The sequence below is a fragment of the Erpetoichthys calabaricus genome, chromosome 14 (genome assembly GCF_900747795.2).
Source record: "Erpetoichthys calabaricus chromosome 14, fErpCal1.3, whole genome shotgun sequence".
In the NCBI taxonomy this organism is placed as follows: domain Eukaryota; kingdom Metazoa; phylum Chordata; class Cladistia; order Polypteriformes; family Polypteridae; genus Erpetoichthys; species Erpetoichthys calabaricus.
In genome coordinates this window covers 21,468,457-21,525,000 of record NC_041407.2, presented here as the reverse complement: position 1 = coordinate 21,525,000, position 56,544 = coordinate 21,468,457, and the positions used below count along the sequence as shown (strand labels likewise).

The window sequence follows — 56,544 nt, the reverse complement described above, 5'->3', positions numbered from 1 at the left end:
TCAATGAGCTGGAGTAACAAGCTTTTTGAGATGACAGGAGCAAGAGGAGGCAGACACTTCATGGAGATTTGACAAAAGCACTGCTCTGGGTATGGTCTTCTTGACCCTCACAGTGATTAAGTTGTACATTTCAACTGTGGTGCATTCCAAATAATTTATAACATTTCAATATTATTACTGAATTAAGATAATTATTAATATGGTTCTACAAAGTGTTCTTTGTGGAAAAATTACTTCTATTTCTCTAAATCCTTCACTTAATATCATAGTAACATTTCACAAGGGTTTGACAACCTCAGAAGCATTAAATACTAAATAATACTAAAAAAATAAATGTCCTACTGACATGATGAGGAGGTTGTAAGTGTCAGATGTGTTTTTTTATTTAATTTATGCATGTAACATACATTTTACTACTCTCCTGATTTATCCCAGGTAGACAAGCTAATACTGCACAGTATATATCAATAGAGATTGCACACCTGTTGCTCACAGACTCCTGCAAATGCTAACAAAAGTAAATTAAATTAGTTACCTGATAACATAAGTCAAAAAATAAGAAATGTATTTTTAAAATTTTTGGTGGTTACTACACATTTCATAAATAAAACAAATAAGATGTCACACTACCATTATATGCATTGTATTATAGTAGTGAATAAAATTATACATGCTGTCTTTTCACAGGATTTGATTAGTTTTTTGCAGTAGGCATAATTCAGATCTACATAACTAACCTTTCATTGGTGACACCATGCAGGCTCTCATTATTAACCTCCAAAATTAGGTCACCAGTTTGTAATCGTCCTAAAATATGAGACAAAAAGAGACAGAGGTGTTAAAAAAAACAAAACTAATTTTTAAATATGAAATATGTAAATAAAGTTCATGCCACTATCCTCTTTATGTGTGAATGTACAAACATATACCATGCAAGAACACACATACTGCAGCATCACAATAAAAATGACGGGTGAACAGCTGAAAGCTGTATGGCACATGACAGTAGTGAAACAGTAAGTTCTTTGTCGATACTGGTTACTCTGATGTACAACAAATTAGCTTACTTATTAGATGAGTCAAAGTCTGACAGAATTTAATTTATAGGTAATATCACTAGAAGAGATAAAAGTTTACACATATTGTGAATTGGGCGGCCCGGACACAGACAGTCCGACACATTTAAAGCCATCACCACACGTTTATTTACACTATATACAAAGTTTTAAAGTGCACCGCCACACAAACTCCAACAGTCTCCCAAAGTCCAGGCTCCTCTTTAAGCCACCTCTCTTTCTCTTCTCGCTAGGCCACTCCTTGCCGCCTCCTCTCCGACCTCGTCCTTCTCCTCACCCGACTCCAGCCCTGAGTGAGGGGAGGTGGCTCCTTAAATAGGCAGGCGGCTGATGACCACACCCGGCCACCTGCCACAATATGTAAGGCAATTTCCTTGACATGAGTGCCACATCTGAGTCCTTGCTACCAGTCTCTGGCCTCTCTTCCCTTCCCACTGCAGTGGTAATAGAAAGTGACAGAAGACCCGTTCAATCCAGTAATGGACTTCGAAGAACTTGGTGCCTCTTCCTCGTCATCTTTTCCTTCTCTATCACCAATCCACTCACTTACTGCTGCAATCCCCAACCAGCCTCAGTATTGATACCATTGTTGCTGCCATCAATATCATCTCCCTACAGAGCTACAGCACCATAAGGCACTGCAGATCTAGACTAGCAGTTTCAAGACAGAAGTGACATCACCATTTATAAGCGAGCACAACATGCTCAATCATAAAGCAAATTTAAAGATGGAAGAAAGGAGTATAGTATTGTTGTTACTATTACTATTATTATAAGAGTACAGTTTGCAAAACATTTTTCAAAACAGGTTGAAAAGTTAACAGTAAATGTACATGTATGCTATGTTTGTTATTTGGCTAGCAAGGTAATTGTTAATGACTGTAACACTAGTTACAGTGCTGTTCAGTTTGGCTTGTAAAAACTGGGGCAATTGACACCTAATATTGTATCATAAGCAAATTACAATAAAAGGGAATTTTGCTATAACTTCAGTCTATTTTCTTGTTGACTGGAAAATTCCGAGTACTTTAAGACAATATTTTAACATAAAATCTTTTAAGTTCCGTTTTATTATTTATCGTTATCCATCCATCCATTTTCCAACCCGCTGAATCCGAACACAGGGTCACGGGGGTCTGCTAGAGCCAATCCCAGCCAACACAGGGCACAAGGCAGGGAACCAATCCAGGGCAGGGTGCCAACCCACCGCAGGACACACACAAACACACCAAGCACACACTAGGGCCAATTTAGAATCGCCAAACCACCTAACCTGCATGTCTTTGGACTGTGGGAGGAAACCGGAGCGCCCGGAGGAAACCCACGCAGACACGGGGAAGAACATGCAAACTCCACGCAGGGAGGACCCGGGACGCGAACCCAGGTCCCCAGATCTCCCAACTGCGAGGCAGCAGCGCTACCCACTGCGCCACCGTGCCGCCTATTTATCGTTATATATTTTATAAATTGGATTCATCCACTCATTTCCTAAGAAATCTTAACATAGTTTTTATTTAATTTTTAAATCTTATTTTTTCCTTTTCTTTTCTCTGGAAACAAACCACATTTTCCTGTTTGATTTAGAAGTGAAGATTTTATTAAGTTCTTTAATCAGAAGGTTATTTAGAGAGAAGGCTGAAATTTCTATGACGCTTTATAATAAATTATGTCTGTTTTTCAGCCAGTGAGATAGTGTCAAACAAGGTTGCTTTCAAGAAAACTGTGCAATTAAAATCCTTTGCCCAAATTGAATATTCAGAACTTGGTGCAGTAGTTAATTGGTCTGAACATTCTACGTGCCTGAATATTCTCACTATAATTGTTAAAGGTCTTTTACTTTCTCTTTGGTAAACCACAGTTAAGTATTATAAATTCGTTCTTAAATCTTTGATATGTACCTAAACTTTTTACAAACGCTAATAACCTCTTCTTAAGGAAAAAAAAATTCATGATTCTGGTGATCTAGCAAATTATTGACCAATTTCTAAATGTTCTTTTATCTCTAAAATTTAGAGAAAGCTGTAAATAAACAGTTATCTGTATTTTTGCAAAATAAGTAAATAAAAGTAATGTCTTTGGAAATTTTCAGTTAGATTTTAGACAACACCATAATATTGAGTCTGCTTTAGTCAAAGTATTCAATGATTTACACTGCAATCGACTCCACTTGACTGATCAGAGCAGCATTTTTAGACTTATAGTATTAGATCTAAGTGCTGCTTTGATACAATAGACTGTGCTTTGTTCTTTTGAGCAGACTGGAAAAACTTGCTGGTAGAAGTTGTCAGGCACTCAGCAGATTTAGATCTTAACTAAGTGATCTCTAGCAGTTTGTACATATAAACATTGAATATTCTGAGATAACCTGGATAAAATATGGAGTCCCTCTGCGTAGGTCCAGTACTTGATCCTTTGTATTTCTCTTTATATATGTTGCCACCATAATAATTTGTTTTGTGGCTGATAACAGACTTAAGCTAGTTCACAATACAGTGGCCAAAGTGCTTACAAGAGCCAGGAAATAGGTTTATATACCAGCCCTGTTTCGTTTTCTTTACATTGGCTTTCTGCAAATTTTGTATTGATTATTATTAGGTACACTATTGATTATCAGGTGCTTACCTATAACGAATAATTTTGCATGGTTTAGGACCTTGATATTTGAGTGACCTTGTAATTCCTTACAATCACTCTCACAGGGAGTGAATAAAAAAATGCTACAGCTGGAAATTATGTGGTAGCTTATAAAGCACCTATTTATGGAATAAACCTCTTGTAGAGGTATAAGATTCTGACTATCTGTCAGCCTTCAAATTTAGGCTAAACATATATTAGTTTAGTCAAGCCTATAAGTTACAAAGAATCTACATTCCTATATGCCCTTTGTCTTTTCTTTCAAACGTTGCGGCTTTATTCTTAATTTGTATAAAACAAAACAGAATAATTTTTTGTTCAATAATGATCTGGTGCCAACACCAACATTTTTTTCCTCAGGGTTTAAGGCCTGCAAATATTTAAATCTGCTTTGTGACAATACTCAATGTACAATGCACTAAATAATTCAAATTTAATTGCTTAATTAATACAGTTGTTAATGAGTATTGTAAGCAGTTACTGTAAATATAGAATTTGAAGTGGCTAATCCCATCTTGCTTTTTGTCACTTTTATCAAAACACATAATTCAAAAGGGAGAGACAGTACCATCGTTGACTCAATACAACAGATGTTGCACCTAGTTCCATTGTCCTTTTTGTAGCAAGAATGTTTTTAAGCCCTCCTGACTGGACAAATTAAAATAACATCTGAAAAGTCATTTTAAGAAGGCGGTTCTCCATAAATTTGATTTTCAATATATGTACAGTACTTGGACATTTACTTTTTAACACAATATTTTACAATACAACCATTTAGGATAGATTACATATTTTACGTTTCACTATCCACAGATGTGGTTTAGACTGCAGAATCTTCCACAACAGTTGGTTGGGTCAGGTGACTGGAGTATTCATGTTGAAGGTGAGAAAAATCAAATAAATTTCTTTTTAAGGCTGGAAATACTTTGCTTAATGCAACTTATTTGCTGTGGTTCCAGATTATGTAATGTACTGCACTGTATGTAAACAGATTAAATAATTTTAATTTGAAATTATTTTGTGTGCCCCTCAGTATGCTCTGCACCTCATCTTGGATGTGCCATTTGACTTTACTGCTGTAAGATGTGTATCAGATTATTTGCTCATACCTCATTGTTATTGGTTGTAATATTCTTTGTTTTTTGCCCTCTGCATGGTAGTGAGATTTACCTTTGATCAGGAGGTGTGGGTGCAATATTCTAATGGAGAATTTTGAAGTTAGATGGTCTCTCTTTCTCTCTTTCAATGTGTGGCTAACTTGTTAATGTTTCTTACAAGGACAACGTCGTTCACTAAAGGGGCACTGGACAGATGTGTTAATGAGACGCAGAGCAGTGATATATGTAATATCTATTAATATTTAAATAGACATATAGAAATACATGTTTTACTGAACTCTTTATGGTCTTATCTTAAGGAGCCACTAATAATAAAAAGGACCTCCACACTGTAAAATGGTTGTACCAACAACAATAGATATTCAGAGTGCAGTGTTTGAGACAAGTTTTCTGGGGATGGAGGAGAAGGAACAAAGAAGAGCTCTCCAAGATATCACCGATGCAGTCGATAATGTCACATGTGATGAAGACCATGGAGCGGCTGCTGCTTCACCACTTGAGACCACAGGTCCACCACGCCCTCGACCCTATGCAGTTCGCATACAAGGAGAAGGTGGGAGTGGAGGATGCCATCATCTATATGTTACACCGATCCTTCTCCCACTTGGACAGAGGCAGTGGTGCTGTAAGAATTATGTTTCTGGACTTCTCTAGCACCTTCAACACCATCCAACCTCTGCTCCTTAGGGTCAAGCCGACAGAGATGGGAGTAGATTTATACCTGGTGGCATGGATCGCGGACTCTCTTACAGACAGACCTCAGTATGTGCGTCTCGGGAACTGCAGATCTGACATTGTGGTCAGCAACACAGGAGCGCCGCAGGGGACTGTCCTTTCTCTGGTCCTGTTCAACCTATATACATCGGACTTCCAATACAATTCGGAGTCCTACCACATGCAAACGTTCACCGACGACACGGATATCGTGGGCTGCATCAGGAGTGGGCAGGAGGAAGAGTATAGAATCCTAATCAAGGACTTTGTTAAATGATGCGACTCAAACCACCTACACCTGAACACCAGCAGAACCAAGGAGCTGGTGGTGGATTTTAGGAAACCCAGGCCCCTCCTGGACCCCGTGATCATCAGAGGTGACTGAGTGCAGAGGGTGCAGACCTATAAATACCTGGGAGTGAGTGCAGCTGGATGATAAATTGGACTGGACTGCCAATACTGATGCTCTGTGCAGAGAAGACAGAGCCGACTATACTTCCTTAGAAGGCTGGTGTCCTTCAACATCTGCAATAAGATGCTGCAGATGTTCTATCAGACGGTTGTGGCGAGTGCCCTCTTCTACGCGATGGTGTGCTGGGGAGGCTGCATAAATAAGAAGGACGCCTCACGCCTCGACAAACTGGTGAGGAAGACCGGCTCTATTGTAGGCACGGAGCTGGACAGTTTGACATCTGTGGCAGAGTGATAGGCACTAAGCAGGCTCCTGTCAATCATGGAGAATCCACTGCATCCACTGAACAGTATCATCTCCAGACAGATGAGCAGCTTCAGCCACAGACTGCTGTCACTGTCCTGTTCCACTGACAGACTGAGGAGATCATTCCTCCCCCACACTATGCGACTCTTCAATTCCACCCGGGGGGGTAAACATTAACATTATACAAGTTATTGCCTGTTTTACCTGCATTGTTATCACTCTTTAATTTAATATTGTTTTTTTATCAGTATGCTGCTGCTGGAGTATGTGAATTCCCCCTTGGGATTAATAAAGTATCTATCTAATGAACAACAACATTTCTATAGCACATTTTCATACAAACAATGTAGCTCAAAGTGCTTTACATGACAAAGAAAGAGAAAAAAGACAATAAATAATTAAGATTAGGGAACGCTAATTAACATAGAATAAAAGGAAGGTCCGACGCCCAGGGAGGACAGAAATAACAAAAACTCCAGATGGCTGCAGGGGTTCCGAGCCACGAGACCACCCAGCCCCCTCTAGGCATTCTACCTAACATAAATGACCTCAATCAGTCCTCACTGTATTCAGGGTTCTCATGGAAGAATTTGATAATGATGGTCATGTGGACTTCTAGCCTTTAATCCATCAATGTAAGGACAGTGCTTTGATTAGGTGGTGGTGGTGCAGATGCAGCATTGGCAAAAGAACCCTTTATTTTTGCTCAGGAATGTTGGGATAAAATAAATCTTAGAGTAAAAAGCAAATTTCATAAATCAATTAATATATTAAAAATATTAGGCGTAAGTTTCTTTTGATGTCTCTTTTTTAAATATTGATATTAGTTCTTGTTACTTATGTTAGTATTTTTAAAGCTCACTTAGTTTTAAAATATCTTAAGAGCCTTTTGATAGCACTATCTCATAAGAAAATTAGTAGAAATGACTCCATTTGGAGGGTAGAACATAAATTAATTTTGTTCAGTACTGGAAGAATTGAGGCCTTAAGACATTATGAAGATGTAGCTGTAAAATATATTTTAATGGAATATTGTGGTCTTATAAGTCACCACACACCATACTCAAATACATTCAAATCAAAGATAGTTTTGGACAGCCTCACACTTCTGACGTTCACAAACACAGCAGTGTACAAGCCTGGTATTTTTATTTTCATTGAGAAGCATGAATATTCTTGACCCTCAACCTATAATTACATTTTTGTTACATATGTACTATTGAAGGAGAAAAAGGAAAACAACCAAACAGATGGTCACTTTATTTTAACAATAAGCAATGTAAACCTGTTCACTCTTTACCCTCAGACATATCCCATTCTATTGTTTTATCAAGCAGAACAGAATTTTCTCATTTTCTACACAACACTGTAGCTACAATGGTACATATCTTCAACTGTAGAGTTTAGCAGGCTAAAATAAGACAGAGAGACACACATTCATCATGCACACAAGCTACTAGTGCTGTCATTGGTTGCTCTGTGGATTGGAATGGTACAGCACAAGCATCTTCCTGTTGAATCTTAACAATGGCTGCAGATGCAGGTTCTTTGGCAGATGTTTTCCCAGTTGTAAGCAAGGTCTTTCCAATTGTTTACTCTGCTCCCCAAGAAAGATTTGTCTCATATGACACTTCTGTACAACCTTGGACCCAGGCTGGAACAAGATGATAAAAGCATTTTTTCTGAGATGTTCAATATGTTGGAAAAAAAAAAAAAAAAACTGCCTGTGGCCAGCGTCCAGCATAATGTTTTTCTTTTGCAGCTGTAGCAAGTCATTAGCTTGTCCAAATTCTCCACTCCTCCATTATAATTTCTGGGCCTGGATTCTCCTTTCCCTGTGCAGCATACTCATCAACATTACATTGTGCACCAACATGTCAGTTCTGTAGACAAACTTTAATGTCTCCCAATGGTTTCTTCCATGTGGCCTGTAGTTGAGATGGAAGCTCTGGCTTATTTTCCTTATACTGCTAAACACTGTTACTTTCTTCCTGAGCAGCTACTGTCCAGTTTGCATAAAATTAAAAGTTATTGCACGTTGTGTTGTGGTCACGCTGCTCATGTGTCATGTCCAAAGTAACCGTCGTTCCTTAATTTCTCATAGGAGTTCCTCCATCTGACTTCCCCTTGTTAATGAAACTGCATCCTCTGCTTTTCTGTATCTACATGCTTTCCCTTGGCCATGTTATTCATAGCTTTAGACTGAGTTATCATTTTTATATAGAGGATAGTCAGGTCTATTTCAAAGTGAAAATTCATCAGAGCTTTCTCAACTTGCAACTTACCTCAGTGAAATTAAAACCTGGATAGAATACAATTCTTAAAATTACACTGCAATAAAACCAAAGTTCTACCAATTGGCACTAAAGCTCATCTTAAGAAAATGATCCTCTTTGATCACTCTTGGGGATGATCTTGTCACACCTTCTTCTACTACAAAGAAATCTGGTGTCATTTATGATTCCTCCCTTTCTTACTCCACCCATATAACCACATTAAGAAACTTTACCTCCACCTGTGTAACATTTCCCATGTTCACTCATTCCACTTCTTTTCTAATGCTGAAAGACTTATTATGCCTTTATCACATCCTGCATCGACGAATGTTAACTCCTTACTTGATTCAAAAGTCTAGTTTGAGAGTCCTGATACAGACTGGCAACAGCGAGCACATCACAGCCATCCTCCTACACCTTTACTGCTCCCGGAGTCTTACTGATTAAACGTTTTGTTTCGTTTGATCTATGACATGACATGATGGCAGAAACTCCCTGAACTTCTCAATGAAACATATGGTTTGGTTTGATGTACCGTTTTTCCTTCTCATTTTTATTACTTAATTTTTTGAATTGGTCCATGTCACAGGGTTACTTCAGGACCTTGCCATGACTCACTGAGACCTTCCAAAAGTCATCTTCCGAACCTCTGTCCTGAAACTGTGATGACATCAGATCTTTCCTGAAACGGCCTAGATCTGACATATGGTGTTGTGACTCTGCAAGTGGATCCGACTCGCTGCCACCACCACGAACTAATACTCTTTGTTCAGCTAGTGTCATATTTAGACATTGTCTGGCATTTACCACAGTTAAGAACCACAACTAGATTAAACATCTGCCTTAACAAATTGGGTATTCCCAGATTCCAGCACAGCTCAATAATTGACATTAGTTTGCGCCAAGACAGAAACAATAAATAATTAATGCCTCGATTGTACTATATTGAACAACTTTAAAATCTCTCAAGGATGCACCTTATTGTGTCATTGTAAAGGACAGCAATCATGGTGTAGTCATAACAATTTTTAAACAGAGCTACCCATTTTTTTCTAAGAAATTTAGTAAAACTAAAGTTTAAATTAATTGAATTGTTTGGATGCATGTTCCAAGTATTTTTTACCCAGCTTCTGAATCCTTGGCAGAAGTGCAACATCCAACAAGGTATTTAGCACTGTATTTTGTCCAGTAACCTGTCACAGGACAGCACTGAAGCTGCCATCACTGGATATGCCTTTTTCTGTCAAATAATCTAAAACTATGATATCCAGTATATCAGCTGGAAATATTCTGTCCTATTGGAACAGAAAAATAAAATTATATTTTGTTGTCATTAACAGTAATAAATAAGGAATCTATTTGCATTAAACTTCAGGGCTTCCATTTCATTTTTACCTCATTTTGCTGTTTAAATTTATCCTATGGATATGAAGGGTCACTTTTGTATGAGTCTACAATTTATTATTACACTAGAAAAAAAAAAGGGTAATTTATACAGCTTTTGACTTTCACTTACATTGAAGACTTGGATTTAAATTTGATTTTACTCTGTACTTATTTGATATTCATGACCATTTGATCCATTAAATTAGTTGCTTTCTTATTTAAAAGCACATTTAGTTAAATTTTGAGCGATACGTTCCTGTTTTTTAAAAAAAAAAAAAAAAAAAAATTAAGAAAAAAAATGACCCGAAATATTTTGATATCATTTTAAGGCCATATCACCATTCTCTGCCACCAACCTTAAAAATACACAACATAAGGTTTTTACCTACATCAAAGATATACAGTATCAAAAGCCTACAATAACAAATCTGTAGGTATGTATGGGAAGCAGAGAAGAAAACTACAATTGAAACAATGTTTAGAAACTCATGCAAATCTCAGTTTTATTGTTAGTATATTACATACCCTCTTGTAATTATACGCATTACAGAAGATAATACAGGCTAATCATTTACTAAATCAAAGACGTCTTTACATCTTGCCTGAAGAAGGGGCCTGAGTTGCCTCGAAAGCTTGCATATTGTAATCTTTTTAGTTAGTCAATAAAAGGTGTCATTTTGCTTGGCTTTTCTCTACATTCATAATGGCTAACACGGTACAACACCCTAGTACTACTAAATCAAAGAGAAAGAAAATGGCTAAGCATACCATCTACTGCAGCCATCCCTCCAGGCAGAATTCGCTTTATATAGATGCCATATTCTTTTCCAGAGATTTTCCGAGAGCCACCTGTGATTTTCACACCTGGGGTGTTTTAAGAATTAAGAGTTATGCATGCTATGAAGAAAATGAAAATCTTAGCAGACAAATAGTGGACAGCAACTTACCAAGGCCAGCCTGGCAATCTGAAAAGACCACCTGCAGAACTGATCGCTTGATTCCATTGGGGCCCATTATTGGCCTAGATAAAAAAAAATCATTTTATTAATCTCCTTTTAACAACAACATGTTGAACTCAATGCAATAACAAAAACACACACATGCAGTAACAGACTTAAAACAAGTAAACAAAGGACAATCACACTCTTAGGCAAATCCTCACTGCTTTAACGCAAATATTGTATTCCAGTGAGACAATGAAATTATTATCCAAAAGTGGGGGGGGCTGACAGTTGCTACAAAACACAGAAAAAAGGGGGTTATTCATATTGATTTACATATTCAAATATGCAAAAATCTGTGAGGAATTGGAGTTAAAGGCATACACAGGTGCATTAAATTTCACATGCATTGGGATTTCTAAAGAGGAAGTGCAGAACTTGGCATACGAACAGTTTTATGCACCTGGATATTTTTTCTGCATATGCCCATTTCCACTTTTGTCCATACTCCATGTTTTAGTATGAATTCTACACACTGCGTTATACATGAGGCCCAGAACTGTATTCAGTACTCCAAATGAGATCTAACCATCGTTTTATAAAACGTAAGCAAGAGCTCCTTTGACTTGTACTCTACATATCATGCTATAAAACATAACATTCTGATAGCCCAATTAATTGCTTCTGAACACTGTCTGGAATTGATAGTGACAAATCCACTATGACTCATAAATCCTCCTCCTAAGGTATACCTTCAATTTTCAAACCTCCCATTGTTGTGTATTTAAATCTAATATTCTAAATGTAATACTTCACATTTCCTTATATAAAATTGCTTTTGCCACAAACCTGCCCAAATCTGAATGTTTCCAAGACCCCCTGTAATGATTCAATGAATTCTATATTATCTGCCAATCCACTTAGCTTGATATTACCTGCAAACTTAACCAGCTTGTTATTTACATTCCTATCCAAATAATATTTTTATTTATATATATATATATATATATATATATATATATATATATATATATATATATATATATATATATATATATAAATAAATAAATAAAAGCAGGGCCCCAGCACTGACCCCTGAACCACCACTCTTAACATTACCCAATTCTGATAGGGTTCCTCACACTATAACCCTCTGCTTCCTGTATCTGATCCAATTCTTCACTCATCTACACATCACACCCTGAACTCCTACTTCTTTTAGTTTGATGCCTAATCTCTCATGTGGTACCTTATCAAATGCCTTCTGAAAGTCAAGACAAATAATATACACATACACACCACTCTAGTCATACCCTTTTGTTTCTTCCTCATAGAATTCCAGCATATTAGTAAAATATGACTTCCCTCTTCTGAACCCATGCCGACTGTTCACTAAAACTCATGTTCTTGCCATGTGTTGCTCAATCATATCCTTAATAATCTCTTCCATTAATTTGCTTGTGATGCACGTTAACCCTATACTAGCCTATAGTTACCTGGGTCTTCCTGATTACACTTTTTAGATAAAAGGGATAATATTTGTCATGATCCAGTCCTTTGGAATTCCCTCCGTGTGCAGTGACTTCATAAAAATGTGTGTCAAGAGTTTATATTTGAATTCACTGATTTCCTTAAGTACTCAAGGATAAATATTATCTGGCCCTGGTGATTTCATAGATTCTAGTCTATTTAATCGGAGCAATACTTTTCCCTTTACAATTTTCAAATTACTCAGTACCTCCTTTGTAGTCCCTGTTACCACTGGGAATACCTTAGAAAACCCCAAGTTTAGAGCATTTGCCGTTTCCCTGTCTGTATATTTTAATTCCCCTTTACTATTAAAATACTGAAAGAATCTCTTTGGATCATCTTTCACCTTATCTGCAATATTTCTCTCTAATTGCCTGAAGGGGATAGGGAGTAATATATATTAAATACCTTGTTTGCTGGATCAGTTTCATGAAATTGACTACGCTCACTGCCACAGAGGCTGGCAAGCGCTTATTAAAGATGTTTTCTTTGAGCGTCAAACTTTCCTCCTGTCACTTCACTTTTGCAGATAATCTACATTTGCATAAAGTGGCACACACCATTTCTCTGTGAAATCACAGTCAGCACTATGGCGAAACAGGGGACGCAGTGCATTAGAATGTTCCACTCACTAGAACATTATTAATGACAAATATCAAAAATAAATAAATGTCAAAATTTTCTTTTTTCCTACAAATTCATAAAGTTCAATCAGATCTGTGAAAGCATTTGAGATTTTGGAGTATTTAGTTTTTCTATTGAATGGGGGTTTTTTTTTTACCCCTACTACAGCCATTGATGCACCTTCCTGCCAAATTTCAGCTTTTTAGTTAAACAGGAAGCAGTGTTTTTGTTAACTGAGTGAATGAGTCAGTCAGACAGTCAATTTTTCATTTGATAAACAGAGAATAAAATAATTAAAATTGTTATTCTGGTACTGTTTTCTGTCAATTGCAAGGAGTCCCAAACATATCTGATGTATTCATGTTTTAAACATGTTTAACAATGTTGAAAATCTATACTAATAAAAGGCAAAGCCCTCACTCACTCACTCACTCATCACTAATTCTCCAACTTCCCGTGTAGGTGGAAGGCTGAAATTTGGCAGGCTCATTCCTTACAGCTTACTTAAAAAAAGTTAGTCAGGTTTCATTTCGAAATTCAAAGCGTAACGGTCATAACTGGAACCTCTTTTTTGTCCATATACAGTAATGGACTGCAGCTCGCTGGCCGTGGGAGGCAGGGTTGCGGGGGTTGCGTATCGCGTCATCACGCTTCCCACGTAATCACGTGAACTGACTGTGAAGGAGAAAGGACGGCCTTATATGGCGTTCGTTTATAAAACAGCGGACAGGCTGTGTAAAGGCAGCTTCACAAAAAAACAGATCCTTAAATTGTTATTGGTATATTTTCCCTCAATTTAAAAAGGTTTTCTTTTCTTCTTAATTAAAATTTAAAAGCAATACTTCACCGCTGCGAAGCCCCTCTAGCGCTGACGTCCGATTCCCGTAAGCGAGTGCAGTGAGTGTGTACACCTGATGAGCCAAGAATTAGGGCGAAACACGCGTCGCGTACTCTTTGCATTATTTGACAGTAAACTATTTTCAACCATTCTATGATCTGCTTCTCACTACTGAAGGCACCGTGGCTGATGTTAGCTGACTTGCTGGCCAACCATAAGCGTTACCTGGTAGGTAACCACCCATACAATCAGATTGTGATTCAGACTACGAATGCCGTGAATGTAATTACCCCGATCTACATGCTAGAGAAAACCTCAATGAAGAAGAAACAGTGTGTAAGCATACATATTAACACATGTGCAATTAAATGTGTGCATTTACGGGGTGATTCCTCAGGCTTAAAAGCTCGCCTTTTATTAAAAAGGTAAATGCAAACTGTTTTCATTCTGAAGGGCACAAACCACATTGGATTTCAGCCGTTAAACGCGCAAAAATGTCGGTACACCAGATAAATAAGCGCAACATATTATCAGTTGTATTGTATGCTTACAATACATATAGAAATGTGTTAATCGTTAACTAATAGTATGGGATGGTGTTTTTCGACTCAGCTACAGATGCCGATGGAGACCAGAACTGCTTTGGAAAAATATGAACGCCATGGGGCCGATCTGGAAGAAGGTAGCGCAGCGCCTTGATTTAAACGATTCCATGTCTTGGTGGGTTTGCGTAGCTTATGGTCAATATCTTTACACCTGTTTTTAAGACTTATTGACTGAAACGGGCTTTCACGAAAAAAGTTAGGGCTTTGCTACAGGATACACCCTCCACAAGTTAAGGAAGTAAAAATAAAGGTATATATTTCTGTTTTATTTAAACTTTTTAAGTTTGTATGCATAGCCCCATTTGGCTGTTTTGTTTTTTTTTCCCTCTCTTCAGTAATATTTAATCTCCTTAAAGAAAAACAGCATATGCATTTTACTTTTTTTGTATCTCTTTAGTAATATTTTAGTGTAAAAGGATAACCAGTATTTAAACCTTTTATGTTACTTTATAAAGTTATTTTACACAATGTTGAAAAATTAGTAAGAAAGCTACATATTTTGGCAGCTGCTGCTTTAATTTTCAATGAAATGAAAAAAGCTCTCCAAGAGAAAACCTCAATGAAGAAGAAACAGTTTTCACTATCTAAAAAGGAGAAACCCTCATTTATAAAGGTTTGCTGCAGATGACTTAATTGAAAATAAATGAATAGATCCTATGTGTATAATACATACTTATCTATTTGACTTATGCCTTTATTCCAGCAACTTGCAACATCTGAGGTACAATTTGTTACATTACTTTTGTTTTTTGCAGCACAGGCAGGTGAAGTGACTTCCTCAGGGTCACACAGTGGTGTCAGTACCAGGATTTGAACTGACAAGCTCCGGGTTTGCCGAAATATTACTGAAGAAAAAAAACGAAAACGGGCAAATGGGGCTATGCATACAAATGTCCATCCATCCATTATCCAACCCGCTATATCCTAAATACAGGAGCCAATCCCTGCCAACACAGGACACAAGCAGGAAACAAACCCCGGGCAAGGTGCCAGCCCACCGCAGGGCGCACACACCCACACACCAGGGACAATTTAGAATCGCCAATGCACCTAACCTGCATGTCTTTGGACTGTGGGAGGAAAGCTGACTACCCAGAGGAAACCCAGACAGACACAGGGAGAACATTCAAACTCCACTCAGGGAAGCGAACCCGAGTATCCTAACTGGCACCTTTCACTGCGCCACCATGCCGCCCGCATACAAACTTAAAAGGTTTAAATAAAACAGAAATATATACCTTTATTTTTACTTCCTTAACTTGTGGAGGGTGTATCCTGTAGCAAAGCCCTAACTTTTTTCATGAAAGCCCCTTTCAGTCAATAAGCCTTAAAAACAGGTGTAAAGCTAAACTTGCAGCACCGCTATTCAATTACAATTGCCTAACGCCTCTCCTAAGGGGAGATACTGTGGGATCAGGGCATCAGTCAAAGCACCAATCACAGGCCCGATTAGAAAGCAGGAAGCTGTGATTTGTCATCTCCCTCCCTATGTAGATATGTGTGTATATATATATATATATATATTTTTTTTTTTTTACATAACCTCTTTAACACACCTGCGAAGCGCGGGTATTTTGCTAGTGATATATATTTGTAGCAGAACTAAAGAAGAAGGCATCCTCAGGTCAGAAGCTTAATCACCCAAATTGATGGATTTCTCCTTTGGGTCAGCTGGCTAAGATGGATTGCTTTCCACCTTCTGCAATGGAAGAAGATCCAAGTTCATGTCCCAGAAGCTGAGTGGGGACAGCTTGTGATGAAAACAGCAATCATGTGAACCTAGCTACATAAATTACTTAATTGAACATGCTTAAAGAATAAGTTTTCCACTCCCAAATAATACTGAAAAAAAATGTCTACAGCACCCACCATGCCCCTAACCCTCATGCCTAGCACCTTATACATTTCCAGAATGACTGACTGAACAAGCCAAAATTCTACACACCTACCCATAGAGGAATAACAATTCACCAAAGTGCTCTAGATCTGATTAAGACAGAGTAACCAAGTGAACTCTATGTAAAAAAAAGCAAAACCACAATATTGGAAGCAGCAAATGTAGCAAGATGACTGCCTAAAAGTGAATCATCTGAAAAACATGACATGCAGACCACAAACAAATAAAATATTTGGTCATCTGGCCTTTACACTGCTTATATATTTCTGTCAACTGCATCACCTTATTCTCTGTTAAGGAACTGAAGCTACAGACAAAAAGCAAAGCTGATAGTTGATTCTCACCCACCATGCAGACAATGTATTAGGGATTTAAAAAAAAAAAACAAAAAAAAAAAAGTATCCATCTGGTCTAGATCTGTCATTAGCAGGGTAGCTGCCTTCTTAGGCCTTTTAAGTGAATGTATTCTTCATAATTTTGTGACTCCATTTTCTTCTTGTCACTTATGGTGGAATTGCTCAGTCATAGAGAACCATACTTGAAATACTTAAAATTAACAGGGTCTTAAAAAAAATAAAAAAAACAGAATTCACACAATAAGGAAAGATTTAAACAAGTGAAGACTAGTAGGAAGTTTACGTTTATTTTGATGTACACAAAGTACCTACAGATATGAAATCTATGAAACACTCAAAGTGTACATCACTTTTACAGTGTTGTTCAAATACTCCAAACGCCGACCTGAAGGATGCAAAACTTTGCAGTTCTAAGATGACCAAAAAAAAAAAAAAAAAAAAAAGCTTCACATGCAAATTGTACAGAACATTGCATAAACTACTGTTAGGCCAATTAACAAAAAATAGGGACTTTATACACAATGGAATGACTTTTACAGATATATTAGGAAAAGATGGTAGATAATCACCATAGATTAATCCATCTTAACATCTTTGGATATACTAAATTAATAAACTTGCATTTAATTAAGACCACAGATATTACAACCCAAACCTAATAATATAAATGCAACATGAACTAGCAAGCACTCAGATTTAGGATACATTCATTTACCTAAGCCTGCTTTTAAATTATGACTTTTCAAATCAATCTTGTCCACAAATAACTTAATCACGCACTGCATCTTCATAGCACTACCAGCAATCGCATGGAGAAATGAGATGTGCCATTTTATGCAAATGAAAGCTGTCTGCAGAAGTGGAGAGAGAGGAAAAAAGTTATGCAAAACTCAAAGAAGACGGTTAGTAAGCTTGATATTGCTACGTGCTGTGGCAGTGAGCATACCCAGTATTCCAATTATTCAACTAATTACCTCAGACTTCAAAAGAATACAGTTTACTGTAAAATTGTGTTTTCCAATGACCATCAACAAAAAAGCAAGAACAGATCTACCATACAAATGTTTTACTCATGGCCAAATGTAGCACATTCAAGAACAAGGACCTCCAGTGAACTAACAATATTAGCACTTGGCAAAAAAAAAAAAAAAAATACTTCAAATATTGTACACAAAAAAAAGTATTTGGTTAGTTACACAGTCTGCGGTGGGTTGGCACCCTGCCCGGGATTGGTTCCTGCCTTGTGCCCTGTGTTGGCTGGGATTGGCTCCAGCGGACCCCCGTGACCCTGTGTTCGGATTCAGCGGGTTGGAAAATGGATGGATGGATAGTTACACAGTAATTCTGACGTATCTAACTGATGGCACTATAACTGAGGCCATTGTTTTAGAAAATTTCACAGGCATAGCCGGGTAAACACAGCTAGTTTTACTAATACCCTGGAAAACCAAATGTAACTAACGAAGACGTATACTGTAACTCAGAGTGAAAACAAAACATCTACAAATAGGCTTAGCTGGGCATGTAATAATGGGATCAGCTGGAAGTTTGGCCTTGAACATCTTTGAGCAGGGGTTCTCAAAGTCAGTCCTAGTGGCTTCAGGTTTTTTTTTTGTTTTTTTTTCCAACCAGACTCGATCAGCAACTGGCAAAACTGATCTCATTTAATTAGCTGGTATTTTTTTCTTATTCTACATTCAGAAAACCACTGCAGCACGATTTTTACATTTTTAAGACATTTAGAAATAAATGTATAGCAAAAACAGAACTAAACACTTAACTCACTTTTGTTGATTTCATTATACTTTGCCCTTTCTCCATGCAGTTTGCTCCCTTCATTGTATCTTAATAGGGACCATTAAAAACGAACTGAGCAGACACCCCAAGCAAACATCACTGAATTGTTAAAGGCTGCAACTACTTTAGCGTCAGACCCGCTAATTAGTAAATAATGGATTAATTAAACAATTAGAACACCTGGAAGACTAAAAATCAAGTATAAAATATTAAGAAAAAAAACCATTATTCACATAGAACTGCTTAGTACATTTTAATATTCTTACCAAACTGTTTTCTAAGTTCTAGTTCTTAATTTCTAATTTCTACATTGTTCCAAAAACAGAAAATCTGGGAAATAACAGTTCACTTAATTAGCCCAGGAGTACAATTAAAAACAGAAGCTGGCTGGAACAAAAACCTGCAGCCACAGGGGATTCCCAGGACCGAGTTTGAGAACCTCCGTCTTAGAGACCCTAACCATATGACATGTATGCTTGGAGCATGGGCAATAAAAAAGGCGAAGGAACGCCTAGACAAAATCGGGGAAAGATTAAGAATAAAACACTATGGAAAAAATAAAGCGGCTAACTGAAAACAAAGCAAGACTGCGAATGACGGTCCTCCCTCTAATTGATGACGATACCTGACGATGACGAAGAAAGTGGCCTAAAATTACCATTAGCTTTTTTTAACGTTTTCTTCACTCAGTTAATATAAATTGATTTCTCATCGTTTACTACATTATTCCCAATTCTTTTTGTCAAGCTCCACTTAAAGTTTTCCAATTGCTTCACTTTTATTTCTGATGTTTATTTACTTCTGTATCATAAACCTCAAGGCTCTTTAAACCCAAGCGCGTTAATATTGTGACGTCCCGTCGAATAACACACTCAGGAGCCGCTTGTCCGGGGAAGTCTTCCAAAAATGCCGACTGGCTTTTTATTCAATCAGCCGCGATATAAACGGTGCCCTACAGCCGCCCGTTGTCTGGGTCACGGGGACACCTCCAAAATAACAAAGACTAATCACCTTCGTCCTATCTACCTCTCTTACTCTCCAAACAGTTACTTCCCTTCTTTTCCACCTTATACTGTTCTCCTCACTTTCTCCAGCCTCCAACTCCAACTTCCGGCCACCCACCACCTTTTATCACGCCCCATTAATTAATTAACCCAGATCCCTGTCACTCATCTCTCTCTAGGGAGGTGCCCCAAACCCTTACAAACAGGGTTCCCTCAAGACTCCACCCCAACACTGCTTCCCTTCCCTATAGCCCATGCAATGGCAAGACACGTCACACTATCTTATTAAATGGGCTACTGAAAACGAAGATTAGTAGAGCGAGTATTTACAATGGCTGTCAGCAGAGCACCAAACGATACTGTAGAATTAAAACACAAGTGAAATGACAGTGCTTACGCAAAGTTTCCCTCAAGAAAGCAACTACTTACCCACTAAATGTTCTAGTTAGCTTAAGGCATCACGACGAGTCATCAAGGCCGTTGCAAAATGTCTCTGCATGAATGCGTATCTCCAATGACACAATCTTACGCCAGTTAAATCGCTACCGACAGATGCGCAGAATGCTATAAACGTTTTCGGAAAATGTACACAAAGAGTTTTGAACTCGAGAGACCGCCCACTTAACTCGAGTCACGTTACTTCGCAAGAGTCGCGCAAACCTGGAAGCAAAGGCGCATCTCCCCAAGCCCGCCTTCAGTCTCCTAGCAACGATCTTGTTTACCCACAATGCCTTTCGCCCAGCGCGTTTCAGTAGGTGCCAGACTGAACTGCTCCCTTTTGGATGGTGCGGCGTTTGGTTTGTCTTCCTTTCATTAATGGATATGTAATTTTATGGTGTATTTCAGTAATGCGGTTACATTTTTTTTAACAGCGCATTCTACATACATCGTTTGTTGCACACTCAGCCTAATTTTTAGAAGAGGTAAAGCAGCATATATTTCTGTTTTACTTCAGTTCCAGTTCAGTTTATTTTTTGTTTGTACAGCGCGCTTCACAGAGTGCAGGCGCAGAGCACTGTGACAAGTTCTCATGTAAAATTCAAGTACAGATTTAGCTAATTACTAAATACATAATTAGTACGCATAAAGACACAGATTTGTTAAAACACAAAGAAAATATACTTCCATGTATGAGGTCAGATATTCGAGTTAAGGTCAGCATTCGAGTCTGTGATGTTCAAAACTTTGAGAAAAGTTGTTTTTAGCATAATGTCTGTGTGGGTCTGTCGAAAATCAAGATTTTTTTTGTGCATAAAAATTATTTTTATTGGAAAATGATGCTTTTTATTGGGTTGTATCGAGTCTTGGGCAACCACATGGTAACAAAGTAACACCCATTTAAAATTAGCAGATTTTTGCGATGAACATCCTTAATGCTAAGACCTATGTACAGTACAATGATAACCTACGAAAAAACTGACCTGTCTTTTTCAAATATGTCATTTAATGTTTGTCATGTTTCAAGCTTAAAATCTATTGTATTGGTCCAAAACATATCTCCATTTACTTTAAAAACGGTTTGAACTAACCTATTTATTTGTAAAAAAAATTTCAGGAGTACTGTTTTTAAATCCATAATTTATTTTATATATACTTCAATGCACACAAGGAGACACACACAAGTACTTATAAAAAAAAACTATAAGTGAAGATAGCTGTCAGCGTGTTTGCCTATACAGTATGCTTGAGGAGGAAGATAAAGAAATGAACACACACAACAATAGATCTCTTCATGTCAAAGTGTACATAGGCATTAAGCCACCCTGTATGAGTCTGTCGATTTATGCAGCATGTTTACTTTATTTAGCTCAAATAGCAAATAGTCAAGTTTCAAAAGTCAAGTTTTTAAATTAAATATTAGAAAAGTTTATCATGTGATTCAATTTCTTGTTCTTTTTACTCTACATTCATTTGTGTACATAATACATATTATAGCATGGCATCTGCATGTGTGACTGTGGAAAATCGAAATTGATTTATTTGTCTTAAACTTACAATTTTCTTTGGAAAAATACTTTTTTTTTTTTGCAATGTGTAGAGCTCCTAAATGAATGCATTCTAGCAAATACACAAAAATTTGCAAGCGGTTTCCAAGATACAGTATCTGCCCTGAATTTTGAGACCTATGTACAATGATAACATCTGAAAAAATTTCAGCTATCTTTTTCAAACAAGTCACATCATGCTTGTCTTGTACCAGGATCCAGGCCTATTGTTTTTGGTCAAGTTTTGACCAGTACTTATTCCCATATCCATTAAAAATGGTTAGACCCATGTCCTAGATCTTTATATAGACAACATATTTACATCTTTTGAACAATTTCGTTCAAAATTAAACCTCCCAGCTACCTTTTCTTTCACTATCTTCAAATTAGAAATTTTGTTAAACAGAAATTGCCCGATTTCCCCCACCTCACATCCTCCACAATGCTGGAAAAAATACTACTCAATTTTGAGGAATTAAACACCATTTCTGCATTATATAAAATCCTATTAGAGTCCCTACCTTTCAAAGATCCAAGAGGACATTGGGAAGAAGATCTCTTAATCAATATATCAGAAAAGGAGTGGAAGGTAGCAAAGCAGAGAATTCACTTGAGCTCCATATGCGCAAAGCATAGAATTATTCAACTAAAAATTATGTATCAAGCTCATCTGTCTCGCTTAAAACTGTCCAAAATGTTTCCAGGGCAAGATCCAACCTGCAAACGCTGCAACCAAGCTTCTGCCTCACTGGGTCACATGTTCTGGGCCTGCACCAAATTAACATAATTTTGGACCAAAATTTTTAAGTGCCTCTCAGACAGCCTTGGGGTCACAATCCCTCCTAACCCATTAACAGCTGTGTTTGGTGTTCTTCCAGACGGACTTGAAGTGGAAATGGACAAGCAAATGGTGACTGCATTCATTACACTTTTGGCATGCAGACTTATTCTGTTAAATTGGAAGAATCCTAATTCTCCTCTGATAAGTCAGTGGGAAACCGATGTTTTATATTATTTGAAATTGGAAAAAATCTAATTCTCAGTTAGAGGATCTGTACAAAATTTTTTCAAAACCTGGCAGGATCTGATCAATATTATTTTAGAATAAGAGAAATAACTATTACCACATTTAATTCCCTTCTCCATCTCTTTACATATACAGTATATTTATTTCTCCCTTTCTTTTGTTTATTGTTGTCTTATTAAAAAGCCCTAAGCAATTCTCCTTTAGCTAAGCTCTCCTTCTCAGGGGTGGGGTTTGATTTGTCTTCAGTTTTGTTTGGTTATAAATTGATCTATTTGTATGGAATGATTACAATAAAAATTAATAAAAAAAAAAAAATGGTTAGACCCATGTCCAACCATAGTTGCTGCAGAAATTGTTTAATTAACTGGAATGTTTACAATCTGCTCTGTTTTGTCATCGGACTGGGTCTTATTGATTTCCAAAATGTCTGCATGAGTACTTTTTGCAATACATAATTTATTTAAATACTACCTGTCGAAGATAAGTAATAGAATAATTTAAAATTATTTGCTATGTCTTGCTTTACATGTAACTTCAGTGAGTCTGAATCCATCTTGTCTGACGATTCCTTCTCTCAAACATGGTACCATAAAGCCTGCTTCTCAGACTCTTTCATTATTTTCAAGATGCATTTTGTGCCTCCTGTCCAGTTTTATACTTTATGCTTTGAAGGCAACTCTTTCAGCATGCAACTTTAATCCTCCTCGTGCATCTCACACTTGCACTTCCTCTTTTGTCGCATCACAAAAGCCAAACTGATCAATCGGTTTGTTCTGAGGGACTGGACACACAGACTTTAGTGTTTTATTGTGTTGTAGATACATGTACTCACACACAAACACTCGCACACTCAAATGAAATGTGTAAGTAACAAGCTGTGCTACCCATCTAAAGTGGATTAGACCTCAATGTATTTAATGTTCACATTTGCAGAGTGCCATCCAATTGAAATGTATGTTGTTCTGCATGTAGTGATTTAATACATTTTTTGTCATTCAAATGGATGGCATATCACAAACATTTGTAGTAATAAAATGTACACAAACATTAGCATTGCTTTCACATATCCCATACACACACAGATACAGACACACTCAGAGACATTTGTCCTTTTATTAAAGTGGATTTGTTTGCCCTACCAGAGTATATGCTTATTAATGAGGAAAGAAAATGAACATACAAACACGCACACACAACAATAGGTCTGTAAGGTCCAAGTGGACAGAGGCATTAAGTCACCTCATACCAATCATTTTTTTATTAAGATTAAAAACAACAAAATACTACACAAACAAGAACACATATCACAGATCTACCTTAATCAAAAACACTACCAGGGTACAGAATAAAACCAAATACAGTTTAGAAAGTTTAAACAAATTAAAGAGGAATAAAGGACACTTTGCTTTCATATTTTTAATTCTGAAATAGTCAATAGATACACTTTTACAAAATGTTTAAACACAAGGTTTATTTCAGACCATTTCATTCTGTGTATATTATAATGTGCCAATATGATAACTAAGTTCATATCAAATGGCATTTTTCTTTCAGGAATTGTGGGAAATGACTGAAAGGATTAGATCTCGAGTACAATCTGCAGAAACGACCTTTCTTCACTGATCCGCTAGGCTGACACTCTGTGATAGGGTGACAAGCTCAGCGATTCGAGAGAGCCTCACAATAGGCTGGTTATTTCTTCACATAGAGAGAAGCCAGGTAAGGTGGTTGCTCCCCTGGTGGACCCCCCAGAGCTGCTCTAAGCATGTCCCACTGGGCAGAAACCATGCAGCAGACCAGGATATGCTGGAGGGATTATATTTCTTGGCTGGTTTTTATGAACTCTTTGGAATTCCCCAGAAATAGCTGGAATCTGTAGCTGGGGACAGAGAAGTCGGGACGGACCTGCTTGACCTGCTGCCACTGTGACCCTCATCAGGAAAAGCGATTAAGAAGATGGCAGGAGAGAAATTACACTTTCTAAAAGCTATTTTCAGTGGGGTTGTAGTTTAACATAGTATTTGTTTTTTGAAAACCAATATCCACATTAGTCTTCTTTTGTAATGAGCATGGGAAAGGCACTATATAAATAAAATTTATTATTAATGTATGTTTGTAACTCTATCCAGAGGATTTGTTTTTTTAACAATGGAACATAGGCAAAATAAATGTTCAATAGTTTCAGGAATGCTTTCATAAAAAGTACAATTATTTACACAATAAATTCGATGCTTACATGTGACCTCCTTAATTTTACTAGTTTTAAAGTACATTTTGGTTATCATCCACATTTTTGTCCAATCAGTCTGTTTCCCAGAATAAAAAAATTCCAATATTCTGTAACAGCAAGCATGTGGTTATCTTGCAAAACCCACCTATAAGTTGATTAATATATCCATGTGTACATATATGTAATAATGAATATAATACATCAATTATCACCTCTTAATGTTCCAGTAATTTAATGCAATCTGTAAATTCTTTAAATATTTCTACTGGACTATTACCACAGGTTCCTAAATGACCCCCTGAACCAATCGGTCTGTCTATGACCCAAATGTGTCTATTTTTAAATTAATTGTTATTGGAGCTGCTGAATTCATTCAGTTTTCTGCTCATTTTACACAGCATTTATTTATACATCCATTATCCAACCCGCTATATCCTAACTAGAGTGTCACGGGGGTCTGCTGGAGCCAATTCCAGCCAACACAGGGCGCAAGGATAGGAAACAAACCCCGGGCAAGGCGCCGCACACACTAGGGACAATTTAGGATTGCCAATGCACCTAACGTAAATATCTTTGGGCTGTGGGAGGAAACCGGAGCTCCCGAAGGAGAGACAAGAAGCGAACGCAGGTCTCCTAACTGCGAGGCAACAGCGCTACTACTGCGCCACCCGCATTTATTTATCCATCCATCCATCCATTTTCCAACCCGCTGAATCCGAACACAGGGTCACGGGGGTCTGCTGGAGCCAATCCCAGCCAACACAGGGCACAAGGCAGGGAACCAATCCCGGGCAGGGTGCCAACCCACCGCAGGATACACACCAAGCACACACTAGGGCCAATTTAGAATCGCCAATCCACCTAACCTGCATGTTTTTGGACTGTGGGAGAAAAACCGGAGCTCCCGAAGAAGAGACAAGAAGCGAACGCAGGTCTCCTAACTGCGAGGCAACAGCGCTAATACTGCGCCACCCGCATTTATTTATGCACATAGTAAATATCATATGTTAATTATTTGATTGTACGTTATTGTACCATCTGATGTATTATAAAATGATTTTAGTAAAATATACAGGGAATTATGTACGGACCATTCCATGCCGTTTTTTCCCCACAGAACTTTATTGCATTGGCTTCATAGTCGGGATATTTTTTTCTGGAACTCGAGTGGCGCTGTTCGCTGTTGGCGTTCGGACATAAAATGTTGTCGGAACATCTTTGCGAAAATGCTACAGGCGATCGACATTGAGCGAACGTCAATTACTACATGTGCAACATTGAGATGTGCGGGTGTGGGTATGTGACCATCTGAACCTTAACTGTCCATCGTCTAAGTCCCTTATAGTTCGAGTAAAAAAGGTGGATTTAGTAGCGATAATAAGTGAACAATTTTGACGCTGTAGCCGTAAAATGAAATAAATTCTATTTGATCGCAATTGTGCTCCTTTTGATTTTTTGTTCTATGTGAATTAAAGGAGGATTTGACTTGTTCCATGCCGTGCTATTTGGGGTAATACAGATAATTTGTGAGTATTAAGATAGCGATTAGTGAGAATTCGTATATTTCAAAGCTTTTAAACACAAGTGAAGTGTGGTAATCAAGTTTGTTCTCTGGCGAAGTGATTGTTCGGCGCAGTATGGAAATTGAATTATTTTAAACACCCACAGTTATTGTTATTTGAAGCTGTTTTTCGTAAAAAAAAAAAAAGTAATCAAATGATCCGAAGATGATTGGTATATTTTAATTTTGTTTTGTGAGATGACAACAATAAACCAATAATACATTTAATCCAGTGGTGACTGCACTGTTAACAGGGGTGGGTTAAATAACGTGAACTTCCTATTAACACAAATCCCTCACCTCTCAAGTAACGACCCAAAGCAAGCATGAATTGCATAAGTGCAACGTGTTATGAGCCATAGAAATTTGCACTATGAAACACCAGTGTGGCTTTTGGACGAAACGTATGACATCAGTGACAGTGACTGAAGGAATAAGCAGTGAGAATTCGCTACAAACAATACAATATGAGCAACACGGACACTTCTGCTGGTGTACACAGTAGCCTACTGCGTGCCAACAACATCCACAAACCTCACGTAAATTCATTACAGAAAATCACACAAGGGCAAAATGCATATCCCTACCTTTTTATTCGGGTGTTCTTTGCAGCAAAACCCCTTATGATCTCTCTGAAATCCAGTTGTTGAGGGTCTCACTTTTAAGAGGCATCAGTGATGGACTGTTGGGTAATTCCATGTCAAATCATCACACTTTTGGACTTCATTGTCACAGATTTTAATGATGCTGATTTGGGCAAATGAGTAACCCATGGAACTGAATTTGCACGTGTCTTGGATCAATATTAAGGGAGATTTAAGCTAACAAAATCTGAATATTGAATAGCGAATAAACCCATATTTTAAAATTGTTCAATTTTTTTTATTTTTTTTTTTTTACTAAAGCTAGCTTATAATGTCATGAACATCTCCAGAAAGTTTGGTCTTTGGTTTTTGAGTCATTTAATATTCAGTTTTTAATATTGTAATAATTCATAAAATGGTCATTTTTCATTTTGGGGATAGCATAGTATTTATGCAAAATATAGAGCTGGAAAAGAGCTTTAAAACTATATAAAAACAATTTTTGTGCAGCTTATGTTTAGGGAGGTATAGCCAATCAAAATCTTGACCCTCCTATCCCCTAAACATGTGCAATTTCAGTTACATTGGTTACTTATATGACCAAATCAGCATGTCAAGTTTTGTTAAAATCTTTGACAATGAGGTCTAAAAGTGTGATGATTTGACCTGGAATTACCCTGATGAGACTTTCCTGTTAGTGTGTGTATCCATCCATCCATTTTCCAACTTCTGAATCCAAACACAGGGTCACGGGGGTCTGCTGGAGCCAATCCCAGCCAACACAGGGCACAAGGCAGGAACCAATCCCGGGCAGGGTGCCAACCCACCGCAGGACACACACAAACACACCCACACACCAAGCACAAGGGCCAATTTAGAATCACCAATCCACCTAACCTGCATGTCTTTAGACTGTGGGAGGAAACCCACGCAGGCACGGGGAGAACATGCAAACTCCACGCAGGGAGGACCCGGGAAGCGAACCCAGGTCCCCAGATCTCCCAACTGCGAGGCAGCAGCGCTACCCACTGCGCCACCGTGCCGCCCTAGTGTGTGTATATATACTGTATATATATATATATATATATATATTCTCACGGCATTCGTAGTCTGTGTCACAATCTGATTGTATGGGTGGTTACCTACCAGGTAACGCTTGTGGTTGGCCAGCCATCTGCTAACATCCGCCACGGTGCCCTCAGTTTGTGAGGAGCAGATCATAGAATGGTTGAAATAGTTTACTGTCAAATAAATGCAAAGAGTACACGACACGTGTTTAGGGAGTGCAGTGGAGTGTGTACACCTGATGAGCCCAGAATGAGGGCGAAACACGTGTCATGTACTCTTTGCATTTATTTGACAGTAAACTATTTCAACCAATATATATATATATATATATATATATATATATATACACATATATATATATATATATATATATATATATATATATACACTTATATACACTAGGGGGTTCCCCCCAGGCTGCGCTACGCGCCAGCCACTTCACATCTCTGCCGCTCACGTTGTGAAGAGGGAGGCTGAACGCACCCCAAGGAGATGCGGTCACTTCTCTGAATCCCCCTCTTAAACGTTGATACAATGGGAAACAAATACAGTTTTTTTTTATCTCCTCTTTGCTCAATCAGCTGCTGGCTTGTTGCTGCTGCTGTGCCACGTGAACTGCATCTCGCTCAGCGCTTTGAACATTTAAAAGCCTGTACAACAGCTGTCCTACTCTTTTTCTTTTATTTCCAGCCCCGGGCGTGGTTAAATCTTTTGGCACAAAGTCTCATCTTGCGGGATGTGAGTTCTTGATATTTTTTAGTTTATAATTTAAAAACGGAATAAGAATCTGAAAATCTAACAATATCTCATTAAAGTTTGATAAATTCTGAAAAGAATGGTACCAACATACATATGTAGGTTTTAAAATAAGTGTGATGTAAAGCGTGACAAAAAATGTCACATAAAAACGTCACATAAAATTGTTGCACTTTTAGGCTTTGGATTTTATATATATATATATATATTTTTTTTTTTTTTTGCCATAGCCCACTTTGATTAAAAAAAAACACTCCATTTGCGTTACTGATAGGTAATCAAGGTTTCATCAACAAAAACACTATTTCTTGTTTAGTTAAAAAACTGAAATTTGTCAGTATTGTACATCAAGAGCAATAGGTATCCTCCAAGAAAGATTATTTCGATACATCAATATTTAGGAGTAAAATCTCCCCTACAATAGAAAAACTAAAAATCCCAGAATCTCAAAAAAGTTTTGAATGATACGATTGAAATTTGATGATGTTATAGAAAAAAGAATATTAGCCAACCTATGCTTTTATTTGTCAATAAATGTTTTATTTGTCAGAAAGTATTAATATTATGCTAATGCTGCACTTAGAAGGGTATGTATGCAGACAAAGGACTCGGCAGAACTGATTGACAAGGATAAGCAAACAGCAGCACTAGTAAATAGAGTGGAAGGACAAGGAAAGAAGGGGCGGTGTCCTGGGAAGGAAAAAAAGAGACATGATCACGTTTGGCATTTACAGCCAGGTGTGAAATTGAAATGAGAAGCTCAAGGAAGATGCAAAGTTCAGTGGTTAGCAAGCACTACAAAGCTCCAGAGAAGGTGCAGGGCGCTGTGGCTGTGAGTGTTGACTTGTGCTAGAAGCAAAAAGAGAGAGAGAATTAGAGGCAAAAGTGGCATCCTCAGATCCAGCTCAAGCTGGAACCAGCAGCAGTTGTGCAGTTATTTTCATCCACTACAAGCGCTAAAGAAAACAACTCCAAAAGTAAATTCATTCAACTCATTGCATAAAACACAATTCAGTTTTAGTGCTTTGTTTGCCTATGGCTATGATTAAAAAAAGAAAATACAAGCTTGAGCATACAAGTGATGAAAAACACGAATATAAATACATGAATATACAATGTAAATGAGTGAAAATTGTAAACATCTAATAATGATAATATACATAGTCAAACTGCACATTATTCCTGCTGATTACCCATTTTAATTAAAAAAGAATTCACTTGCCTGTAACATTGTGTTTTGCAGTGACAATAAACTAATGCCAGGTCACTAGGAAAAGCAGGAATTGATTTACAGTAATGCAGGAGTGTTTTATTCATGTGCAAATGTATATAGCATGTCCAAGAGTAAGAAGCTATTATCTATCTATCTATCTATCTATCTATCTATCTATCTATCTATCTATTACTGAACTAATAATATTATTTCTCATTTAGCTCATGCTTTTGTCCAAGGCAATTTATAATATTTAAGATACAATTGGTTAGATGTTTTTGTTTTTCCTGTTGCAACACAGGGAGGTGAAGTGACTTGCTTATAGTCACACAGTGCTAGTAGAAAAGTACCTAACAATTAACTGATGGCACTATATCTTATGAAATTTCCCAGGAGATGCAGTCCTTTTTTTAGGTTGAAGCACAGGCAAGTTAAGTGACATGTTAAGGAACATGCAGTGAATCGAAGGTGAGGTTTAACCAAGCGTTGGAATTTAAAATTCAGTGAATTAGCCAAAATGTATGAATCCTTACTCTATAGGTTTTGTACATCATGCCGATATGGAGGACATTATTGTAAATTCTAAGTATTACATATGATTTCCTTATAGATTAGTTAGGTCAAGCCTAATAAGTCTTCACAACAGAGAAAGCTCTTATGGGTCTTGCTCTTCATTATGCTGTGAAAGCCACACACGCGCATTTTATCAAAACTTGAAACTCTACCAATGTGTAAGTGATGGATTACATTGCTCAGTTAGTGAGAGCAGCTTTCCCAATGATCATGCGGTTTTTAGTCATTGATGCAGAACTTTCATAACAGCAGGCCTTATCCAGACCACTTTTCCTAGTAACCACTATTATTGTTTTTCCTTTGCTTTGACAATGATTATGCATATTGACTTTAATTTTGTTTTGATACATTTAATAACAAATCCATCTACTGTATTCATTAACCTATTTATTATTATTATTATTATTATTATTATTACCACGCTTATTTTAACTTCACCTGTTTGTTGTCTGGTACAAATCTTGTAATCAATATTTAATCCACTTCCTGTTCTCCAAATGACTTGAAATATTACACACTTACTCACTTCCGATGACAATACATGAATCAATAATCAGTTTCACTAATTGATCGATTAATCCATGTTAATTAAGAAATGAAATTTTCATATGAAGAATAGTTAAAGATTTCACCAATAGATGACGCTAGTAACGGATAGAAATATTAAAGGAAGTCTTAAAATATTGATTACAAAATTATACTAAAACAAGCCCAAGACTAAAAAGTTGAGTGGGTACGGAAAGTATTCAGACCCCCTTCAATTTTTCACTCTTTGTCATATTGCAGCCATTTGCTAAAATCATTTAAATTAATTTTTTCCCTCATTAATGTACACACAGCACCCCATATTGACAGACAAAAAAAAAAAATTTTTGAAATTGTTGCAGATTTATTAAAAAAGAAAAACTGAAATATCACATGGTCCTAAGTATTCAGACCCTTTGCTCAGTATTTAGTAGAAGAACCCTTTTGAGCTAATACAGCCATGAGTCTTCTTGGGAAAGATGCAACAAGTTTTTCACATCTGGATTTGGGGATCCTCTGCCATTCCTCCTTGCAGATCCTCTCCAGTTCTGTCAGGTTGGATGGTAAACGTTGGTGGACAGCCATTTTTAGGTCTCTCCAGAGATGCCCAGTTGGGTTTAAGTCAGGGCTCTGGCTGGGCCATTCAAGAACAGTCACAGAGTTGTTGTGAAGCCACTCCTTCATTATTTTAGCTGTGTGCTTAGGGTCATTGTCTTGTTGGAAGGTAAACCTTCGGCCCAGTCTGAGGTCCTTAGCACTCTGGAGAAGGTTTTTGTCCAGGATATCCCTGTACTTGGCCGCATTCATCTTTCCCTGGATTGCAACCAGTCGTCCTGTCCCTGCAGCTGAAAAACACCCCCACAGCATGATGCTGCCACCGCCATGCTTCACTGTGGGGACTGTATTGGACAAGTGATGAGCAGTGCCTGGTTGTCTCCACACATACCGCTTAGAATTAAGGCCAACTCCCGCATGGAGTTTGCTAAAAGACACCTGAAGGACTCTGAGATGGTGAGAAATAAGATTCTCTGGTCTGATGAGACCAAGATAGAACTTTTTGGCCTTAATTCTAAGCGGTATGTGTGGAGACAACAACTCTGTGACTGTTCTTGAATGGCCCAGCCAGAGCCCTGACTTAAACCCAATTGAGCATCTCTGGAGAGACCTAAAAATGGCTGTCCACCAACGTTTACCATCCAACCTGACAGAACTGGAGAGGATCTGCAAGGAGGAATGGCAGAGGATCCCCAAATCCAGGTGTGAAAAACTTGTTGCATCTTTCCCAAGAAGACTCGTGGCTGTATTAGCTCAAAAGGGTGCTTCTACTAAATACTGAGCAAAGGGTCTGAATACTTAGGACCATGTGATATTTCAGTTTTTCTTTTTTAATAAATCTGCAACAATTTCAAAAATTCTTTTTTTTGTCTGTCAATATGGGGTGCTGTGTGTACATTAATGAGGGAAAAAATTAATTTAAATGATTTTAGCAAATGGCTGCAATATGACAAAGAGTGAAAAATTGAAGGGGGTCTGAATACTTTCCGTACCCACCGTATATATATAAAAATACTTTTTTAAAACCACGCTTATATTAAGTTAAAAAGTGTACTAAAAAGTAAAAAATAAGTCTCTCATACATCACTCGTAAAATAAAAGCGTGGGTGCTTTTCATCAATCAACATTCAAAAAACACTTCTTAATTTCTTAGCAAAAGTGCCCACCTTTTATGAGTGATGTATGAGAGACTTATTTTTTACTTTTTAGTACACTTTTTAACTTAATATAAGCGTGGCTTTAAAAAAGTATTTTTTATACATATATATTATTTGATCTCTGTATTAACCATTTTAAGGATATGCGTCTTTCATAAAGCGGCATTTATTGTCATGCACCAGTTTATGTAAAAGCTGTCCAAAACAAACTGATCAATTTTCATTATTTAGTTTGAAAACAGAGAATTTAATATAACCAGATAATCAGGAAAATTTTATAGGAAAAATCCATCCTTGTCTTCGGTTGAATCAGCATTCCAACATCTAATTGTCTCTCTGTATATACAGTACATGCACTGTTCTGTTTTATGCATTTCTGCCGGGAGAAATGCCATAGGCTTGCCAGTCATGTTGTGATTTATAGAGAAAGATTTTTGACATGTACATTCAAAAATTAATACTTTACAATGTCAGTAGTTTGTATTTTGTGTGCTAAGTTATTATTTTTGAGTGCTTGCATTCTCTTACATGTAAATGACATGCATGCTAGATTTTTCCAGATACGGTATATATTGCTTAAAATATATTTGAATACACATTAATAATACAGGTAATTTGTTTTTTCTTTATCATCCCTAAGATAGTTACAGTCTCCCATGATGCTGTGGAAAAAGCTGTCCTATCTGAGCAGCTGGACTGTATATATATCCAACAGCAGATTGCCTTTTCTATCTGCATATTGCCAGTACTGCACCAGAGGACTATCATATTTGGTGTGTTCTGGAACCCTTCGTGCCTCTAACAACCAGCTCTTCTGTCAGCGAAAAAGCCTGCAGCATGTTCTGTCTCGGGTCCAGGGAATGAAGAGGGGTCACAATCCTTTCACCAAACACCAGAAGGAAGAGTGGCAGAAGAGAAATAAAACAGTGCTGACATACATAGCAGCAGCTGGAGTTGGGATGATTGGTCTGTCCTATGCAGCAGTGCCTCTTTACAGACTCTATTGTCAGGCAAGTAAAAACTTCAGCTTTTGAGACAGCTTTTGAGAGTTGTGCACTAGTTACTGTCTTCTTCACATTCTCACACAGGGCTTTTGCATGCTCACACCATGCCTGCATGGCTTTCCAAGAAAAGTAACCCTGTGTGTGAGAGAGAGAGAGGGAGAGAGAAAGAGAGTGTACAGTATGTGTGCATGTGCATACATAAATAGGCCCTGCAAAGAATTGGTGCCATAATGTTGTCGGCCTCGACCCCAACCCCTTGTGACCCTGACTATGTTAAAGAAGGTTTTAAAATGTTACTAGGGGGTACCCCCCCCTGCTTGCCAGCCACTTCATGTCTCTGCCACTCACGTTGTGAAGAGGGGGGCTGAACACACCCCAAGGAGACGCGGTTGCTCCTCCGAAACCCCCTCTTAAATGGTGACACAATGGGAAACAAATACAAGTTTTTTTTTCTTTTCTTTTTTTTTTTTTTTTACCTCCTCTTTGCTCGATTAGCTGCTGGCTTGCTGTTGCTGCCGTGCTGCGTGATCTGCATCTCATGCGGTATTTCGAACGTTTAAAAGCCTGTACAGCAGCTGTCCTACTTTTTGTCTTTTATTTCCGGCCCGGGCGTGATTAAATCTTTTGGCACAAAGTCCCATCTCACGGGACGTGAGTTCTTGATATTTTTTAGTTTATAATTTAAAAACAGAATAAGAATCTGTAAATCTAACAACATCACATTAAAGATCAATAAATCCTGAAAAGAGTGATAGCAAACATATACACAGGGGGTCCACGGGTTACGACACCGTTCCATTCCTACAACAGTGATGTAACCCGAATTTTGGTGTAAGTCAAAACACACCCTAGCCTAAGTCACTTCTATCCTAACACATTTGCAAAATCATAATCTAGAACATAAAAACACAACCAAGCCACAGAAAAACGACATACATGTACTGTACTGTACACTGTACTGTAGTAACAGAAAAAATGACAAAAAATGAGTGTAAAAAAAATTCCTTACCTTTATTCCTTCTGATCTCTTTACATTGTCTAATTTCACTTGCATTGTGATGGCTTTCCTCTTCTTTGAAGCACTACCATCTGAAGACTCTGACTTTCGTTTAGGAGCCACGATAAGGGCCAAAAAGTCACCAAACAAAGCAACACAAACGGAACACTTGTGCCGTGCGCAGCCAAACTAGTTCGCGCACGTAGTTTGTAAGTACGACGCTAACGGCGTAAGCCGAAACACACACGTCTCAATTTTTTTTTTTTAAGTTTTTATGGGAGTGAGCGTTGTAAACTCGAGACGTCATAACCCAAGGACCCCCTGTATGTAGGTTTTAAAATAAGCCCGACATAAAAACGTCACTGTTGCAATTTTATGCTTAGGATTTTATATATATATATATATAGAATAGATGTTTGTTCCCACATATTGTCAAAATACAGAGGCAATAATATTAAAGAAAGACAGTAACCTAAGTCAGTGGCTTTCATTTACTGTAAATCTAGTATATGAAGTATGTTTTGCGTTTCATCTGTAAGGCTTGACAATACACACTTAAAAAATAAAGAAGATCCCATTTCATATGTAGCCTCTGAACTGCTGATAAAAAATTAATTGAGAACTGCTATCTTGTTTGCATGTTAGAAAAAATTTGGATGTGAGCGGTAGTAGGATTTGCGCCCTAGGAGCCAAGTTACCCAAACTGTTCTATAACATTTCAGTAATTATTTGCTGCTCTGAAGCTGATCTTTCTGATCATAAAATAGGTCATTACAAGAGCAATTGATGAGAAGAATTCATAATTAAGTGCAGAATTACAGTATATGAGGGTTCCTCTAGAGTGCCTCTTATTCTTGCTCGATTTGTCTCAACAACTAATCAGCACATCGTCATCTCATAACAGGCTTAAGTTTTGAGTTCGGTATTTTTCCATCCAGCTGTGTTAGTACTGGACTGTCCTCAAGAAACTGTGACACACAGACAGACACACACACATCATCGAGATATCAATGTTTTTGGTATCAGGGAAGCCTAAAATGTCGAGATCCATTGAAAACCAGATATCAAAATTTTTCACGAAGCTAAAGCTTTTGCTCCTCCTTCTTGTGCTTGCAGCAATCCTCTGATGATGGCTGATGGAGAGGCTAAGCACGCGTGTAGCGGGCAATCAAGTGATGAGGACCAAACAAAAACATTAAGTATACATTTAATCCTGCATATGCTGAAATGTAGATTTAATCTACCCAGTTGCAGAGCCAGTCATCTTCTCAGCAGTATTGGGTGAAGGGTAAGAAGCAAACGTGCTGGACGGTATGCCAGCCCTTTGCAGAGCACAATCGCACAGCCAAACAGAAAAAAGTGTGCTTTGTGCAATCCATCCATCCATCCATTTTCCAACCCGCTGAATCCGAACACAGGGTCACGGGGGTCTGCTGGAGCCAATCCCAGCCAACACAGGGCACAAGGCAGGAACCAATCCCAGGCAGGGTGCCAACCCACCGCAGGGCACACACAAACACACCCACACACCAAGCACACACTAGGGCCAATTTAGAATCGCCAATCCACCTAACCTGCATGTCTTTGGACTGTGGGAGGAAACCGGAGCGCCCGGAGGAAACCCACGCAGGGAGGACCCGGGAAGCGAACCCAGGTCCCCAGATCTCCCAACTGCGAGGCAGCAGCGCTACCCACTGCGCCACCGTGCTGCCCTGCAATCCAGAAAGCGAAACCTATATGTTAATGTTAATTTAGTTTTAATCCAGTTTTTTGCAAACATATATTTTGAATTTGTGTGATCTGGAGATGCAGTGGCAATGTCCATACTGCAAATCTTCAGGTGCTCATGTTGGGGATGGAAAAAGAGGATAGATTTTGTTTACTTGACAGTACATGAAGGACTAAACGTATTAATAAAAACAGAAGAAAATGATCAAATTTAGCTATGTTTCAGGTCAGTTTCATAAAGGTTCATATAGGATATACTAACAAAAGTGACGTGCTAATTTTCATACAAAAGAAAAAAGTAACATTGCACTGTTTGTAATGCATTACATTGTATAATAAGTACCTATAAAACATATTTAGTTAGGTTTTTTTGTAGGTAATGAATAATGTAGCCGTGTTACTTTTAAAAGTAATGTTCCTGAACACTGCCTGTAACAAAGGAAAATGTATCTGTTGCTAGCCAGTAACTACGTAAGCTTTTTTGTTGCAGTTTTCTTAAAATCCTTTTAGGGGCAGTCTTTAGTTATTTACTGCATTATAAACAGCAGTTCTACTTCCTATCAGGTTAACAAGAAATCTTAAAAATGTAGTCTTTTAAAGTAGGCAAAATATTAATACATTTTTACATAAATGTGGGAAGTAGTGTAGTTTGTTAATTGTTTTCTAGTGCTTAACCTTAAGTAGTTTAAACTTATTTCAATTAATTTGTCATAGGCCATTTCTTGTTGGTTAAACATTGATCCAGATCCTGGTGTTTTGCTTCAGTCTCAAGCATTCTTATTATCTTTGTTATTTTATATTTTTAAAATATTAAGTCACCTTCTTGCTTGCTTGTTATCTGTGTATTTGGCAGGCAACATCATTTCAGTAGGTAAGTGCCTACTTTAAACTTCAAACTATCAGCTTAAAGTTCTATAATGTACTGCTAGATTGCTTTGCAGCACAGAAGAAAAACAGTCTTAGTAGCCTCAGAAAGCTAAATAAACTTCAGGTTTCTCATATTTGTTGCCATTAAAACTGAAGTTCATTGTAACACATATAGCTCAAGTACAAAGAAAACGTATTCATATTTTCATATCTAAAAGAGAAATGGGAACAAAACTAGGTAACATTTTAGATGATGGTTTACCCTTTCTTGAAGCACCTTTTTAAATTTAAATCCCAATGTGCTTAGGGTCCTTTATATATTGAAATGTAACCTTTCTTCACATTGTACACCTTTCAAATGAAGGGCAGAAGGCATTCTTCAGGAATCTGCCAGTAATGTTGTTCCTTATTGTTTATATTCATTCCTGAAAAAATACCACCTGCACCTGGTTTTGAAATGCAGGTGGCATATTTTGTGTGTTTTGTTGTGCAAACATTTTTGTTCTTAAGCTAGAAGGGTACAGCTTAGTTTCATCAGACCGTAAAAACATCTACCTTAATAAAACATGTGTTTGTGTGTCTTTGTGTGTGTCCATCTAGTTGCTATGTCACAGTCATTCCAAAAGATGGCACATCACAAGCATTAACAATGCTTTTATGAACCCCATACCAAATGGCATTTAACAAAGACATACACATTGCATCACAAACATGTAGCAATGCATTTTATTACTAGAAATGTTTGTGATGCATCATAACTTGGAATGATAAATACATTCCAATAGATGGTACACTGCAAATATTAAAGCTGAGGTCTATGTTTGTTCTACATTTCAACCCATCTTAGATGGCTAGTACAGCTAGTTTTTAGTATAAGCTTTGGAATCTCGAGTATATGTATGCATTTCTCAGATAAGATTCATTTGTGTTTTTTTTATATATAGTCACCTTTTTCTGACAACATTCACATACGGCACAACTGGGAATATTGTTATGAGATGAACTGATCAATTACAAAGGTCTTTAGGTTCGTTAAAGTTTCCATTGGATACTTAATGACTCTCTTTCCCCTCACGTTGAGCATTTGTCCCGAGGGGACAACCAAATACTGTATATGTAAAGCTTTGTTACAGACCATTCTGTTTCTTAGTGAGGATCTTGACTGAAATTAAGAAACTGTTTTTTGTTCCTCCTGAGCTGTGCTTTTGCTGTTCCATAGTTCAACCTTTGCAGTGGGTTGTAGTAGACAGAAGAGGAGTTCTTCAGAAACAATCGATCAGTATTAAAGACAAATCTTACAGCAAATTAGTCCAAATTAAAATGATGATACAGGTACTTTTTTAACATTTTTTATGCTTACTGTGCCATTTTTAATTTTTAAACCATTAAAGAATTTTTGTTTGCTTGTACCTTTTATGTATATTACAGTGTAGAAGTATAGGCAAACAAAATCTGATTTAGGTTAATTGGAAGCTCTAAACTGGCCCAGTGGAAGTAGGTTGGTGAAGGTGTGTGTGTGTGTGTGTGTGTGTATTTGTGTTGGCCCTGCCATGGACTGGTGCTCTATCTAGGACTGTCCCCTGCCTTGAACCTAGTGCTGCCACACTAGCCTTCTAGCCAAACAGGATTAAGCATGTTTTAGAATAGTATGCCCTTAAGCAAGATAGAATTTGTTTTTTAAATAATTTGTATTGGAAATGAGAAGTGGGCGGCACGGTGGCGCAGTGGTAGCATCACAGTAAGGAGACCTTGGTTCGCTTCCCGGGTCCTCCCTGCGTGGAGTTTGCCTGTTCTCCCCGTGTCTGCATGGGTTTCCTCCCACAGTCCAAAGACATGAAGGTTAGGTGCATTGGCGATCCTAAATTGTCCCTAGTGTGTGTGCATGTGTCCTGCGGTGGGTTGGCTCCCTGCCCGGGATTTGTTCCTGCCTTGTGCCCTGTGTTGGCTGGGATTGGCTCCAGCAGACCCCCATGACCCTGTGTTAGGATATAGCGGGTTGGATAATGGATGGATGGAAATGAGAAGTAGCCACTTATGCCAAATCTTCGGTCGGAAATATGCCAGATAAGATAGTTTATTTTTTCCTATTCTTGGTCTCTTATTTTACTATTTTACATCTTCACTCATGCTTAAATTCTTCTTATGTATTAATATCATGTAGTTTGTGCACTGGGACATTTGTAATGGGTTACCTGTGTATCACCTAAGGGTTAGGAGATTACCCATAAAATATTTGGATAGTGCTGCCTTTAGCAAATAAAAACATAAAGCAGCAGGTTGCAGTGCACTTAATTTTGTTATTTTTGACTTTTCAGGCTACGGGACTGGGAGGTACAGCTGTGGCAGGACACAGTTCAGATCAGATAGAAAACATGCAGCCAGTAAAGGACCGTGTGCTGAAAGTCACATTTAATGCAGATGTTCATGCCAGCTTGCAGTGGAATTTTCGTCCCCAACAGTCAGAAATATATGTGAGTAATAAAAGGATTCTACAGTAGTTCATTCAAACCAAATAAGGACTCTTCCATGTTTCATACCAAACAGCTAATTTTTCTCAAATGTTTAATAGTGCAGTTATTCATAATATCTTGGATTCAATGCTGTCACTGTTAGGATCTTATCCTTAGTATTTTCCCCTCAAGAGTAGTAAGAATCCTTTTGAGAATAAGGGAGTTTTATTTCTGTCGGTCATAACTCACAAGTGGAACAGGGTGCTGTAAACTTTCATGCTATCAAAGATGGGTCTACAGTTTAAACATCTCAGTCTTTAAAGGGTTCCACAGCATTTGCAACTGTGACCCCGTCTCCTTTTTTATTTTTCACTCTACATCCTTTGTAATTTTGATCTTTATATTATTGTAGTGTATTATATAGAGCCTTACTAAAACTTCCTTTTGTAGGTAGTTCCAGGAGAGACTGCCTTAGCTTTTTATAAGGCAAAAAATCCAACCAACAAGCCTGTAATTGGGATTTCTACCTACAACATTGTTCCCTTTGAAGCTGGCCAGTATTTCAACAAAATACAGGTATGTATTACACTTGCCACTTGAGAACTGTAGCTGAGTCAATGACCTCACTCTTTTTTTTTCTTTATTGATTTTATTAAAATCAAATCACATTCCATACAAATAACTCAAGTTTATATAAAAAAAAAAAAAAAAAAAGGTACGAAACAAATCAGCCAACCTCCCCCCGAAAAAGAAAGCTAGGCAAGCAGAGTAAAACTTAGTAAAAATAAGTAAATAGGTAAATTAATAAGTGAATATAAAATGGAGTAAAAGAGGGGAGAGAACCTGCTTCCTCAATTTAAATGCTTATTATAATAATAATAATAATAATAATAATATTCTAAAATGTTATTGATTAAATCCTGCCAGGTTTTGAAAATGTTTTGTACAGATCCTCGTTAAGTGTGAATTTGATTTTTTACAGTTTCAAGTAGTATATAACATCAGTTACTTAGAATAGGAGAGTTAGGATTCTTCTAGTTGAGCCAGTAGTGTAGTAAAGACAATCACAGTTTGTTTGTCCTTCTCCACTTTAAGCCCCTCTGTGATCCCACCAAACACAGCTGTTAGTGGATTAGGAGGGATTGTGATACCAAGGCTGTCTGAGAGGCATTTAAAGATTTTGGTCCAGAATGACGTTAATTTGGTCCAAAACATGTGACCCAGTGATGCCGGAACTTGATTGCAGCGTTTGCAGGTTAACTCTTGCCCTGGAAACATTTTGGACAGTTTTAAACGAGAGAGATGCACTCTATATATAATTTTGAGTTGAATAATTGTATGCTTTGCGCATATGGAGATTGACTGAATTTTCTGCATTGCTACTTTCCATTCCTTTTCTGAGATGTTGAGTGAAAGATCCTTTTCCCACAGTCCTCTTGGATCTTTGAAAGGGAGGGACTGTAAAATGGTTTTATATATTGCAGAAATGCTGTCTGAGTCTTCGAGACTGATCAATATTTTTTCCGCCATAGAGGTAGGTGGGAGGTGAGAAAAACTGGGCAGGTTTTGTTTAACAAAGTTTCTGATTTGAAGGTATTGAAAGAAATGTGTTGCTTGAAAGTTGGAGTGTAATTGTTTGTAGGATGCAAAGACGTTGTCTATGTACAGATCTCTAAGTGATTTAAACCCGAATGTTTTCCAGACATTAAAAACTCTAACTCATTTTTTTGCCAGTACTATGGTTTAGTTGATGAGGAAGGAACCTGTACTTATTGGAGAAGAAAACTGTTTAAGTTAATATTTATTACATCATTCTACTCCTTCATTTAGGAACAATAAAATGAGAATCAATCAGTTTAAACAGAAAACTCCCTCTCGGTATTGAAGTGTAATCTCTCGCTTTTGCTTGCCCTTCTAAATATTCTTACAACAAATCGATGTTTCTCTTCCTTACACTGCACTTTATCTTTAAAATAGTTGAATGCAACAAATTTCCTTTTAAGTTAAGACCTCAGTCAAATTTGCAAGCTGCAGTAGTGCTCACAGTTTAGAGGGAGGTTGGTTAGGGTAGTAGACACAGTAGGTGTTACGCATATCTTCATGCAGTAAACCAAACTATTAAGTTTAGGTTTCCACTTTACATAAAATGTCATAGCTATTGCTTTTTAGCCTTCAAAGGATAGGTTTAGAATTACATTTTCAGTTTGCAACTAGAGCCCCCATGTTTTGACACCTAAAGGTATTTCGCAAATGTATATGAGGGGAGACACATGTTGATATGAATATCTGCATTTCAGATCTGACAGAAGGAAGTCTGGCCTATTTTTCTTCATTTGTTTTGTGTAGTGTTAAACTAATAATTTCCTGGCCAACACCTCAGTATATCACCTAAAGGTGTTAAGTAAGAGCAGTAAGATCTTAACATTAAAGCTCCCAAGTCATAAAGTAAAATATCAAATAAAGAAAAAATATGACCCATGCACCTTAAAACAACAAACATTTTTTAGCACAGTTTATAAAGGACATAGTCCCTTTGCAGTTTAAGATTTAGGAATAGAATGTGCATTAAATGGAAGTACTCTTTGGACACCAAGAAATCAACTTAGACTTGTTTGTTTTGTAAAGCAGTCAGTGTTGTATTTTCAACCCAGTGTAAAAGGAAGCTGATCGTCTAAGGAAACTTCCTATGATAGATAGAAATAAATGTTTTTAAGGGTTCTAAATATAATACATAAATAAAATTAAGTGTATGATGTCTATGGTTTATTTATATCTTATTTTTATATCTATAGTTTTGAACTTTTCACTGAGAAGAAAAAAATCAATTATTGCTTTGTTTTATAGCCTTTATTATGGAGTAAACATATTTTTTACAGTTTTTAAAAATGATAAATCAAGAAGTAGATTAAACTAAATCAAATCCAATTCATGTATAGTTTTGAAAATAAAGAAGCCATTACTAACTAACAGATAACTGCAGAAATGGCAAGAAACATACAGCAATTACAAGTAATATGCAGAAAAGTCATTCTTTTTGGCAGTTTTGTGAATATTGTGTAAATGAGAGAGAGGTCGGTGGAATGATGAGGGTGCAAGGAGTAGAGTTGGCGAAGGTGGATGAATTTCAATACTTGTGATCAACAGTACAGAGTAATGGGGATTGTGGAAGAGAGGTGAAAAAGAGAGTGCAGGCAGGGTGGAATGGGTGGAGAAAAGTGTCAGGAGTGATTTGTGATAGACAGATATCATTAAGAGTGAAAGGGAAGGTCTACAGGACGGTAGTGAGACCAGCTATGTTATATGGGCTGGAGATGGTAGCACTGACCAGAAAGCAGGAGACAGAGCTGGAGGTAGCAGAGTTAAAGGTGCTAAGATTTGCAATGAGTGTGACGAGGATGGACAGGATTAGAAATGAGGACATTAGAGGGTCAGCTCAAGTTGGACGGTTGGGAGACAAAGTCCGAGAGGCGAGATTGCGTTGGTTTGGACATGTGCAGAGGAGAGATGCTGGGTATATTGGGAGAAGGATGCTAAGGATAGAGCTGCCAGGGAAGAAGAAAAGAGGAAGGCCTAAGCGAAGGTTTATGGATGTGGTGAGAGAGGACATGCAGGTGATGGGTGTAACAGAATAAGATGCAGAGGACAGAAATATATGGAAGAAGATGATCCGCTGTGGCAGCCCCTAACGGGAGCAGCCGAAAGAAGAAGAAAAGAAGGTTATCTTGACTTTCACAGTAGTATTTAAACACAATTTTAGAATAAGACCATATAGAAACTCTCTAAAAACCATCAATACTTTGTTTTGCTTTAGAAAAACCTATAACTTTACTTCAGTCTGTTAAAGAGAGAATTAAATTTTTTTTCAAGTCTTCCTTACAAGTTATATTATTTGATAACAAATAAAAGGTAGAAAGGGAAAAGCTACAATAGGATTGATAGCTGATAGTTTAAGAAAATAATTTTCTGAAACAGAAAAGCTCATGTTTTGTTTATTAGAAAATAAAACAATAATAAATACTGAAGTGAACAGTACATTCTAAACACAAAATCAATTTTCCAAACTCTGAAAGTTAAGTAAATAGCTATCTGCTTAATGGTGCATCCTCCTTAAACATTTTGATGTTGAAGAACTTGTCACTATTTACAGCTATGTTCAGAAACCTCAAGTCTGGGAGTGAATAGTATGGATGATGGTTTTGGTCTTTCCCATGAGAGTTTATTTGGCAAAAGCCATGTGTTTGGCCTCAGCTATGGTCACAGACATAAAAGATTAGAGGAAAGCATTGGCACCTTCTTTCCTCACTTGAACGGACCAGTGCTGCAGAATTATGCAGGTGTGGTAAATTTTTGTATTTTTTCTAAAGCAGTATTTATGAATTTTTTTTTTTTTAGTAATTTTGAATTTATCCTACCTTTCAGGAGTTACTTGATACAGAATTTGATATAAAGCATTTGATAGTATTGCTTATTATTAAAGGAAAAAAATTAAATGTTTTCATATTTTAGAACTCCTATTTAACATTCCACAACACGACACAAGCAGTCCTTCCCCATTTCAGTATAGACACAGCCAGCCACATTGTCAGTCTTTTCTTCTGACATTTAGCTGTTTATATACTCTTCTCTTGTAAGAACTCCACAAGGTGAAAAATGTTTATTTATGAAAGATGCTGCGTATTGCAGTTGCTATCTCACCAGAGACAAGGTTAAGAAGGAAAGAAAGAAAGACCAAGTCCATTTTCAGCTCTGAATATGGGAAATGTTTGTGCCTTATCGAATTATCTGATTTCATTTTTCTTCTCAACCTTTACTTTCAGTCAATTCTTTTTATGCAAAATATTCATTTTTTATATTCTGGTATGAGTCCAGGACATTTTTCCATCTACCCTAGTTTTAAAATTCTCAGTAGAAAGTTTTTGCATAACTGTTTGTTATTCATTACACCTTTTACAGATGGGTGAAAATGGTGGCTGTGACGGTTTGCTATTTGCTTTTTCTATGTAATGTATGAAAAGTATTAGACCAAACATTTTAGGTTTAAATGAATACAAACTACATGAGGTAAGTAACATATACAAATATATATTTGAGTGTAGTAGTGAATGGTAAGAAAAAAACTTAATTTCATGTTTACATGCAGAATGGAAAGTATCCATTGAAAAATAGAAAAAAATATTTCACATTACTCATGTTGCATAATCTAATTGTCAGTTATCCATAAATGAAGGCAGGGCTCTTGACCAGCGAATGAGGAGGAAAGGTGGATCTTCAATTTAATAGTGCTATATTATAAAAATGTGTTTCTTGTTTATGATGTACACTGACCTTTCTGAAAGTATCTGTTTAGCAATATTTTAGCAAAACAAATATGTCCTTTGTACATTTTCAGCATATAACTGGATTATGCAAAACAAAAAACGATTTTTTTTTTTAATTAAATAATTTTTCACGTTGTTTGCTGTTGTTCAGCACTTGTCACCATTGGGTTCTGTTATATGAGAAAAACATTCTTTCTTTAGATTCTACACAGTCCCTAAAGGGACAGAAGCAAAAAACAGAAAAACTTATTTCTCATGCTCAAAAATAATTTGTGAGCACCCTAAACATGCTTTACCGGTATGCACGGTGTGATAGATAAGGGGCGCTCTCGCTCCCTTGAACCCTTGGACACCACGCCAGACACCAGGTAAAAGTCCAAATATGATATTTATTAGGACAATAACGTGCACAAAGCACCCTCCTCTCCACAATACTCATATAAATCAACAATAATCAATACTATCCCAGATGCGTTGACACCCTTCCACCCAGCTCAGCTCATTTGTATGGGATTTACCAGAGTCCTTTATAGTCCATTACCCGGAAGTGTCTTCTGAACCCTCAGTCCATGTGACTTCTTAGCACTTCCGGGTCAGATCAAAAACTCTTCTTTTTCATCCCGGAAGCACGTCATTCCTTCTGTCCATGTGAGAATAGGGAGTAGGGAAAAATAGATGTCTTGTACCTCCCTGCAGCGACTCCTGGCGGTCCCCATGGTAGCCAGCAGGGCTGTGCATAAAAACTTTGTTGTCCATAATTCCCTGCTGGCATTCGGGGCACCTCCATGCTGCAAGGAAGGCTCCATCTAGCGACTTGGGGATATTGGCCGGGATGAATGACCGGCCATATCTCACAGTGGGAAACTGTCTCGTGCATAATAAGAGCTATCTCATGAGCACGAAAAACTTTCTTTACCGGTGTGCACATAAATCTAACTACAGAGCATGGAATATTCTGTCGTTAGCAAGAGAAATATGGAGTTTTTTTTTGTTTTCGTCTTCTTCTTGTGCTCTGGTCCTTTCTATATGAGAGCATGATATTTAGAATTTTTTTCCCAGCCATTACTACAAACTACATGGGGTGTATTATTGTAGTATTTCCCTCTACTTACCCTTTACCTGTTTTCTCAAGGGTAAATGTTCTCGTCAGGTTCGTTATCGGGTTGGTCTATTGTTGCACTTTAAAATGAACACACACACACACATAGATAAACACACACACACACACAGACCCTAACCACAACAGTGCCCCATGAATGACATACACACGCTGATTAACCCTTAGCACTTTAAACCACACATCAGCCTGTCACTCAGCACTTCAAGAGACTTTCTTATTATCGGCACGAACAACATACGATGTTTTAGTGATATCTCAGACCTAAATATTACTTTTGGTCTACAAGAATACATTTAAACATACAAAGACTCAGCACTCTTGACTATAGGCCATTTATCAGCCAAGAATTGCTTCTTCTTATCGTACTGTCCCTTCTTTTGAGCGGCGCCCTCACTCTCAGCCTTGTAAACCTCGCAGCACAGATATAATGGCAAAAATCTGTCTGTCACCAGGTGCTCACAGAAATCTAACTTATTAATTCAATCACTCTAGACATTAAGACAAAGCATAGAAAGTTAAAAGCAGCATGGTATTTATTACAAGAATAATAATAATACCACTGGAACAACGAATAATAGAAAATAGGTACTGATAGGAAAGTCTGAATATATATAGTCTTTAGGAAAAGCTCACGAAAAAGTTGAAATGACAAGGATGAATGACCCAGGGAGGCGTTGATTTAGCAATGGATGTTCATGATGCCTTTCTGACGACCAGTGCCGTCTTCGTCTGTTCCTCTTCTTCTCCTTCTTCTCTTTGCTTCTTCCTCTTCCTCCTCCTCTTCTCTTCTTCCTCTTTCAAACCAAGGCATATTTATTATGAAATGTCATGCCTTGGTTTCACAACACATGCTCCTGATTGGCTGGCTGTCAATGTGATTGATGAATTTTGCTCAAACTCTTTCCCAGATAGTAATGTTCTTTGATATTGCCTCAGTTTCCCTTTTCCCAGGCTGTAAACCACATTCTTATACCAAATGTCCATCCATAAAGTAATCAATAGCCTGGGGTGTCAGCACAGCATCCTTTCCCAGGTTATAAAGTAATTGAACCACCAGAAATGTCTTCCTTTCAATGTTGGAAACAGCTCTTTTAAAAGTGAGGTATGAGAAAACCTGCTTTGATTTGTCTTAAAATTTAGTTCATCTGTTGTTTTATCTTGGATCAAAATATAATGGAAAATTAAACTAAAATGTACAGATTTTATACACCATAACAATGGGGTAAGTAACATATGAAAAAAATATAATTTTTTGGGTAGAGTAGTCCTTTGAAGAAAAAATACAATGATGATAGCATTTTATTTTTTTTTTACCACTGCATTGCTTCAGTCCTGATAAGCTTAGACTGACCTGTTTGATCAGAATAAACAAATTACTCTCTCCTTCCACCTTGCAGTGTTTCTGTTTTGAAGAACAGAGACTTAACCCCAATGAAGAGGTGGACATGCCTGTCTTCTTCTATATTGACCCTGAGTTTGACACTGATCCTCGAATGGCAAATGTGGACACCATCACACTTTCCTATACATTTTTTGAAGCTAAAGATGGACATAAGCTTTCTCTACCTGGATACAGTTAACTAGTCATAAAGGTAAACAGATAATGACCGGTAATTTAATCTCTTGAAAAGAAAAACTTTTTTTTGCATTTTAAGTAAAGTCAAAACTGTTCTTCAAATTTAATGGAAACATTTTAGAAGAAAATAAATGGAAGTCAGAAGATAAAAATGTATTTTTAATTGAAGTGTCTGAGTTGTAAGAAGCAATACTCTTTGTCTCTTATTTGGGGATTTATTTTTCAATATATTTTTGGTAAATATCCCCCTTCCCAAAACTGGAACCACTAAACAATTTTACATTTTCAGTGATGTCACAGTCTTACGCATTGGGTACCACTCTTCAAGTGCATGTTCCACCCAAACCCTAAGTGAAAAGAAGTTAAGCTGTGCAAGGTGGATATGTGTATATTTCGTGACATTTTTCTACACATTTACATTCACAGAATATAATATACATGTCATAACATTCTGGTTTGTTCCAGAACGGAATTGTTAAATACTTTGTAGGTTAGGTTTAGTAGACTTCATTATCCAAGAGGGAAATGTGTTGGAGCAATTTAAAATGTTTTAGTTATTTCATCAGAGAGTCACATTGTTTAATAAATATTTTTCAAATAATGAGTGATATTTAAAAATACCAGCAACAATAGAATGTAATTATATGCATTAGTAGGCTACATTAAATACAGTTTTTTTAACAGTACTTTACAATATCATCTACCGTATATACTTGTGGATAAGTCGGGACTTGATTTTACTGTATAATTTCTGGTATTTTATAATGTCGGACGTATAAGTCGAATGCGGAAAACTCACACTATTGGTCCAAGAGATTATGATATGCTAATACCCACCTGAGATGGTAACCACGGAGCACACTACCTTTTTTTTTTTTCTATGTGTTGTGCCTACGTGACCATACGGTAATACCCGAACTGTTCCGAAGCAATGTTTGCACTGATTTGTGGTTTTTGTATCTCACACCCTCATACACCTTTATTGTAAGAGCATCCCTTATCTGCAATGGAGCGTTCGATCAGAAGAAAATATGAAGCTGGTTTTAAATTAAACGAAAGAAATTGGAAACTGCCCTGCTGCAACAAAATTCAATGCGTCTGAGAAACTCATGAAAGATTGGAGGAAGCAAGAAGATGTAAAAAAAATTTACATCGCAATTTTGAACGGGCGTATAAGTCAAGGTCTGATTTTATGATTGATTTTTCGTGTTTCAAGACCCGACATATGTGAGTATATACAGTAGTTAAAAACGTAGCCCAAGTAGGCTTGTGATGGCTCTATAGTTTCCATAGAAAGCAGATTCTAATTAAAGTGATGTAAAAATGGCATATATCAATGTCCTATTGTTCAAGGTCAGATTTCTTAAAAATAACATTTTTTAAACAAGTACCCAAAGGAGAGTTGAAGTCTCAAGGTAAAATTGTTGGTTGCTATAGACCATGATGGAAAACAGGCATGGGGCATTGGCTATAACTTATAGCCTCAGAGAAATACTGAATCATTCTAACGTGCAGTTAATGATAGTGGAATGTTATTACTGAGTATAGATTTGTTTTCTCTATGCTAATTCTCTTCCTCTTATATTAATTTCTGTGAAAGTAACTGTTTTTATAATAACTTTTATGATTAACTTATCTCGAGCAGCAGCAGCAAAAGTCACACCAAGGTAAATCTGAAACATTAAACTTATCCATAATTGAAGCCTTGCAGAATGTTTCTCTGGTTTAAGACAGGCACATTTTCAAACTTCTATTGCTCTTCAGTGGGAGATTTTTGAAATTTCAGAATGTGTAAACCATAATCTATTTAAGATATATCAGTGAAAACTTTCCTTGAAGTATAAATATCCCAGATTTCAGCAACATTGGTACATGTGGACCAAGTTGTTTTTATGCAGACGGACAGACACAACAACCACGGTAGGTGCTTTTTGCATTATGGCATTTGGAAATATTAGTTCAATCTTCCAGTTTTAGTAAGGGTTTAAAAACTTGGTTAGCTTGCTCAATCTTAAAAGAAGTCAAGTGAAGATAACACCACAATTGGAAAAAATATTCTGAGGCAGTTTATCCTTTTAGGATGCTTGTGTTCACATTTAACAACTCTAGACTTCTCAAAGCAGCTAAGAACATAAGATAAAACAAGGTAAGGATGTTAAAAGATATTTAAATACTTCAACCTTGGAAATTCCACATTCAGAAATATCACTTTGGTGACACAATGTTTAGTACTGCTGCCTCACACCTTGATTTTTCTGAGTTGAAATCCTAGTCTGCACATTCTCCCCATTTCTTGGGGCATTCTGGTGTTATCTCTACAGTTGTAGAACCACTGTGGCACTATGTCACCATCTACAACAAATCAACAACAACATTTATTTATATAGCACATTTTCATACAAAAAATGTAGCCCAAAGTGCTACAAATCTTCTCTAATTAGACGTTTTGTATAGTATTATTAGTCATTTTGTGAGTGATACTCTTTTTACATATCACTGTGGTTTATATTTCTGTATTAACTGGAGCTTTGTACACAGCCAACCTATCACTGTTTGTTTTTTCAATTTGCAAGGGAAACTCCCAGCTCTAATATTGACAAAATCTATATGGATCAATTGAGTCATCTTCCTCCATAAGCTGTTGTGATTAGATGAAGTTTAGTTTTAAAAAGTTACCTGTTTTTGTTTTTCTGTGTATAAATGACATAATTTATTATTTCACAATTAATATATCTTGAAAAATGTGTTTGCTTCTAAATGTCTTATTTCTTATCTTAAAAAAGAGAGTTCATTTTATACTTGCAGTTGAATTTAAACACTTGGATACCCCTAATTAAATTGTATGATTCAATTTATCTCATAAGTGTGGCCAGCAGTGGCATTTTTGAGCAAACCTTAAACTTAAAAAAACCATGGATGTCATGCTATATAAAAAGAATTTATAATAACAGAAGGGTACTCAATATTTAGAGATAAAGGTACAACAATGTTAATAAACTTAATGCCCTCCTGGTCTAACTAAATAAAGGTCCATCCATACCCATCAGGTTGGGAACTTGTGATACCCTGTTGTATCTCCTGCTCACTTCTTCGCTGGCTCTTCCTGTTGCCATTTCTACCCTTTTATATACTACTAGTCATTTAGCCCGTTACAATAACGGGCGCTAGAACAGTAGTGCATAAACATTAGTAGGAACAGTCTATATTAAATGGCAAGGGACTTTGACCTCATTCTTTTTGTTGGTCGTATTTTTCTTTGTCTTTCAGCCTTTCTTTTGTTGATGTTTACTTGCTTAGCTGACCGTTCTTCGTGGGCTGCCGCCGTGTATTGTGTGTCTTTAATTTTCTGTGACAGTAATACTGTCTTGTACGCTCTATTCAATAAGGGCGCGTAGATAATTTAGTTCAAATGGCTCTGGAATATGTGAAGAGCAACAGGTGCAGATCTTTATTTACGCGCGCCTTTATTCACTGCACCCAATTGAGGTCGTCCTTTTGAGGCTCGCCTTTTTGTGCACGCCCTTATTGAAGGATACCGTCTTGTACATCCGCTGGATTGTACGTCTGTACATCCGTAATATACCTTTAATTTTCTCTGGCGGTAATACAGGCGTGCGCGTCGGTAATATGCCTTTAATCTCCTCTGACAGTAATACTGGCTTGTATGTGGCTGTAATATGCATCACTGTATTGTGTACCTTTAATTTCCTCTCGCAGTAACACTGGTTTGTATTTCCGTAAAACGCCTCTAACTTTCTCTGACAGTAATATCGCGCATAGCACCGTGCCCCGCGCATGCGCACTTCACCAGAAGACACCCACACACGGACACCTGGACGCACATAGGGATTTTATATATATAGATACCACCTGACTCAAAGTATATCTAGAGGTTTTTTTTTTTTATTCTATTTTGGAAAAAATTTATGGGAGAAGCCCAGTTACTAAGTCCAATATTGTCCTATAAGAGCTCCAAGTGTCTTTTTAGGTGCCCTGGATTAGTAATCAACCTATTTGGAAGTAATGAAATATATTGCAGATAATCAGCATAAAGGTAATAGAGCATTTGACAGTAAGAACATTATAATTATAAATTTAACATATTGAGGATGGTAGTTTGATGGTGTGAGAACCTGAACAACTTTCCATTATTTAAGGAATCATTAATTCTGCACTTAACTAGAACATTATTAAGAAGAATGTCAGGTTATCTGACTGTGGAGGGACCTACAATGAACAGCTGATACTCACAAACCTACCAGTGTGTCTGCAAAAAAGAATTTTAAAATATCACAATTACATTTTCACATATACTGAAAGGTTTTTATCAGGTACACATATCTAATAGTCTGTTTAATACTCCGTTTGTGTTCAGAATAGCTTCAATTCTTCAAAATCGTCAGAAGTGCAATGCAAACGTGCCAGCCTATGCAGCCTATGTCTTTTTTTTTTTTTTTTTTTTTTTTTTGTGGTTTGCGAAGCAAGTCATGCAGCAACTTTGCACGTCTTTTTTATACCACCTACAAGAAGCCTTATATTTCTGAGACCACCATGACTAGCAAGCGAGTTGTTCAGTGTTTTTTTTTTTTTTGTCTCACCAATATGGAACACAGCAACATACAGCTTCTTGTTTACCCTTTAGAATAGCTAGTGGCCGGGTAAGGTGACCTGCGGTTTATTGCAGTTACCAGAGCACACTGCCACCTCAGTAAAAAACACATTGCCAGTAAACATTGGGTCAAGAGCAGCTCCCTCACTGCACTGGGAAAGTCAGAGAGGAGCTTTTTGTTCTACTTAAATATTTAATAAACATTTTTAAATATTGTGCAGGTCTTGTTTAGTGGCACAATTTGTCTGACAGACAGCATTATGGCAGCTTCTTGGTTCATTAAGAATTTAATTTGCCTTTTTGTCAAAGTGAAAACAGCTCCCTGCAAAGTGGTCTAAATTAAATACACATATAAAGCACAAAATGATTGATTGCATAAGTATAAGAATTCATTACTATTTAGCAGGTGCACTATTGGTGGCTATGACAGCCTTGATTCTGTGTGCACGGGCTTGTTTCTGTGAGCTTTGCATATCAGGGCACTGCAGTTTTTTTCCCATTTTTCTATGCAAAAATATTCAAACTGTGTCAGGTTATGTGGGATTCTGTAACAAATGGCCACAATTCAAACCACAAATTCTCAATTAGATTGAGATCTGGTCACTGAGGCAGCCACTCTGTGGGCCTCATTTATAAAACTTTACGTAGATTCAAGTGTGAAAATATGCGCATGCCAAAAAAAAAAAATCAAATTTGTAAAATCTTGCATGAGCACATTTACCACTTATAAATCACAATCACCTTGTAAATATGCATACGTGAGTCTGCCTCAAATGCCATCTTGAATCATCCATATAATGAGTATGCTAATCAACCTCATACATATGCAATCACAATCCTTCAGATCTCCAGCAGGCTCCCTCCTGGTGCGCCGAGAATCTCTTACCTGCATTCAAGAGTATTTGACTGTTCTCCACAACTGAGAAATCATGCATGGCATTATAGCGCCTCTCCTCTGCACTCTGGGGATCCAGAAAAAGTATAAGGCACCATTGTCTAAGCAGGTAGCTGCTATCACCTGCATATATAATGATAAGATTGCTGTTACAATAAATGGAACAGCCCATATGAAAACTGAGGGTTTTCAATTCCTTACCAACAAGCCACTCACCATCGTTTTGTTCACCCCACTGAATTAAAGCTGAAAGTCTGCACTTCAACTGCATCTGAGTTGTTTCATTTAGAATTCACTGTGGTAATGTACAGGACCAAAATTAGAAAAACGTTGTCTCTGTCCAAATATTTATGGACCTAACTAATACTTGTAACGTAAGTAAGTTTTGCTTGCCTTGCCTGTCTTTGTCAAAAATAAACCAAAACAAAAGAGCAATCACTTAACAACAGAGAAATAACTTAAATTTCCATACAGTTTTCTTGGTTGAAAATTATATTTCCACAAGTCAGAGTAAGGAAGGTAATGTGTATGGCATAAATGTAAAAGGTAAAAACGTTTGTAAAAGGAGCTGTGGTTTATTCAAGCTGACCTCCCTAAGGAATGGAGGCACCTAAATAGTGGAGTTCTCAGAGCTGACATAGCCAACTCTGCTGCAGCTAATGGTAGGGCAATACACCTAGGAAAGTGAAGAAACAGATACATTCACTGACTTGTAATCATGTACTTCTGTCTTGTCTTTCTTTCCCCTTGTGTCAACAATAAGTCTGCATTTCAACGTTAAGGGCAAGTTGAGTGAAGAAGCATGGTCGTCACTTTGTTTCATGCTCAGCAGATGTTGCTACTGTTCTTTTTCCCCATATCTTTCTTTTTCTTCCACCAGTGGATAAAGACTGTTACTTTAAAAGGAGTCCATCAAGAACACAGGACAAGGTTGGAAACTTGTTATGGGTAAATTTCACACAAACATTATGACGTTTTTATTTACACAGTGAACTATAGACACATGGAGTAAGTTATCAAGTAGTGTGATAGACAGGAGGACTTTAGGGAATTTCAAAACTGAACTTGATGTCATTTTGGAAGAATTAAGATGACAGAACTGGCAAGACTTGTTGGGCTGAATGCCCTGTTCTTGTCTAGAATGTTCTAATGGTTTCAGTCAGTTTTCTGTAAAAAAACGCACAAACTTCACTCACTTTGCTGAAGTTGGTGCTACCTAAAATTTGTTGATTGAACAGCATGTATCCGGTCATAAACTTTCGATCTAGCCCTAGCTGATTGCAAGTAGTTGCATTACAACTGGACAAACCTTAGCATTTTATATATGTTTCCACCACTTACGTCTTAAAATAGCTTAGCAAAGGAAGTGTAATGTCTATTGCTTATTTTGCAAAGATGCATAGCATATGATCAGAGGACGCTTCTAGCAGCACTTTGAGCGCTTTGCTGCTTTGAAGACTGAAAGTGTTTATGAAGGATTCAAGAACCTTGAAGCATTTTTGCTGTGTTTTTAATTTTTTTTTTTAGTACACGAGAGAATATCTGAACATCTTTTTTAGTATTCTCGTTTAACCACCCATCCCCAGCCCCACTTTGTTCCTGTTGAGTGCAGAACACTGCTTCTTCAAACTCTTAGTTTCCATATTCAAATTTGGGCCAGGATGCTTCTTTGTGTGGTATGCGTGGTACAAATGTGCTGGGGCATGGGTTGGGGGTGCATTACGCCATAGACTGGTGCTTTGGTTTTGGTGGACCTTTTGCAATCTAGATAGGTTGAAGTGGTCAGAACCGTGCAGAAGTCCAACACCAAGGAAGCCGCATAAAGCTCAGTAAGTTTGCCATTTTAGTTTAACAAGTGAAGTCATTAGACATAATCAATTCAAACATAAACTCCCAAGGGGGGTAATAGGGGATGGCACCGAAGGACCATATGGCACAGTCATGCCTATGACCATGCTGACATGGGGCTAATATAGAATTAATAATTAACCTCACATGTTCTTCATAACAGACACCATTACAAGACACTTTACAAAGCAAACTAATACATTTGTAGTAGCAAGAACAAACTCCGGATTATTCAGTTCAAGATAAACACACTTTAAAGAGTCTAAATTAAAGTATTTCAGAATAATTCTGTCAAATTGTAATACTTTATCCTCTGCTGTTTAGTAAATGGCTTTAACTTGATGCCTGACATTACTTCCCCCTGACTTGGTTTCTGCATTCTGAGTGGGCTGAAAAGTATGTATATATACATAAGAGTAGGGCAGCACGATGCTGCTGGTTAGTGACTCTAGGCTGGCTTTGTATGAGGGATGAGAGTGGGGACAAATAGTAACTTAACACTTTCTAAAAAATATTCTCACCAGGTTGGATGGTAAGGGGGTACACAGGAAAAGAAGTTCTCCAAAGCTCCCTGTTTCACTGAATGGAATAAAGTCGTTCATTAGAGACTCTGCTGCTAAGACTCTTTGTTGTTCTTTGACTTTGTGACTGGTGTTATAATTTCAAGCTTGTTTGGAGCTGTTTATTTTATTGCTACTCTTAATTTGTATACATTTGTATTTATTTGAACCATATTGTTGTTGGCCATGGCTCCTGGCTTTAGTAATTAAGATGCCAGCATACAATCTTTGATGTCCAGGTTTATGGATTATCATGTGACTTCTTGTGGTCTGCTAAGCTACACTGCCTATAAAATGTATTCAAACAGATCTCTGCAAAGTGGTCTAAATTAATTACAAACTAAGGGGCTCTGCCCCCAGCTCGCTTCGCTCGCCAACCCCCATGCGAGCCCTATACGCTCGTCATTTCCTGGATCTGCCACTTGCAACGTATCGTGCTGTGCTTTTGCATAAACACGAATATCATCTCTGTCTTTGACATCCACGTCTTTCGAAACTATTAGCGCTGACAATTTATCACATGTTGGTTTATTATATATGTGAGTGTGATCTTTCAGATTCATATACAAATCCAAGAAAACATCTTTGCCCATGTTTTTCAGATAGATTTTGTGTAAAGTGTGATACTTTTGGATGTATGGATTTGTATCCATTATTGGCTGTAGAATTACAAATACGTCCGATCATTTAACTCTTTCGATTTTATGTTGCATCGCTTCTCCGTGATCATAAGTATAAACCTGACCGAACTGAGGTTTCTTTCAAATTAAACTTGTAGTAGCTTTAATTGTTGCAGGACCACAGATTCTCATAGTATATAGTCC

The 56,544-nt window shown here is 37.3% G+C and overlaps 2 protein-coding genes across 9 annotated transcripts in view; one reads left to right on the top strand and one right to left on the bottom strand.

Moving 5' to 3' along the window:
* The window catches only part of stxbp4 (syntaxin binding protein 4), a 184,544-nt gene extending 164,310 nt beyond the window's left edge, over nt 1-20,234 (bottom strand). For 3 of the 5 annotated variants that reach the window (XM_028818677.2, XM_028818680.2, XM_051936292.1), the window contains exons 1-4: nt 19,944-20,233; nt 10,870-10,943; nt 10,691-10,786; nt 738-807 (exon numbers count right to left, since the gene is read on the bottom strand). In XM_028818677.2, the coding sequence (XP_028674510.2) occupies nt 738-807; nt 10,691-10,786; nt 10,870-10,936 (233 nt within the window). In that variant the 5' untranslated portion in view covers nt 10,937-10,943; nt 19,944-20,233. Of the gene's footprint in view, nt 1-737; nt 808-10,690; nt 10,787-10,869; nt 10,944-19,943 lie in introns of those variants that run through there. The other 2 variants (XM_028818679.2, XM_028818681.2) reach the window with 2 other exon arrangements.
* A 5,674-nt stretch (nt 20,235-25,908) lies between these two features.
* Nucleotides 25,909-47,964, top strand: LOC114665012 (cytochrome c oxidase assembly protein COX11, mitochondrial). 4 transcript variants are annotated; one of them, XM_028819366.2, is made up of 5 exons: nt 25,909-26,052; nt 33,393-33,758; nt 39,660-39,815; nt 40,245-40,370; nt 47,630-47,964. In XM_028819366.2, exons 2-5 carry the CDS (start codon nt 33,405-33,407, stop codon nt 47,810-47,812), a joined length of 819 nt encoding a protein of 272 aa, XP_028675199.1. In that variant the 5' UTR covers nt 25,909-26,052; nt 33,393-33,404; the 3' UTR covers nt 47,813-47,964. The 4 variants fall into 4 exon arrangements, with proteins under 4 accessions (XP_028675199.1, XP_028675200.1, XP_028675198.1 ...); XM_028819365.2 differs by having other exon boundaries at nt 25,939-26,052; nt 33,389-33,758; XM_051936306.1 differs by lacking the exon at nt 25,909-26,052 and adding an exon at nt 26,096-26,115 and having other exon boundaries at nt 33,389-33,758.
* The last annotated feature ends 8,580 nt before the right edge of the window (nt 47,965-56,544 follow it).

Excerpts from the sequence above, each read along its gene's own strand:
- LOC114665012 (XM_028819366.2), top strand. The coding sequence starts at position 33,405 with ATGATGCTGTGGAAAAAGCTGTCCTATCTGAGCAGCTGGACTGTATAT. Across the intron at positions 33,759-39,659 it reads TTTACAGACTCTATTGTCAG|GCTACGGGACTGGGAGGTAC; the intron begins GCAAGTAAAAAC and ends TTGACTTTTCAG. Across the intron at positions 39,816-40,244 it reads CCCAACAGTCAGAAATATAT|GTAGTTCCAGGAGAGACTGC; the intron begins GTGAGTAATAAA and ends TTCCTTTTGTAG.